The sequence below is a fragment of the Engystomops pustulosus genome, chromosome 6 (genome assembly GCF_040894005.1).
Source record: "Engystomops pustulosus chromosome 6, aEngPut4.maternal, whole genome shotgun sequence".
NCBI classification, from domain to species: domain Eukaryota; kingdom Metazoa; phylum Chordata; class Amphibia; order Anura; family Leptodactylidae; genus Engystomops; species Engystomops pustulosus.
This window is the reverse complement of record NC_092416.1, coordinates 137,730,985-137,803,073: the sequence shown is the minus strand read 5'-3', so window position 1 is coordinate 137,803,073 and position 72,089 is coordinate 137,730,985. Positions and strand designations below refer to the sequence as shown.

The following is a 72,089-nucleotide window of genomic DNA, read 5'->3' as shown; positions in this document are numbered from 1 at the left end:
ATAAAAGTCGGCCTCTCCCAGCATTCCCCGCCGGATCTTTGTGCCTAGTGCCTCTGAGAAAGCTATTTCATGCGATTTGCTGTGTTTCAGTATTCCCGTTGTAACCCCGGTTTAGTTATTAACTCTGATTCCATGCTGCCTCTCCCGACCTACCGCTACATCCCCGACTCCGATCCTGTGCTGCCTGTCTCAACCTCTTGCCTGTTCCCGACCACGAGTTTGCCTTATGTTTCTGTACTTTGCCTTGGCTGTCACCCTGGATAGAGTCCTACCTGTGGAATGGTACCACGCCGCAACAAGTCCAACCCGCTTTACGGTGGGCTCTGGTCACCTGGGACTCTGGTCCCAGGTGACAGCTTACATCATCATTCGCGGTGGTACAGAGGATCCACTACTACTGATCCTGACAGATTGTACAACATTTTCTTGCAACTTTGCTGAATTTGCCTTAATTCCAATTAATTCCACCATTTGTATATCTTCTGCAGAATATATTGCTATATAAATAAATATCATTATTTTTATTAAGTTACACTTCATGTTTTAGAAAGTGCTGCGGAAGTAGCATATAAATATAAATTATTATTTACCTATTTTATTTGTGGATCTGTGGTATTATGAATTTCTACCACTGGGGGGCACTAAATCCACACTCAGGAGACGCCTCAGTAAAAGGGATTCAAATAGACGCTGAGACTTTTTGGAGGACTATCCTGTATATTTGCAGTTGTCTTTCTCCAAAGAGTTCTATGAATACATTGGGTCATACTATCAGTTTGCTCCAAAAACCTCAATGTCACATTAATCAATTTTTAGTTCGTTTTCCGATAACTTTATGAGGGTTATGTATCACAGTTGTTCACTTCTTTTTTTCTCTCTTTCATTGCAACTTTTAGGGTGTTTTGCACATTTGTTGCACCCATTCCGTAGGTTGTTTAATATTTGAGAAGTTGTTTTTTTGCCAGAGTTTTGTCCTATTTCAGCAGGGCAGATGTCCTTGTTTGATTTGCGCTTTTTTGGATGGGGCACAAATCAGCTGGATTGCAAAACTTTGGTGTAACCGGGATTTTTTCATGGAAGGAGGAGGAAAAAGTGCAGAAAAATGTGCAAATTGTGCCACATGCAAGGCAGGAACACAAAAGTGGATTGGCAGATCTAACAGCAAAAAACCCTTTCTGATAAATTAGACCAAAAATCAGAAGAAACTAAGAAACTAAGAAAAAGGAGGTCATTTATCTTTTCTTCCTCTTTTCGGTGCTCTATTTGTGCCTCTACTGAGTATTTCTTTGCGCATCTTTTGTCCTTATAGTCTCAGCTCTTTTGTCAAATGTAGATTTTTTTAGAGGCTAAAAAAAAGTTGCAAAAAATTGTGCAAATGACCCAATGCACCCAAAAAGTCACTGAAATGCAACAAAAAAACTGCAACCTACTAAATTAGCTGCCCCAAAGAAAACTAACTATGATAAATGACCCCCTATGACTTGTACCACAAAGCCTGTTACTTGAAAGGTGTGTGGCTTTATGGCGGTGGCCAACTTCTGCCCAAAATTATGCCAGGGCTCCAAAGAATTTGGCACAATCTGAGAGCAAAGTCCCAGTGCTTTTCTGAGCATCTCCCACAGAACCCACTCCGAACATTAAAAAAAATTTGGCCTCCCATAGTGCAGATTTTAAAGATGGCATTAAATAAACAGGTCTCTATGGCTCCAGGGGGATTCTACCTTTTTACTTTTCTAAAAGGGCCCTCGGGATTTTCCGCAGATCTACTCAGATTGTGATGAAATTCCTTCTTGCATCTTACAAACTGTAAGGAACACATTACACATCACGTACAACAAGATCCGGCTACGCAGGGTTTGTTTGTAGGCTGAAACCATGAGAACCCATTGGACTGCCTGAGAGCTGTATACGCAACACATAAAAACCCATCATGTTGTCAGTAGAATCCATGGAAACCTCTACAGCCCTATGGCCATTTTTACGGGTCTGGCACAATAAGTTATACACCCAGGTACATACCAGTCATAAATAACAAATGATAACAAAAGAAGCTACATAGAAATGTATGTACACAATACCTGTCCTCATAGCTCTGCTAGAAATGGCACATTTACTTCCTGCAGGCACTGTCAGCATGTTACTTCTCCATCTACTATAGAAAAATATGTGACCCACTTCATAAAATAGCCGTGTGTAGCTGGAAAATTCCTTTACTCCAGTGCCGATAGATCAGATATTCTGAATTATTAAAATGTCTTCAATGGTTCTCCTTGCTGTCTTTTGTTATTAGCATAGGAATTATCGGGCGTTGGGGATTTATTGTTGGCTTTGCGCCATGGTTTGTTTTTTTGCTGCACCTTATTTATTATATTACAGCTCCACAATTTAGCTTCTTTTCACAACTTTTTATTTTGTCACTCAGTTTGGGAGCAGCTCCAACACTTTTTTTGCACTTCTAGTTTCCTGACAATTTTTTTTGGCGCAGAATTAGAGTACCAACTTCTAAACTCCTTTATGAATGTGGTTTGTCATTTCTGACACTCATTTATTCTTGTTATGATGCACCAAATACATTAAAGGGGTTGTCCACTTTCAGCAATTAATTGACATCGTTTGTGTAAGGAAAAGTTATACAATTTTCCAATTTACTTTGTGTATCAATTCCTCATGGTTTTCGAGATCTCTGCTTGCTGTCATGCATGCCCATCACAAGACCATGGACAGATTTCTATCCACTGGAAGTAAACATAGAAGCTTTCTATGGCAGGACTGCAAGCAGGGATCTAGAAAACTGGGAGGAATTGATACAGAAAGTTTACTGGAAAATTGTATAACTTTTCCTTACACAAATAATATTAATTATTTACTGAAATTGGACAACTGTGCGCCGCAATGAATAATCACAGTGTGAGGCACAGCTAAAATTGGGCGCCAAAAATAATAAATGCCCCTACATCCAATTGTTACCACATATTATGGTCTTTATCAAGGTAATGTCATGCAAATGACTCTGTGATTGTCTAAATTTAGTTAATGATAACCATGGGGGGAGGGGTCCAGCTGCTTGACTGTCATATTGACCCTAATAAGCTGTCATGTTAGAAATGTCTCTTCATTGCTGTTCTGTGCTGTTAACAAACATCTATTATCATATTTGTCTGGATTATCAAATGTCAGATTAAAGGACCCTTTACTGTGTGTTTTGTGTGAAGTAACATGTAAATATATGTATTCTTGGTGTGAATATTAATTTGTGTAACAATTTAGTCTAGTTGTAAATGTCATATTGATATCAGAAGATGCCATTTGCATGGGACTGCATATAAAACAGAACACACCATAAAGCCAGAAACAACAGTAACAACTTGAGCACTGCTGCATCTGCTGCGCCTCCTCTTTGAGTATTTACTGTATATTTAGACAGAAGTTTGCTGTTCTGCCCTCCGTACTGTGCAACTAGTGGACACTTTATATAAACATTTGCTCTGGTATATATATTCTGTATATATGCTTTATGTGTATTTGTATGTTATTTTTTCTTTATGTACTGACAAGAAGCTGAGCCATAAATATAGAGCTGGTTTAGAAATCTGTTTTGCCTGGAAGGCTTTCCTCCTGGAGCCAATAGGAATGCGAGACCCTCCCTTCTCTACCCTATAATTATGGAGTAGAACTGGTCTGTGGAGCTTTGGTTTGGTTTTATTGTACTGAGAGAAGTGCATAAGGGCTCAGCAGGGATGTGTGTGTGAAGGTCTGTTGGGATCTCTCATCCTTACATAACATGAGTGGGACCTATGAGAAGAAGATGGCCGTATTAACTGACCTGAGCACCTCTTTGAGTTGCCACTCCAAGGACTCACCTACCCTACCTGAGTCCACTGCCACGGACATGGGCTACTACAGTGGTCCTATGGCTGCTAGCCAACATGATTACTACCAGAGCCAGGCGTATTCTCAGTCACTCAATCCGTACAACTACCACCATCATCCCCAGTTTAACCTGAGTGGGCTTGTGGGATCAGAAGGTTTTATGCCTAAGGATGACTATCAGTATGGAGGTGGATACCGCTCCTATGGACATTACCGAGAAGCCCCAGCTCCAGAGTCAGGTAAGTAAAGATGAGCGCTGACATCTCTATGCACCCACATGACAGCTTAAAAGTAATTACCTAGCTGCAGATGTAGCAGTGCTAAGTTTGTCACAGCCGTAATACTACATTAGTCTGCATGTCTATGAGTTATGGTAATGCAATCAGTTTACCAGCAGTCCTATGTATGCTACAGATAATACATAGTAATCCAGCAGTCCTATGTAATGATGCAGCTAACCCATAGTAATGCAGAAGATATACCAGCAGTCCTATGTAATACTATTGGTAAACCACAGTCATGTAGAATGTATACCAGAAGTCCTATGTAATGCTACATGTAACATGTAGTAATGTAGAAGTTATAGCAACAGTCCTATGTAATGCTATAGGTAAAACACAGTCATGTAGAATGTATACCAGCAGTCCTATGTAATGCTATAAGTAAAACACAGGCATGTAGAACGTATACCAGAAGTCCTATGTAATGCTACAGGTAACACGTAGTAATGTAGAAGTTATACCAGCAGTCCTATGCAATGCTACAGGTAACACGTAGTAATGTAGACGTTATACCAGCAGTCCTATGTAATGTTACAGCTAACACGGAGTATTGTAGAAGTTATACCAGCAGTCCTATGTAATGCTTGAGGTAACACATAGTAATGTAGAAGTTATACCAGCTGTAATACTACAGGTAACAGTGAGATGTTCCAAACTCTCCTCTGCTTGAATATAGAAGTAGAAATGAAACAGAAAGTACTTATATATTAGTGTACAACAATAAGAATGAAATGCAGAAAGCTCCAATGAAGTGAAGTGTGAGAGGAGCCAATAAGAGAATTTCAATAAGAAAACAGCTTATGACAGGAAACCAAAAAGATGAAAGAGGCTTTTGGTCCAAAAGGGCGTCATACAAAAGATCGGCAAACAAGAAGCCACCAGCAGGATCAGACTAAAAAGACCAAACATCAAGGAGCACCTGAGAAATCTTAGGAAAGGCAGAGAAGAATCTATAAGAAATAAGCAGACAGAAAGACATAATTGTCACATGGTACAAGCAAATAACAGGGAAATCTAGAGGGCAATGCAATCTATAGTACACAGGCTGAGATGGGAAAGACAAACATCTTAAAGTACGTTTTATTACTCTGACGACATTCAGCCTATCAGTTTAATTTAGGTTTGGACACATCCAGTTTGGATGTTGGGAAGCGGGATTAGTGGCAGTTTTATGCACTTCCTATGTTCACACAGCAGAATTTGATGCCAGGATTTTGTCCTGTTACTCTTTCTGATGCAGAAAATGCCTTACAGATAATACATGAAGTTGTTTTATCCCAAATACTGGCAACGATAGACTCATGATGACTTTTGGCAATAGTTTTGGCTTTCGGCGGTCAGTTACATCAGTATTTTTCCGATGGTTGTGAAACTACAACTCTCAACATGCCCTGACAGTAGCCCACTGAGGGTTGTAATTGTGTAACCATCAGAAAAGCTCAGATTTGAAATCACTGATCTACGTTACACAAATTCAGCATCGCTCAACTAGAATTTTCTCTCATTGAATTAAGTGGAGAACATGTCACTAATGTAAGCCTCATAAGCAATTCTATATATCGTGCCACACTATAACACTTGTATACATAGGCAATAACCGCATGACCACATAAAATGACCATATAACACATTTCTTATAAATGTTAATAACATTGTATATCAGCAGTAATTTCCCCCTACTGCCCTTGTTATACAGTAACACATATACGGGGTATTTATTACTGAAGCTTCTGAGACATCATTACATCAACGCCATTTTCATCATTTTAAAGGCTCCATCCCTGTGCGTGACTGACACAAGCTTATGACAAGAGGGGCTTACAGGGGTCTGGCTGCCTTTCTGTCTGATGCTTTAATCAGGGTGAATTTCTAGCTTTACTGCAGATATTTTTCTGTGATGTAGCACATCCCTCCCTTCCTGTCTCTACGCTAATCCCAAACTCCTGTTTACCTGTCTGCTTATATCCAGGCTGTCTGTCTATCTACTGTACATCTAAGGTGTGCAAAAAGTTGAAGACAACCAAGCTGTCTGACTTGATCTTCTTATATCCTTACTGTCTATCTCTGTTTAATGCTAGGTGGGTTGACTGTCGCTTCGTGTATCCAGACTGTCTATGACTAAGCTGTCTGTCTCTACCACTGTTTAAACCTGGGTATCTCTTGTTTCATGATGTCTGGTTCCTTACGGGCTTAAGAAATCCATATATATCTGGAATAACTGGATAGCCTAATCCATATGGCTTCTAGAAGGCATGAACAATGTTTTCCAGTGACTTTTATGTGTACTTTGTCTTGTACCCAAAAGTCAACAAGCGCCTATAGGACCATTGCCTAAATTTAATTATAAATCATAGAATTAGGACAAGTTCTGTCAATCTGTAATCTCTTATGAGAGTTTCCATGTCTTGAAGTACCATCAGAAGATTACAAAATAAAGTAGAAGTTGTCTATAGCTATATTGGGGATATGATGAATGTTACAAGATTGTGGGGGCGAGAAATGCTCGTAACAGAAATTGTAAAGTTTGCCGTCAGAGTAGAAAGATGTTACCCATCTTATTGAATAGAATGGTCCTACTATACACTACTACCTTCAGGACTGCCCTACTTCATTATTTTAAGTGTCTGATCAGTGGACCCTGCTAAAGATGACAAACAAGACTTTGTAGAGTGGTCAAGCTCTGTGGAGACTCTTAGACTAGCGTCAGGACTTATTCACTATTGAGGCTTGCTAGGCACATGCCTAGGGCAAAACTGTTGAAGCTCAGGATTGAGATAAAAAGATGGTAGACAGATGTGCCCCTAAGATATATGAGACAATGACCCACAGTACTTGAGCAATATTCAAGACAGGCAGGGACAATTAGGAGACAAAGGGGCTAAACAGACATAAATAGAGAGGAGGTGCACATACTTTAAATAAACTAAAACACTTAAGATTTCTGGTTGTATTTTCAAAGACAGAAAAAAACATCAAATCAAATGGCTAAACTAAAAATACTAGAAAACACAATAATATATCTGGATGGAACAGGGTAATTTACTATGGACATCAGACATAGTAGCTTAGGTAGTTATGGTGGACATTGACCATTCCTTAAGAAACATTGTACACAGAATAACAGGAGGAATAGATAACAATGAAGCACCAAAGAAAAGAGGAGACAAAATAGATTATGTCAAGTAGAGGACAAGATTTCTTAAACTGATTTAACCTGGAAATAGCTAGAGTTAGTATAGATAAGCAGTGAGGAATAGAAACCAAAAAACAGGCAATTATATAGCTAATTATACATCAAGAGAGAACAATTGTAGGGTAAATATTAGCTAGACTATACCTAAGGCCATATCCTGTATAGAGGGAGTGATGAAGGGCTATGATGGGGAAAGTGCATCCTGTGTTATTCATTCCTCTTATTTCTTCTTTAATAGTTTCCATAAAGGAAGAACCAGAAACGGAGGTTCGAATGGTCAATGGAAAACCAAAGAAAGTACGAAAACCAAGGACCATCTACTCTAGTTATCAGCTGGCAGCACTGCAAAGACGTTTCCAGAAGGCCCAGTACTTGGCGCTACCTGAGAGGGCAGAACTGGCAGCTCAGCTGGGATTAACACAGACACAGGTAATAACAAACAACAATGTATAATAACAGGCTGTGCAACACTGCAGCAAATAGAGCTGAGCCTTGGCAAAGAATGTCAACAGACAGTGAGAATAGGAGATATGTAGATACATCCCAAGATATGGACCGTTTAATCCTAAACAATACACCCTGGCACAAGAATAAGCAATGCTGGATATTGTATGATCATAGCTAACAATGGAGAAACACATACTAGGCAGATCTGAATGGAGATTAATGTTCCAAGCATAATATAGACATGCACAGATAACACGGATTGGGAAACTTTAACCAAGGAAATCCATACATGACAGGTACAGAGGGACAGAGCATGGCGCAAGGCTTCTTTGTGGGTTTTTGAATCCTTGTGTCATGCTCCTCCCTCTCACACCCCGGTAAAGTGGAATAAGGTAAAGTACTAAATATTCTGCGAAATATTTAAGTCGTTTTATTGCAAATATTTTTTATTTTTCGATAAGATAAAAAGTGTAGCAGGATATTGACCAATTATTATTTATGGTTCAAGTATATGATCTGAGAAGGACATCGCAACGTTTTTACAAATGTCAGCGTAATTCATCTGATTACTTAGATTATTCTAGAAATAAAGGTGGAGAGAAATTATTTTATTATATTGAGGTCAAAGGGCGCTCAAATATAAAATATGCTATAACAATATGTGGTGAACTAAAGTGTAGGAGATATACCTTAGAACTCACCTTCACATCAGCTTATTGGTGCCTTGTATTTGTAAGAATGTATATACTATAACTACTCCTTAAAGGGGTTACCCACTACTAAAAAAGGGAGTGCTGTGCATGTATTACTGTCTTACACCCCCTCCATCATAACCACTCCCATATAGGTGGATGGAGGGGTTTGCGGTTGACCTTGACACACTTCTCCAATCACTCATATGGGGGTGTTAATCGTGGAAGGGGGCGTGCATACAGTAATGATAGCACAGCGCCCCTTCATCCTCCAGAAGCCAGGAGTCCTGCTACGTGACCATTGACTCCCACCGGCAACGGAGAAACTGTTCCAGGGAAAGTATAATATGGGTGGCCCTATTATAATCTTATACATATCCAAGTAACGTTTTTTATTAGTGGCTAACCCCTTAAGTGATATGTTAAGGAGTTACATTTATACAATCTTACAATGAACTCCTGTAGCAGGAACATTCCCCTCTCAATCGCCACCCCCTCTATCCAGAAACATGTTATCAAGCGAAACCCAAGGACATAAAATGCCACATAAAATGAGGTGTTTGACATACGTGCCTTAGATAATCCTTTCCACACACATGACTATTTCCCTGATTCCCCTCATCATGGGTATTTTTTTAATGTTGGCTCAATGTGAATGTTCTTTTATTTGAGTAGCAGGAGCAAAGTGATTTTTTAAAAAACAAATCTGTTTCTCCTTGTCTCTGTTTTCTTTGACGAAATATTTTTTTTTTTTTCTCTGTAGACATTTTGGGGGGTTGTGTGGAATTTGGAAGTTTCTGTCCATTAGCAGACTGTGGCATGAAACAAGAAAATAGCCTAAACCTACTTCTATCCTTCCTTACCATCCAATGTACTGCCTCCCATCACAGCCAAAATCAGTGTGTACACAATAATATACATAATTTTCTAATTCCTCTTTAATTATGTCTACAGCTATCAGTAACAAATTGTCTGTAAAGCTTAAGGTTGTATCAGTAACAAGGAGACAGAGTGGTGTATATAATGGCTGCCTATGTTATGGAGTGTGATATTGGTTATTTGCTGATACTGAAATTGTATAGTTAAAGTGATAACCCAAATAATAGTCATATTGTTGTTGTGGAGGAACATAAATGTACCCTTAACAGTAGAACAAGCATTCATATCATATCTAATATATATCTATACCGCCCATCTGGTAGAGACAGCAGACCATTATACACAACGGATGGGCGGCCAACCCCACTGACATCAAAATACATCTAATGTTTATGGACAGCTCTTGACTGATCATGGAAAATCCTCTTGGCAGATCAATAAATAATAATGATCATGGCTCTGGCAGATTTAAATAAGATCAGTCCACATTTCCTATTATTATTGGTCTAATTACATAGAAATTGGCTGGAAATCTATACATGTGGTGGGTTATGCAGGACTTGTCCCACCAACATGTATGACGAATATTGTCCTTGTCCTCTCCGAAAAGTCAACTGAGGTACAGTAAAAGGTGGGAGATGTCAGGGTGGGGTGTTTATGGTCAGGGAGGTGGTATCCTGAGGCTTCCTCATACCAATTTACAAAACACAATGTTGCTGTGAAACTGGGTTTGGTCCTTTTGGAGAAGAGCTTGGGATGAGTCACAGGGCGGGGGAAAATCGGGACAGAGGTGTAGAGCAAGTGTGGGGGTAGGAAGGATCTAAAGAGAAAGCAAAACAGTTCCCAGAAAAACATGAACACAAAGTTATTGCTTACCATCAAGAAATCTGTCATATTAAAACAAAGGAAATTAAGAACAGTTCCTGCAATTCCAATAACTAGAACTCCATCATCTCTAGGCCGTCATATTTATTCCAATATTGGCATTCCACTCTTACTAATATTCCTATTTCTTACACTTGCCAGAGACAGGCTCATTAGAAGTCATTACAAAATTACTATTATTACCCAAAGAAATGTAATGTGGGCATCTCAAATCCTTTTACATTTTTAGCATATCTAAGAACATTTCTTACAAAATGTTAACGTTTTCCCAATACAAAGTCATTAAATGTTTACATTTCTTCTTTCCAGGTCAAGATTTGGTTCCAAAACCGCCGGTCCAAATTTAAGAAACTTTACAAGAACGGTGAAGGTCCCGGTTTGGAGCACAGTCCTAACAACAGTGATTCAATGGCTTGCAATTCTCCATCATCTCCACCTATGTGGGAACATAGTAGAAGCAGAACCCCACAGCAACAAAATCTTCCTCACTGTTCATCCCCAAGCTATCTTGAGAACTATAACCAATGGTATAACCAGCAAAATCAACCAGGACCTCATCTACAGCCCCCCGATGCCCTGCATCAACCTCCGCCTAATACAGTGTATTAAGTGAAAGAGACATTGAAGCCAGTTCAGATGGAGAAAACATAATACCACTCTTTTCATCTTTGATTGATAGAGTGCATTATCTCTTGTATTTGGGCTACAGACTCTAATAAAGTGGCATTGGTAAAAAGAACTATTTTGTAATATATTTTTGAAGGACCAATATCCACCCAAAGTTTCTCAAGCAAAGGCCTATGGATTGCAGTGGAAAAACCTATTATGGACACTAGGTCATCAACATCACTTAATTTTATCTGACCTGAATCCTCAGCTAGCCCGGACAAATCAAGGTCTATCACAGGAAATCCATAATTTCTTTCTTGAAGACAATCGGACCACCCCGATCCATGAACAAGTCAAACCTTTGTGGACAAAGTGTAAAGTGTATTACAGAACTTTTCTAGACTCCTGAGACACCTAAGACACTATCCATCCAGATGGGACCTAGCTTTCAATGAAAAATCTATGTTTTTGATAAAGTTTGTTGACAGTCTTGATTCCATCAAACAAAGTGACTTTGTCATATTTAATGAGAATTAATGAGGCAATTTTAACTTATTTTTGTAATATTTTTGGAAAATGTATGGAATAAGAGGGGATTAAATTTCAGGTTTAAAGGGAGGGTGGCATGAGGATGTTAACGTGTGAATGCAAATTAAAATATTGCGTTTTGCTGAAGATTTTCAAGCATGGTAAAGGTGTATATTTTGTAAGACACTCTATAGGTTCTGTTCTTAAGGGCTTTTACACACTCCTGGAACCATTGTGAAATGTGTAGCAGACAACCCACATCCCATGTGAATTTTATATAACTGATGTCTTCCTTAGTGATAGAGGGGCTTTTGGGGACTCCTAGATCCTTAGCCAAGTTGCTTATGCTGCCTTTGTATTCCATATGTATGATCCATTGGTCATCGGATAATTAAGATATGTATATTTCAATGAATGGCAGTAATTGCCTTATAGAAATCAGAAGACCTCATTTATGTTAATCATAATTTATTACCTACAGTGACCTATCAGGTGCCACATTGTATTTTTGAGCGCAGTTTTGAATATTAAAGCTGAATTGTAATTGGTTGTGACTGGCAACTAGGCCAGTTTTAGTTGAGTTAGTTTCAACATAAGTTCTCCTGTGTGGAGATAAAAGTGCTTTAAATAATAGAAAAAATAAATATATTTTTCTCCTCCATTTTTGTTTACATAGCAGCCAAGTCATAATATACTTTTAGTGTGGATGATAAAGTCTTAGAATTTTTTATTTTTTTTGTTTAGATCACACAAATCAAAATATGAATGAACCTTAGAGTAACCTAATCATGGAAAAAATTAGGATGGTTATCAATCTTTAGGGAGGATCTTACAATGCAACTTTTATCTTCTACTGCTTGCAGCCATGAATGTGTTAATTCACATTATTGAACACAGTTGGATTTTTCTCTGTATCATCCGCCCTATTTAAGAAATCAGTGCAGGGGGTGGTACCTAATTGATAACTTCAACTCAGGACCACCCATCTGACACCAGCTAAACTAATTAGCATGTTAAATGCTAAAGCTTACTAAACTTATTGCATAAAACATCTGAAAATTGATGCAAACATTTGGAGTTTGTGCCTGCAAAAACTTTGTAGTCGGCAGACAAAATTCTGCTGTCATGTGTATAAGGCTCCATGCAGGCCTCCATATGAGTAGATATGTGCCATGAGCCACAAGTTGGCTGGAGAAGGAGGGGTTGAGTGCTGCTGACAGGAATAGGACCTGCCCTATCTTCTGCAGTGAGACCATCTGGCTACCGGTGCACAATGATCTAGTTTCCATTTTTGCGGCTAGCTCAAGGCCGCCATTTGTGGATGTGTGCATGGAGCCTAAGGGTGGTTGAACCACAGGTGACCAAAACTACAAACTTTTTTATATACCATTGTATATATGTGGCCATTCATATGTTGCATTTCCATGCTTGTGCCTTAGGATTTTGGATACATGTAAGACCATGTTTACGAAGGCGATAGTAATGCCATATACTGCCAGAGTAAATGGGCCAAGAAATATATTCCTGGAAACCAACTTACAGTAGGGGAAGGTCTCAATCACCATGGATCAATGGGATTCATTGCAATTATTTCCCCTTTTACCCCACCTCCACTCCAAGTGGGTGTTGAGGGGTGCGAAGGGGACGTGCCCAGCACAATCGCTATGGCCTGTGACTTTTCAAGCCTGAAAGCTCTCAGGGAAAAGCACAATTGAACACCAGTGCAGCTGAATCCTTCTGATCTGATGTAGATCGTCGACATATGATAAATGTTCCCCACTGTCTTTATACTGACATGAAGATGAGTGCATGGTGCAAAAACACATCGCCAAGAGCTTGGAAATATTGAAACTACTGTATAAAGTAGCATACATTCATACATATGAAGTATTAAGGTGTGAAGAACGTGCTGTTGAGCTCCGAGATGGCCATGACTGACCAAGAGCCTGAGAAAACTAGGATCAGTTTGGAATGATTTCAGTAGGTAAGCCAGTACAAGCTACCTTCTTGAATGCTAAAAGAAAGAGTATCTCAGAGATGAGTGTGTACGTCTGACATAGGCACAACCAGATCTTATGGGAGACTAGTGGTGTTGTTCATGCTTCTCTGGGCCCTGCTACAGACCAATTAATCAAAAGTTTAATGTACTGTGGCAATGTAGAATTAAAGAAGCCACCAGGATCAAGGATTATAAACCAAGCAAACTTACATAATATTGTGTGCCCCTTCTGGCAGGATACATTCTTTTTTTAGCCTCTTATTCACTTGCTTTTCCAAAAAAGAAGACTTAAAAATTATCCAAATGAGCCTGAGGGGCTAAATTAACTAGCTATGGAGCTCCAAACCCCTCAGGCTCATTTCAATAATATCTCAAGCCTTCTTATAGAAAAAACAAGGTTATAAGAAGCTAAAAGAAGGGTGGATATCTCTAGAGGGGGCTCACACCAGCATGTAAGTGTGCTTGGTTTACAATCCTTGATCTTGTTGGTAGATGTCCCTTAACATGATGGCAGCATCTGACAACTCATAGTTTACTTGTAGTCTGTAACCAAGGAGACACTGTGATTTTCATTGATAATGGTATGGTAATATAAAAAAAGAACTGTTGGAAAATTGACAACAACCTGTACACAGATTGCCCTATTTAGAAACCATAATTTACATACAGAAGATTTTTGCTCTAGTAATCACCGACATAATATAATATTCCTTTTCTGTTGTACTGATCCAACTGGTGGTCAGCCTCACATCAAGTAATATTGCTGGGGTGCTACCTGTGTGTATATATATATATATATATATTTATATATATATATATATATATCTGTATATATATATATAGTTTTAGACAGATTCTTGTGTCGTGCTGCCAGTCAGAGAATGACACACAGGCTAATAAAAATAGGCGTGTGCTTGTGCCCTACACTTTCCCCACACCCATATAACAAGATATAGTTAGACAAGCCCTCCTCCTACTCACCCGGCTCCAAGCCCTTACTCACAGCACAAGACCTATATACATGTATAAAATAAGGACAGCAAGACAACTCATCCAGGAGGAAAGGCATACACAACATCAACACGGAAAATTATCTGATTCAAATTCTGATTGGAGGCCAGAGAAGGCTACGGAGTAAAGGACAGACTTAGAGAAGGACTAAAAGACAGGCAGAAAGATATATAGGTGGATAAATGGAGAAATGATAATAAAAAAGGAAGAGTGACAAAAAGTTTATTGCACTAAAAGGCTCATTTCTACAGTCCTCAAACAATGTGGAGTATATGGGAAGATTTCTGTAAAATGTATTCCATATATCTCACAAATATTGGCTGAGATTTATTAAAGCCCCTGCGCCAGTTTCCTGTTAGACTTTGCATGTTCTTTTTAGTGCAAACTGCTTGCATATGTATTTAAGAAGTGTTCCCGATGCGGCACAAATTTCATGTCTGAAAGGGGTGTTCCGGTGCACAGTCCGACCATGTGACACATTTATCATACAGTGTCCGACAGAATTGTGTTGCCTGCCCCATGGTAAAGGTACACCAAAAAAAGTTGTCGGGTAGTGCAGTTTGCACTGTTTTTGATAAATGTGGGGCACTGAGTGATTGATCTAAAAAACATTTAGTTTTTACAGAAATCCAATGCGTTTCTTCAATTCTCGAGGTTCACCAGAAGACCATAAGTGACCAAGAGATACAAATAAAAAAGGATCATAATGATAGATGATTTTGCCTTTACAACAAACAAACTGGATTTATGTGATGCCCAGGAGCTGATGAGACAGGTGGAGTTGGAGATATAAATCCCAATATGCCGGGATGAAACCATGTTAATTAAGTTCTTTTTAACAACAAAATATGAAGTCATTCAGCTTGTTGCAAGCAGAGATTCACCAAATCAGGAAAACAGAGATTATTAATGAGTCAATAGCTGTTGTCCCAAGGAATTTCTAAGGATTGGGTTTTTGGCAGGGTGTGGTTAATCCCAGAAGAATAGCCTTAGGGTTCTCCTGGAGCAATGGACAAGCAGCAGGTGGGGACAGCATTTGGAGACAGCAGCGTCTGAGCATGTGTTTAGCATCTCCAGATCAATGGGGGACACCTGAGAACTGGTTAGGAGATGGTAAGGGGCATGAGGTCATAATCTGGACAAGAATGTTACAGACATTAACAATAGGACTAAGCAATAAGGCAAAAGGGCACTGGGACTGGCATCACCAGGGAACGTGATGTGGATGAAACTGTGGGGTACACTTTAGTTGGTGTTGCCAGAGATACCTGAGTGAGTGCTGCTCTGGGCCATAGAGGTTGGTTTCCTTGGGGGACACTGTAGCTATTATTGCTTCGGTATGAGAAAAGAATGGTCAAATGTGTTGGGTATACTGGGGGCTCATTTGCATGCGTTTTGTTTTTTTTTCTTTAGTTTGGCAATATGCAGCACAAAAACAGCACATGAGAGGTTATGTTCTACCATTGCTTAGTCACAAAGGGTGGAGTATAGGAAATTATGAACTCAATATTATTTTTGCTTTTCTTTTGGGGATGGAGATTGATGTTTTCCCTTTGCAAGTTGTAATATTCTACATCTTCTTATCATGTTATTATGAGATTTTTTAAAAAAGTAGGTCTCCAAACCACATACATTGACGGACTTGGAATGGAATACAGCACAGAGGAATTGTGACCATGTGTACAATATGAACCATATGGTGACCTACATTATGGGGGACAATTATCAGTGTAAATCAATAGCACAACTCTGCTCCAACTTTAAGATATAGTGTGAACACCGGTCTACTTTGAACAAGGCTATCATTCCTTGTGAAACTGCAGCATATTCAATAGATCCATGAGACCGTGGATGTATATCAATCTTTATAAATTTAACATATAAAAAGACATAGAGGCAACAGTACATCACCAAACTTCGGCGAGCGGTGCCATAATTCATTCAAAAAGTCCACACTTGCTTGGCTGTGGCTCCTTACTGAGACAACGAACGTCCGGTGTGTCGTGACAATTATCAACGTTTCTGCGCCAGTTTCTTGGCATAGAAGCACTGAAACAATTGCAATTTCTTGTGCACTGGACATGGAGGGGGCATAAAGGGGAAACGGTCATCAGAGGAGTGGTCCGGAATGGACGTTCTTGCCCCCGTGCCTGTGCACTCGCTAAAGCCTGCCATTGACAATGGTCGCAGTGTTTTACACAAAACACCGGGCCTGGTGTAGTTTTAACTGTTGGCACAACCGCCCGACGGATACATCAGGAGGTCTAAGTCTCTTGATGTATTAGCGGTTGCAGTTTGGTGGGACCATTATCATATGCCATGCACAAGGAGCATCGGCTATGATAAATATCCGCCTATGTGTGATATTAAAAAGATTGTCCTTCATTAGAAATGTATGAATGCTTTTTTTCCAAAAATAATGCCTCAATTCTATAGGTATAGAGAATACAATCCATAGACTAGGGCATTGCTGTTAATGTTAAAAAAAAAACCAAGGTTTTCTTGTCTATGAAAATCACTTTAATCAAACTTCTGTGTAGAAAATGGACTTTTCACCAATCTTTCAACCTAGGAAACTTCAAAGCTGGGCATATGCTTGTCCATTACTCTTATTTCTGAAATCAGGGGGAAATCAAATAACACCCATACACATTAGGTAATAAGCCAATCCTAACCTTCATAGCACCTTAATCATCACCAATAGTCCACTCTGGGTGAGATACTTGGGATGTTCTTTTAGTGACAACTTTAGTAACTGCTGTGTTTATACCTGTACAGCATATCCACATTATTATTAAGGATGAAATAGAAATCTGGGTTAATAATATAGATCCTTAGAATTTGTGGAAGGTCTAGATGACTTATCAAGATGTTTTCCCAAATGGCTCCTATTAACGTATTAATCTTGCCAATTGGGTATTCCTTTTAAGAACCAAAGCTAACTCTACCCAGGAACAACCCTCAAAACATCAAGATACCACAATATTTTGTTTCCTGCTCCCCCTCTTTCATTGGATTGGAAAAGGAGAACTATTCACAAGTAACTCCTTAATCACAGCATAGGAGAAATGTAAGTGATAGTGTAGACTTTGTTCTACAACATGCTGCCCATATACATAGAAATGGTCAAGGCGAGGGGCTTGTTGATGCCCTTTATTAACCATTAGGGACACTACTTGTCAGTACAACAAATCTAAGACTTGCAAGCACAGTGTATACTGTGTCATTTTTATTATTTTTATAATTTATAGAGTATATAATCTATGAAAGGTTATTTTTATATTACATAAAAAGAAGCACAAAAAAGTGCTAAAGACTGAACTGACTTGGACTTACGATAAGGGATCTCAATATACAGTTGAAGCCATAAGTTTACATATACTATTTCAAAAGACACATATGCATGTTTTACTCACTATCTGACATAAAATCAGAATAAACCATTCCGTTTTAGGTCAATTATGATTACCAAAGTTATTTATATTTAGCACATGGCAGAATAATGAGAGAGAGGCGTTTTTATTACTTTCTGCAAAGTCAAAAGTTTACAAAAACTAAGATTTCTATGTCTTTAAACGATTTCAGACAGCCCATAAGATGATATCATATATTTGGAAGCTTATGATAAGTTTATTGGCAAAATGTGAGTTAATTAGACATCAGTGGATGTATTTGAAGGCACACCTGAAACACATTGCTTCTTTGGGTGCATCATGGGAAAGTTGAAAATTCATCCGTACGAACCATAATACTCATATAAAAACAAGATGGAAATGTTCGGCCATCATACTGCTTAGGAAGGAGATGGGTTCTGTGTCCCATCAGTTCTGTCAGGAAGAAATTCCTACCAGCTATTGTGGAAGGAAATCCAAACGTTTGACCCAAGTCACACAGTTCACGGCAGTGGTACCAAATACGAATATAAGGTATGCTTGGTATAACTTTTGATGTCGCAGAGAGTAATAAAATGCAAAAAATATTTTATCTCTCTCATTTTTTTGGCATTTGGTAAATATGAATAATTTTGGAAATCCCATATGACCGAAAACGGGAAAGGTTTATTCTGATTTCAAGTTAGATAGTGAGTAAAACATTTATTATTTTTATATATACATGTATATAATAATAATAATATTAATATTTATAATTATTATTCAGCATTTATATACATATATATATATATATATATATATATATATATATATTATTATTTAGCATATATATATATATATATATATATATATATATATATATATATATATATATATATATATATTATAGTGTAAACTTCTGGTTTCAGCTGTATATTATATCAATTACTCCTCCATCCAAAGGAAGACCATGACAAAGTAAGGATAAATAAAGTAACTCTATATAGGTCACTATGAAAATCTCTGGCCCATACATGTTTTTGCCATAAGGAAAACTTCCCTCATGAGTCAGGATGCGTCCCAGAGAGTAGGATTGCTTCACTGATGTCTCGCGTTGAGTCAGGCATAATTGATTTATATCAAACTTCATGCAAATGCAAATTCCAAAAAATCCCTGCTATAAGTAAAACAAAAATGAACGTCGTAAAAACAGGTAGTGCAAACACCAATCAGCAGCAGTATATTTCACATTTGCAGTTTCATTTATAGACTCTGAACAAGCTTGGTGTTTTTGGATTCATGTTGTCTCATGTTTAGCTCTTGGCCTCTTCCAGTGAAATCCCACTCTACAGTGGGCTTGCAGAATAGGGATGATCAACTTCAGCCCGATATACACAATAAACACTTAAAGGAAATCTACCATCATGATAAACCAGGGACACTTACTCATAGATCCAGGCACCGTGATTATGATAGTATTCTTATATTTGATATACATAGCCTCCTTCCTTCTAAAATATATTTGTTTCAATTATGCTAATGAGCCTGAAGGGCTCTGGGGGGCATTACCAGAGCCGGTCTGTGCCGTAGCTTCACAGGCCGTTACACTGTGCAGGAGCACATCCCCTTCCCACTGTGTGTTGAACCATCCTTGGCTGCAATGAGATCAGGAAGACGGAGGGGAAATTGTTGAGGGACAGTGTAACAGCTTGTGAAGCTGCAACATGGAGGGACTCTGGTAATGCTGCCCAAAGACCTTCTGGATCATTAGCATCATTTAAAAAGTTTTTTTTTAGTAAGAAGGAGGCCATGGATAACATATATAAGAAGATTGCCACGGTACCTGGATCTATTAGTAAATGTCTCTGGTTTATCTTGCTGGTTTTGGGTAGTTTCCTTTAAACTAAACAGTTTGCTTGAATTTAGGATTCAAATCAAAGAGAGAGATTACTTTAAAATGCTATTATTATACCAATGCATTGGTATCATTGAGGAAATACATGTGACTGCTATGGGACCCTTGCAGAGAAAGGACTCAGGGTCGGCTCCAGGTTTCAGTAGGCCCCTGGGTGACAGAGCCTCAGAAGGCCCTTTTGCCGTGACCTCACGTGGTGGCATTGAAAATTCAGAATCTAAAATAGTTCCCTAAAATATTCCCTAGTTTATCATCCCAAACTACTTCTTCATGGTTATTTTATATAAAGCCCCTCTCACACCCTATGGATTCATTAGCTTCAGCCCCTATCACCCTCATGGATTGATTCTTTACGGACAGCCTTATGTGGGGCCCCAGCAGCTCTGGGCCCCGGCACTTGCCCAGGTATGCTCAGTGCTGGTGCCGGCTTTGAAAGGACTCATACTGGTTCATAAAAATCTGTTCTGGATTCTAAGAAACTTCTTTGGAATTGAAGGCTTAGTGGGACTGGGGACTGAAATGGGCTGTGCAGAGGTTCAAATACATGGATTCTTTTCTTCCAAAACAGCCATGGGTAATAGTTGGTATTGCAACTAAGTTCCATTTATTTCTGTACAGCTTAGCAATACCCTTTAATGGGAATAGTAGCTATTAGAAACCCTATTCTAGATGTTCATTACCGACTAACGTTTCATCTGAATGGCAAATACACTGTCCAACCCCCATTACCTCTAGAACAGAGGGCTGTAAAATGGGCATGAGGCTTCCACTTGGGTATCTTATATGAGCATCGTGTTTACAGTTCACTTGTATTAGGACAGGTGAATTTTAATGCAGTCCTACTCATACCTATTGCGCTATGTGATCTGCCCAGTAAAAACAGTTGTCATGCCACATGCATAAGGCAATTATGAAGAATTAGTCACATCTCTTGTTTCGTTTGGCTAAAGGTACACATATACATACAGTGCATACATGAGTGACTAGCAAGCAGCAAAATCACATCAGATAAATCTAAAATGTCTATTACAGATAAAAGATGACCCTTTACCACAGACATTAGGCTATTTATGGATAATGGCAAAAATCATAATGGCAGCCTACCTCAGGCTGTATGCAGGTCTAGGGCAGTGATGGTGAATGTATGGCACGGGTGCGAGAGGTAGCCTGCAGAGTCCTCTCTGTGGGCACCAAGGCTGTCTAGCACAGAATTTGCCAGACAGGACTTGAGGCAGGCCTGGAAGTGCTATTTCTAAAATGACATATCCTGGGCTGCCTGAGACTGGGGGGACATGGCTGGATTACCACTGAAGCTTTTGCTCTGGTCCATGATTCTTGTTGTTCAAGGCTCTCTAAAGGGAAGCTACAATGATACATCAAATACGATTGAAAGCTGTGATAGAACATGGAGAAGTAACTTACTGCTTAAATTGCCAAGTGTTGGCATTTTTGCAATAAATGAGTGGATTTTGGTTGTCGTTTAGGCACTTGGGGCCACATGTATCATAGTTTGGTCTCTCTGAGGTGAATTTTAGAAACTTTTGGCGGCTAGTTTTTGCACCTTATGTATGATCTTGTCTTTTTACTTGTGATAAATGTTGAGTTTTTCCTATCCTGGCAGGTGCAAATTTTGGCTTCTTTTTGAGACTTTTGTTGCAAATGTCTCAAATCCACATGGACACAAGTCACGTGAGGAGGTTATATACAGGAGGGGACACAAGCCACGTGAGGAGGTTATATACAGGAATGGATACAAGCCACGTGAAGGGGTTATATACTGGAGTGGACACTACTGTTAATTTGGGATTTAACATGTTTCATTTTTAATGCATTTTGAAACTAATTACAACAGCTGAGGTGAGGTGATTTACCTTATTTCATTACTTTACACATTTGAATTTACAAAACGCATAGTAAAACGCAATGTTAACACATGCATTAACGCGGCGTTTATATTGCATTTTGTAAACACAAATGTTAACCGTAATGAAATAAGGCAAATCACCTCTCTTAAGCTGTTGTAATTAGTTTCAGATTTGCACCTAAAAAGTAGCAAAAACGTCGCAAAAAAGGTGAAAAGACGCACGGAACATCTGGAAAGTTAAGATACTTGAGGCACACTGCAAAAGGTGCAGACTGAGGTGCACTTGAAGAGCGCCAACAAAAGTCGCAAAAAAAAGACAATTTGCCTAGCTGAAACTATGATACATGTGCCCCTTAGTCTCTTAAAAGTTTACCATCACTGGTTTAGGGCAACCTCTTCCTTTGAAAGACAGGAAATTTAAAGTAATACTGCCCAATACTGCAAAATAGTAATAGTATTGCAACACCCCTGCCAACACAAGGGTTAACAGGTGTTGCGAAACTCTAAATCCTCCTCCATACCAAAGGGTTAAACTGTGAGAGTGATCAGCTCACTAAGGGCCTCTAATGTGGAATTAAGGTAATGCAGCTGTAAGTCATTACCTGTCAAGAATTGTTGATAGAATGCTCTGTCTCATTGTAATGGGAAAACCAAAACCAGCCAGCTTTAACCAAATTAAGTTTGCTGCTGTTGTGGCCGTTGCCAAGTTGTCAATATAGGACTGTAAGTTATGCTTCATCAAGGTGCCTCTGAGTGAACCTGAATCAGGCCCCATCCTCCATCACCAGTGATCCCTATCTAAACACTGTGGTTTGCTCCTTATACCAAGCCCCACGATCATCGCCACGTGCTAGGCTGCGCTAGCCATCCACTTAGGTAGTCAGGACCCCGGCTTCCTCCAGCCACCGAAAAGAGCTAGGCCTTGGTGGGGAATGTTGCAGTATCACATTGTATCAATAATAATAATAATAATTCCTTTATTTATATGGTGCACACAGATTACGCAGCAATCTAATTAACCTACCAGTATGTTTTTGGAGTGTGGGAGGAAACAGGAGGATCCAGAGGAAACCCACGGAAACATGGAGAGAACATACAAACTCAACAGATGTTGACTTGAACCCAGGCTGCCCTTCAAGTGTCCATACATTTATAGTGAATACTGTCTAGCCATTAGTCCCAGACTCTGAACATACATATAAATAATGGCACTATTGGAGACACTGCTTGATGAAGGTCTCATCATGGTAAAGCTCTGGCTTAGACTGGCCCATCAAGAGTTTGACCAGACTCTGATGCCATAATTGTCTCTCTTGTCAAGTAGAGAAAAACAGAGAAAATTAGTGATGATTTATTATGTTATCCTTTGTGTAAAATGAGAACAATAAAGATTCGGAGGCATTATTATAGAATAAGGATAGTCCACAGAATCATCACTTCATGTAGGCCCAAGAAACCCCATGCTGTCTGCTGTCTTTTACGAGTTCCCCACCAGTAATAAAAAAAAAGAGTGGGGTTGCCCTCTCCTCATCTACATAAACATCTCTGCCTTTTTCTGAACCACTGAGCAACTTTTCTAGTTTTGGATGGAGTTCTCCTTGTTCTGGACATCTATGTTGGGTAAATGAGCATCCTTAACCCCCTACAACACAGAGACGTTGTTTAAGCTATCTGAGCTGGCAGTGCACATGCTGGCATTTATGTGGAAAATCCAGTATACCTCAAAGGGATCAACAGACTCCTAAACAAATGATGTCCTTGTTCAGTAATGCAGGTTGTTTCCTAGTGATGATCATGCCGCAAGCTTGCAGGACAGGACTAACATGTTATACAATCAGGTGGTTGCTGGCCATGTGATGTCACAGGCTTAGGCGGTACATAACCTACTTATCTACAGGTTGGACCTGACGCCACTGGGATTCTAACCCTCTATTATCCATGTCTGATGGGGATAATACTGAGGGTCATTCTCGGAACAGGCTGTTCTACGCAGAACCCTGCAATTTATGACACAACATCTGTTCACAACTGCATTGCTTTCTCCGCTCTTCTAATTACCCTTGTTCAAGACAAATTGGTTTCTTTACATCTCTCTTCAGAGTGGTTTAATCTTCATCTAAATAAACTATTCTCAATACACTTAGAATTCCACCTTGTAGAAATCCTGATAATGGACAGATTAGGAATAACAGTTAATGGCAGTTACCTACTACCTAAATGTAGACTTTTATGTAGGTCTCTTTATATTTGGTATTGAAATAAGGAAAAAAGAGAGAATACTGGCTAAATAGTGGATAAATATTATGATATGCATCTGTAATATTGTCACTTAGGCTCTCTGCAAATGCAGCGATATTGCTCTGAAATTTTTGCAGCGGTAATCCTTTGGCTATTCCACAAGTAATACAAAGCAGCTGTTATGCAGGGTGAGGGAACAAGATAGATGGACTGGAAGAACAGACAAGGATAGTGTCCAAGGTCCTTACTAGAGATGAGCGAACACTAAAATGCTCGGGTACTCGTTATTCGAGACGAACTTTTCCCGATGCTCGAGTGCTCGTCTCGAATAACGAACCCCATTGAAGTCAATGGGAGACTCGAGCATTTTTCAAGGGGACCAAGGCTCTGCACAGGGAAGCTTGGCCAAACACCTGGGAACCTCAGAAAAGGATGGAAACACCACGGAAATGGACAGGAAACAGCAGGGGCAGCATGCATGGATGCCTCTGAGGCTGCATAATCGCACCATTATGCCAAAATTATGGGCAACAGCATGGCCATGACAGAGTGACAGAATGAAGCTAGATAGCATCTAAAACATCCAATAATTGACCCTGACACTATAGGGGACGGCATGCAGAGGCAGCGGCAGCAGGCTAGAGAGTGTCATGGCGACATACCCTAAATGGACTCAGGCTTCAAACCAATGGGTGGCAGAGAGGAACCAAAGGAGGTGAGCAAGAAGCGCTCAAATAATATCGGTACATGATAAAAGTTTGCCAGTATATTTTGTGGATTACACAGCAGGGTGGCGACAAAGTTAACATGGAAGCCATGAAAACAACCCAAAATTCTGCCTGACACAGCTCGTTTGATAAGGGGACGATGTATGGAGGCAGTGAACTAGTAGTAGATTAAAGGTGCTGCAGTTAAAACTATGTTAGTTGGATCTTGGCATGGAGCTGGCGCTCCGCTGCCAGGCGAGCTTTCGCCAATCCAAGCCCCTGTCTCTAGGCTACTCCCCAAACAGCACTTCTAAGAACCTTTTGTATAAGATCAAGTGTAGTAGCGTTCTTATAAGTTTAGGATATGCCGGGTGAGGGGAATGTAAACAGATGCGCAAGAAGCGCTGAAATAATATCCCTAAATGGTAAAAGTTTGCAAGTATATTTTGGGGATTACACAGCAGGGTGGCGACAAAGTTAACAACTTTGATGTGGAATGCCCTGTAATAGCTCTTGGGCGGTGTGCCTTTTATCGCCTAGGCTCAGCAGTTTCAGCACCGCCTGCTGTCGCTTAGCGACGGCACTGCTGCTGTGCCTAGAGCTACCGACTGATGGCGCCATGCCCACGGATGGTAATTCGGAGGAGGAGGAGGTGGAGGAGGGGTGGGAGGAGGTATAGTAGGCCTTTGAGACCTGGACCGAGGTAGGCCCCGCAATTCTCTGCGTCGGCAGTATATGACCAGCCCCAGGGTCAGACTCGGTCCCAGCCTGCACCAAGTTAAGTGTAGTAGCGTTCTTATAAGTTTGGGATATGGCGGGTGAGGGGAATGTAAACAGATGCGCAAGAAGCGCATGATGCGCATGGAGCTGGCGTTCCGCTGCCAGGCGAGCTTTCGCCAATCCAAGCCCCTGTCTCTAGGCTACTCCCCAAACAGCACTTCTAAGAACCTTTTGTATAAGATCAAGTGTAGTAGCGTTCTTATAAGTTTAGGATATGCCGGGTGAGGGGAATGTAAACAGATGCGCAAGAAGCGCTGAAATAATATCCCTAAATGGTAAAAGTTTGCAAGTATATTTTGGGGATTACACAGCAGGGTGGCGACAAAGTTAACAACTTTGATGTGGAATGCCCTGTAATAGCTCTTGGGCGGTGTGCCTTTTATCGCCTAGGCTCAGCAGTTTCAGCACCGCCTGCTGTCGCTTAGCGACGGCACTGCTGCTGTGCCTAGAGCTACCGACTGATGGCGCCATGCCCACGGATGGTAATTCGGAGGAGCAGGAGGTGGAGGAGGGGTGGGAGGAGGTATAGTAGGCCTTTGAGACCTGGACCGAGGTAGGCCCCGCAATTCTCTGCGTCGGCAGTATATGACCAGCCCCAGGGTCAGACTCGGTCCCAGCCTGCACCAAGTTAAGTGTAGTAGCGTTCTTATAAGTTTGGGATATGGCGGGTGAGGGGAATGTAAACAGATGCGCAAGAAGCGCATGATGCGCATGGAGCTGGCGTTCCGCTGCCAGGCGAGCTTTCGCCAATCCAAGCCCCTGTCTCTAGGCTACTCCCCAAACAGCACTTCTAAGAACCTTTTGTATAAGATCAAGTGTAGTAGCGTTCTTATAAGTTTAGGATATGCCGGGTGAGGGGAATGTAAACAGATGCGCAAGAAGCGCTGAAATAATATCCCTAAATGGTAAAAGTTTGCCAGTATATTTTGGGGATTACACAGCAGGGTGGCGACAAAGTTAACAACTTTGATGTGGAATCCATGAAAACAACCCAAATTTCTGCCTGACACACCTCGTTTGATAAAGGGACGATGTATGGAGGCAGCTATATGGACGACTTTTGGAGGTAGCAATGGAGACAACGTGTGGAGGCTGCTATGGAGACAATTTAATTTGGATAGTGCCTGTATGTGGCAGTCCCAAACATTTTTCAAACCAGAGGAGCAGGTAGGTGGCCCTCCAGTAAAATGGGATAGATTGAGTGCCTGTATGTGGCAGTCCCAAAAATGTTTCAAACCAGAGGAGCAGGTAGGTGGCCCTCCAGTAAAATGGAATAGATTGAGTGCCTGTATGTGGCAGTCCCAAAAATTGTTCAAACCAGAGGAGCAGGTAGGTGGCCCTGCAGTAAAATGGAATAGATTGAGTGCCTGTATGTGGCAGTCCCAAAAATTGTTCAAACCAGAGGAGCAGGTAGGTGGCCCTGCAGTAAAATGGAATAGATTGAGTGCCTGTATGTGGCAGTCCCAAAAATTGTTCAAACCAGAGGAGCAGGTAGGTGGCCCTGCAGTAAAATGGAATAGATTGAGTGCCTGTATGTGGCAGTCCCAAAAATGTTTCAAACCAGAGGAGCAGGTAGGTGGCCCTCCAGTAAAATGGAATAGATTGAGTGCCTGTATGTGGCAGTCCCAAAAATTGTTCAAACCAGAGGAGCAGGTAGGTGGCCCTGCAGTAAAATGGAATAGATTGAGTGCCTGTATGTGGCAGTCCCAAAAATGTTTCAAACCAGAGGAGCAGGTAGGTGGCCCTCCAGTAAAATGGAATAGATTGAGTGCCTGTATGTGGCAGTCCCAAAAATTGTTCAAACCAGAGGAGCAGGTAGGTGGCCCTGCAGTAAAATGGAATAGATTGAGTGCCTGTATGTGGCAGTCCCAAAAATTGTTCAAACCAGAGGAGCAGGTAGGTGGCCCTGCAGTAAAATGGAATAGATTGAGTGCCTGTATGTGGCAGTCCCAAAAATGTTTCAAACCAGAGGAGCAGGTAGGTGGCCCTCCAGTAAAATGGAATAGATTGAGTGCCTGTATGTGGCAGTCCCAAAAATTGTTCAAACCAGAGGAGCAGGTAGGTGGCCCTGCAGTAAAATGGAATAGATTGAGTGCCTGTATGTGGCAGTCCCAAAAATGTTTCAAACCAGAGGAGCAGGTAGGTGGCCCTCCAGTAAAATGGAATAGATTGAGTGCCTGTATGTGGCAGTCCCAAAAATTGTTCAAACCAGAGGAGCAGGTAGGTGGCCCTGCAGTAAAATGGAATAGATTGAGTGCCTGTATGTGGCAGTCCCAAAAATTGTTCAAACCAGAGGAGCAGGTAGGTGGCCCTGCAGTAAAATGGAATAGATTGAGTGCCTGTATGTGGCAGTCCCAAAAATTTTTTAAAACAGAGGACCGGGTAGGTGGCCCTCCAGAAAAATGGAATAGATTGAGTGCCTGTATGTGGCACTCACAAAAATTGTTTCAAACAGAGGACCGGGTAGGTGGCCCTCCAGAAAAATGGAATAGATTGAGTGCCTGTATGTGGCACTCACAAAAATTGTTTCAAACAGAGGACCGGGTAGGTGGCCCTCCAGAAAAATTAAATGCATAAAGTACTATAGGTAGAGCCAGTGGGCCCTGTCAAAAAATAGCCAGTTTCCTCTGCTTTACTGTACAAAGAGCAGGAGAAGGAGGAAAATGAGGAGGAGGAGGAGGAGTGGATAAATTATTCAGGTTGAGCTTCCTTCACCTGCTGGAGATTGGAAATTAGGAGAAATCCATGCTTTATTCATCTTGATAAGCGTCAGCCTGTCAGCGCTGTCAGTCGACAGGCGTGTACGCTTATCGGTGATGATGCCACCAGCTGCACTGAAAACCCGCTCGGACAAGACGCTAGCGGCAGGGCAGGCAAGAACCTCCAAGGCGTAGAGCGCCAGTTCGTGCCACATGTCCAGCTTTGAAACCCAGTAGTTGTAGGGAGCTGTGTGATCATTTAGGACGATGGTATGGTCAGCTACGTACTCCCTCACCATCTTTCTGTAAAGATCAGCCCTACTCTGCCGAGACTGGGGACAGGTGACAGTGTCTTGCTGGGGTGACATAAAGCTGGCAAAAGCCTTGTAAAGCGTACCCTTGCCAGTGCTGGACAAGCTGCCTGCTCGCCTACTCTCCCTCGCTACTTGTCCCGCAGAACTACGCACTCTGCCGCTAGCGCTGTCAGAAGGGAAATACTGTTTCAGCTTGTGCACCAGGGCCTGCTGGTATTCATGCATTCTCACACTCCTTTCCTCTCCAGGGATGAGAGTGGGAAGATTTTGCTTGTACCGTGGGTCCAGGAGAGTGAACACCCAGTAATCGGTGCTGGAATAAATTCTTTGAACGCGAGGGTCACGGGATAGGCAGCCTAGCATGAAATCTGCCATATGCGCCAGAGTACCAACGCGTAAGAATTCACTCCCCTCACTGGCCTGACTGTCCATTTCCTCCTCCTCCAACTCCTCCAACTCCTCTTCTTCTGCCCATACACGCTGAACAGTGAAGGACTCAACAATGGTCCCCTCTTGTGTCTCGCCAACATTCTCCTCCTCTTCCTCCTCATCCTCCTCCACCTCCACCTCCTCCGATATGCGCTGAGAAACAGACCTCAGGGTGCTTTGGCTATCAACAAGGGAATATTCTTCCCCCGTCTCTTGTGACGAGCGCAAAGCTTCCGACTTCATGCTGACCAGAGAGTTTTTCAACAGGCCAAGCAGCGGGATGGTGAGGCTGATGATGGCGGCATCGCCACTGACCATCTGTGTTGACTCCTCAAAGTTACTCAGCACCTGACAGATATCAGACATCCACGTCCACTCCTCATTGTAGACTTGAGGAAGCTGACTGACCTGACTACCAGTTCTGGTGGAAGTTGACATCTGGCAGTCTACAATCGCTCTGCGCTGCTGGTAAACTCTGGATAACATGGTCAGTGTTGAATTCCACCTCGTGGGCACGTCGCACAACAGTCGGTGAGCGGGCAGTTGGAGGCGGCGCTGCGCTGCCCTGAGAGTGGCAGCATCTGGGCTGGACTTCCTGAAATGCGCACAGATGCGGCGCACCTTCGTGAGCAAATCAGACAGATTGGGGTATGTCTTGAGGAAACGCTGCACTATCAGATTTAACACATGGGCCAGGCATGGCACATGTGTCAGTCTGCCGAGTTGCAGAGCCGCCACCAGGTTACGGCCGTTGTCACACACAACCATTCCCGGCTTGAGGTTCAGCGGTGCCAGCCACAGATCAGTCTGCGCCGTGATGCCCTGTAATAGCTCTTGGGCGGTGTGCCTTTTGTCGCCTAGGCTCAGCAGTTTGAGCACCGCCTGCTGTCGCTTAGCGACGGCACTGCTGCTGTGCCTAGAGCTACCGACTGATGGCGCCGTGCCCACGGATGGTAGTTCGGAGGAGGAGGTGGAGGAGGGGTGGGAGGAGGAGGAGGCATAGTAGGCCTGAAACACCTGGACCGAGGTAGGCCCCGCAATCCTCGGCGTCGGCAGTATATGAGCAGCCCCAGGGTCAGACTCGGTCCCAGCCTCCACCAAGTTAACCCAATGTGCCGTCAGCGATATATAGTGGCCCTGCCCGGCAGCACTCGTCCACGTGTCCGTGGTCAGGTGGACCTTGTCAGAAACGGCGTTGGTCAGGGCACGGATGATGTTGTCTGACACGTGCTGGTGCAGGGCTGGGACGGCACATCGGGAAAAGTAGTGGCGGCTGGGGACCGAATACCGAGGGGCGGCCGCCGCCATGAGGTTGCGAAAGGCCTCGGTCTCTACTAGCCTATAGGGCAGCATCTCCAGGCTCAGCAATCTGGAGATGTGCACTTTAAGGGCTTGGGCGTGCGGGTGGGTTGCACTATATTTGCGTTTCCGCTCCAGCGTCTGGGGTATGGAGAGCTGAACGCTGGTGGATGCTGTGGAGGATCGTGGAGGCGACGATGGGGTTTTTGTGGCAGGGTCCTGGGCAGGGGGCTGACTAGCAGCTGACACAGGGGAAGGAGCAGTGGTGTGCACGGCCGGAGGTGAACGGGCTTGTTGCCACTGAGTGGGGTGCTTAGCATTCATATGCCTGCGCATACTGGTGGTAGTTAAGCTAGTAGTGGTGGAACCCCTGCTGAGCCTGGTTTGGCAAATGTTGCACACCACAGTCCGTCGGTCATCCGGTGTTTCCTTAAAGAACCTCCACACTTCTGAAGATCTAGCCCTCGCCGCAAGAGCCCTCACCACGGGAGCTTCACTAGTTGACAGTGGCGCTGATGCACCAGCTCTGGCCCTGCCTCTCCGTCTGGCCCCACCACTGCCTCTTCCAACCTGTTCAGGTCGAGGACTCTCCTCCGTCTCAGAAGCACTGTGTTCACCCGGCCTCTCAACCCAGCTTGGGTCTGTCACCTCATCATCCTCCGATCCCTCAGTCTGCTCCCCCCTCGGACTTCCTGCCCTGACAACAACTTCCCCACTGTCTGACAACCGTGTCTCCTCATCGTCGGACACCTCTTTACACACTTCCACTACGTCAAGAAGGTCATCATCACCCACAGACTGTGACTGGTGGAAAACCTGGGCATCGGAAAATTGCTCAGCAGCAACCGGACAAGTGGTTTGTGACTGTGGGAAGGGTCCAGAAAACAGTTCCTCAGAGTATGCCGGTTCAAATGCCAAATTTTCCTGGGAGGGGGCAGACTGGGGGGGAGGAGGCTGAGGTGCAGGAGCTGGAGGAGTGGCGATTTCGGTGACATGGGTGGACTGCGTGGAAGACTGACTGGTGGTGGACAAATTGCTCGAAGCATTGTCAGCAATCCACGACATCACCTGTTCGCACTGTTCTGGCCTCAACAGTGCTCTACCACGAGTCCCAGTAACTTCAGACATGAACCTAGGGAGTGTAGCTCTGCGGCGTTCCCCTGCTCCCTCATCAGCAGGTGGTGTCTCACCCCGCCCAGGACCACGGCCTCTGACCCCTGCAGTAGTTGGACGCCCACGTCCCCGCCCTCGTCCTCTACCCCTAGCCCTCGGGTTAAACATTTTTAAAATGAGAGTTATAACTTTATTTTTTTTTTTACTTTTTTTTGTTTTTTTTTGTGTTTTTTTTTTTTTTTTTGTGTTTTTTGTTTTTTTTTGAGTTTTTAAAACCAAACAATGCTATCCTATTGCTATGGCTATTTTCTAGCCAAGTATCAAAGGAAGCACAGTACTATGCCAGATGAGATGACACTGAGTTATTGCCTAATAGAAATCCAACCCCTACTGAATTTTGCCACTTCGGCCTTTGCTATGGATATGTGCGCCACTAAGCGCAGAACACAGCGGTCGCAAGTCCCACTACAAATTGCTCAGAATTGGCAAGTACATGCACTGCAGAAACTACAGCCACCAGCAGATCAACCAGAAATCAAATATATAGAACGCTACTGTAGGCTTCAAGATCAAGAAGCTGTTTGTATTCTCCTATGGCTATTTTCTAGCCAAGTATCAAAGGAAGCACAGTACTATGCCGGATGAGATGACACTGAGTTATTGCCTAATAGAAATCCAACCCCTACTGAATTTTGCAACTTCGGCCTTTGCTATGGATATGTGCGCCACTAAGCGCAGAACACAGCGGTCGCAAGTCCCACTACAAATTGCTCAGAATTGGCAAGTACATGCACTGCAGAAACTACAGCCACCAGCAGATCAACCAGAAATCAAATATATAGAACGCTACTGTAGGCTTCAAGAAGCTGTTTGTATTCTCCTATGGCTATTTTCTAGCCAAGTATCAAAGGAAGCACAGTACTATGCCAGATGAGATGACACTGAGTTATTGCCTAATAGAAATCCAACCCCTACTGAATTTTGCCACTTCGGCCTTTGCTATGGATATGTGCGCCACTAAGCGCAGAACACAGCGGTCGCAAGTCTCACTACAAATTGCTCAGAATTGGCAAGTACATGCACTGCAGAAACTACAGCCACCAGCAGATCAACCAGAAATCAAATATATAGAACGCTACTGTAGGCTTCAAGAAGCTGTTTGTATTCTCCTATGGCTATTTTCTAGCCAAGTATCAAAGGAAGCACAGTACTATGCCAGATGAGATGACACTGAGTTATTGCCTAATAGAAATCCAACCCCTACTTAATTTTGCCACTTCAGCCTTTGCTATGGATATGTGCGCCACTAAGCGCAGAACACAGCGGTCGCAAGTCTCACTACAAATTGCTCAGAATTGGCAAGTACATGCACTGCAGAAACTACAGCCACCAGCAGATCAACCAGAAATCAAATATATAGAACGCTACTGTAGGCTTCAAGAAGCTGTTTGTATTCTCCTATGGCTATTTTCTAGCCAAGTATCAAAGGAAGCACAGTACTATGCCAGATGAGATGACACTGAGTTATTGCCTAATAGAAATCCAACCCCTACTGAATTTTGCCACTTCAGCCTTTGCTATGGATATGTGCGCCACTAAGCGCAGAACACAGCGGTCGCAAGTCCCACTACAAATTGCTCAGAATTGGCAAGTACATGCACTGCAGAAACTACAGCCACCAGCAGATCAACCAGAAATCAAATATATAGAACGCTACTGTAGGCTTCAAGAAGCTGTTTGTATTCTCCTATGGCTATTTTCTAGCCAAGTATCAAAGGAAGCACAGTACTATGCCAGATGAGATGACACTGAGTTATTGCCTAATAGAAATCCAACCCCTACTGAATTTTGCCACTTCGGCCTTTGCTATGGATATGTGCGCCACTAAGCGCAGAACACAGCGGTCGCAAGTCTCACTACAAATTGCTCAGAATTGGCAAGTACATGCACTGCAGAAACTACAGCCACCAGCAGATCAACCAGAAATCAAATATATAGAACGCTACTGTAGGCTTCAAGAAGCTGTTTGTATTCTCCTATGGCTATTTTCTAGCCAAGTATCAAAGGAAGCACAGTACTATGCCAGATGAGATGACACTGAGTTATTGCCTAATAGAAATCCAACCCCTACTTAATTTTGCCACTTCAGCCTTTGCTATGGATATGTGCGCCACTAAGCGCAGAACACAGCGGTCGCAAGTCTCACTACAAATTGCTCAGAATTGGCAAGTACATGCACTGCAGAAACTACAGCCACCAGCAGATCAACCAGAAATCAAATATATAGAACGCTACTGTAGGCTTCAAGAAGCTGTTTGTATTCTCCTATGGCTATTTTCTAGCCAAGTATCAAAGGAAGCACAGTACTATGCCAGATGAGATGACACTGAGTTATTGCCTAATAGAAATCCAACCCCTACTGAATTTTGCCACTTCAGCCTTTGCTATGGATATGTGCGCCACTAAGCGCAGAACACAGCGGTCGCAAGTCCCACTACAAATTGCTCAGAATTGGCAAGTACATGCACTGCAGAAACTACAGCCACCAGCAGATCAACCAGAAATCAAATATATAGAACGCTACTGTAGGCTTCAAGAAGCTGTTTGTATTCTCCTATGGCTATTTTCTAGCCAAGTATCAAAGGAAGCACAGTACTATGCCAGATGAGATGACACTGAGTTATTGCCTAATAGAAATCCAACCCCTACTGAATTTTGCCACTTCGGCCTTTGCTATGGATATGTGCGCCACTAAGCGCAGAACACAGCGGTCGCAAGTCTCACTACAAATTGCTCAGAATTGGCAAGTACATGCACTGCAGAAACTACAGCCACCAGCAGATCAACCAGAAATCAAATATATAGAACGCTACTGTAGGCTTCAAGAAGCTGTTTGTATTCTCCTATGGCTATTTTCTAGCCAAGTATCAAAGGAAGCACAGTACTATGCCAGATGAGATGACACTGAGTTATTGCCTAATAGAAATCCAACCCCTACTTAATTTTGCCACTTCAGCCTTTGCTATGGATATGTGCGCCACTAAGCGCAGAACACAGCGGTCGCAAGTCTCACTACAAATTGCTCAGAATTGGCAAGTACATGCACTGCAGAAACTACAGCCACCAGCAGATCAACCAGAAATCAAATATATAGAACGCTACTGTAGGCTTCAAGAAGCTGTTTGTATTCTCCTATGGCTATTTTCTAGCCAAGTATCAAAGGAAGCACAGTACTATGCCAGATGAGATGACACTGAGTTATTGCCTAATAGAAATCCAACCCCTACTGAATTTTGCCACTTCAGCCTTTGCTATGGATATGTGCGCCACTAAGCGCAGAACACAGCGGTCGCAAGTCCCACTACAAATTGCTCAGAATTGGCAAGTACATGCACTGCAGAAACTACAGCCACCAGCAGATCAACCAGAAATCAAATATATAGAACGCTACTGTAGGCTTCAAGAAGCTGTTTGTATTCTCCTATGGCTATTTTCTAGCCAAGTATCAAAGGAAGCACAGTACTATGCCAGATGAGATGACACTGAGTTATTGCCTAATAGAAATCCAACCCCTACTGAATTTTGCCACTTCGGCCTTTGCTATGGATATGTGCGCCACTAAGCGCAGAATACAGCGGTCGCAAGTCTCACTACAAATTGCTCAGAATTGGCAAGTACATGCACTGCAGAAACTACAGCCACCAGCAGATCAACCAGAAATCAAATATATAGAACGCTACTGTAGGCTTCAAGAAGCTGTTTGTATTCTCCTATGGCTATTTTCTAGCCAAGTATCAAAGGAAGCACAGTACTATGCCAGATGAGATGACACTGAGTTATTGCCTAATAGAAATCCAACCCCTACTTAATTTTGCCACTTCAGCCTTTGCTATGGATATGTGCGCCACTAAGCGCAGAACACAGCGGTCGCAAGTCTCACTACAAATTGCTCAGAATTGGCAAGTACATGCACTGCAGAAACTACAGCCACCAGCAGATCAACCAGAAATCAAATATATAGAACGCTACTGTAGGCTTCAAGAAGCTGTTTGTATTCTCCTATGGCTATTTTCTAGCCAAGTATCAAAGGAAGCACAGTACTATGCCAGATGAGATGACACTGAGTTATTGCTTAATAGAAATCCAACCCCTACTGAATTTTGCCACTTCGGCCTTTGCTATGGATATGTGCGCCACTAAGCGCAGAACACAGCGGTCGCAAGTCTCACTACAAATTGCTCAGAATTGGCAAGTACATGCACTGCAGAAACTACAGCCACCAGCAGATCAACCAGAAATCAAATATATAGAACGCTACTGTAGGCTTCAAGAAGCTGTTTGTATTCTCCTATGGCTATTTTCTAGCCAAGTATCAAAGGAAGCACAGTACTATGCCAGATGAGATGACACTGAGTTATTGCCTAATAGAAATCCAACCCCTACTGAATTTTCCCACTTCGGTCTTTGCTATGGATATGTGTGCCACTAAGAGCTAAACACAACGGTAGCAAGTCCCCCTGCTAATTCCTCACAAAATGGTAAAAGATGCAAATTAAAATAAAAAAAGTAGAACGTTATTGTAGCCCTAAGAAGGGCTGTTGGGTTCTTTGAGAATCACTCCTGCCTAACAGTAAGCTAATAGAACACCCTAACGCTTTCCCTGAGCAGCAGCAGCTCTCTCCCTAGCGGCATCCAGAGACAGAATGATCCGAGCAGCGCGGCCAGCGGCTAGTCTATCCCAGGGTCACCTGATCTGGCCAGCCAACCACTGCTATCGACGTGTAAGGGTACCACGTCATGCTGGGTGGAGTGCAGAGTCTCCTGGCTTGTGATTGGCTCTGTTTCTGGCCGCCAAAAAGCAAAACGGCGGGAGCTGCCATTTTCTCGAGCGGGCGAAGTATTCGTCCGAGTAACGAGCAGTTTCGAGTACCCTAATGCTCGACCGAGCATCAAGCTCGGACGAGCATGTTCGCTCATCTCTAGTCCTTACCTAATAGCCCAATATACCCTAAGAAGTAGGGGACAACTGGTCAATGTTCTCTTCCTGTGCTAAAGCGCAAACATGGAGACAAAGACAACACAATACAAACACCAAAAAGTAGTTGACAAAACATGGGTCAAATCCAAAAGGAAAATTGCAGCACAGAATTGATAGGCAAACGGATAGTGAGAAAACAGGCAATGGGTCAAGGAGTCCAAAATACAAGAGTCAAGAAAAACGCCAGCTAGCTTTAAATAAGACTTATAGAAAAAATACACAGTAAACATTCCCGACCAGATGATGATTGGATCAGTTCTTTGATATCTCAACAAGGCAGAAAAGTGAGAGGAGGAAGGTTCTGTCCATCTCAGCTGACAGTTTACAGAGCAAAACAAACAAAATACAGATGGGTGTGGTAGAACGCATTAAGGCTACTAGGAAAGAAATAAACTAGTATTCTTTACGGCCATACTTTACGGACTGAGGATGGCGCTGAAGCCTGAATGGGCAAAGATGTTACACCAGCCAAAATCATGCTTGTGCTACTGCAGGTGGTGGAACTAAAGCTTTACATAACATGCACATTGCACAGTATATAGTGCTCAAAAATATTCATTATTGATGTCTAATGTGGTGTAGTTTTAGTATTTAATGCCCTTGTGTTTATAATAGGTTAAAACGGAACCTATAGACCTGTACAGTGTACACATTGGGGCTCGTTTACAAAGAGTCCGCGGAGCGCATTTTCGTTGGGTTTCCCAGCGATTTCCTTTTTGCGCCGAATTGCCCCAGGATTTTGGAGACGCGATCGGATTTTGTCTTATTGGTGCCGGACTTCATCCTTGTAAGACTGTCCAAATCGTTGATCACGACAGGACCAGGTAAGTAAATTTGCCCCATTGAGTTTCTTTCAGCCTAGAAGATGTGTAAACAGCTGGTGCATTTTCCATTACCTTTGTATTCTCAAGGTAAAATAGGATCAGTTTCAATGATTTCGAGTGAAGAGACAGCTCCTTCTAATGCGCTTTTACTTAAAGGAATCTACCATCAGGTTTACAAATGGCAGATGTCCAAAATTGCATGTTGGTCCTTTATTCTAGAGGATAGCAACGTCTTTGTTAACTTCAGGAAAATATATCTTTATATCTGATTATGTATGCCCGCCCCTTGCTCTGTACTTTTCTGACCAGTCCAGGTAGAAAAGTACAGAGCGGGGGGCATGCACACATAATCAGATCAGGTACCCAAGAGGTGTTCCACTGAGGTAGCCGTATCCCCTGCGGCTCTTATGCATATTTTTATATACACTTTTTGTACACTAATCCAGAGGTTCCTAAAGTTAACAAAGACGTTGCCATCCCCTAGAATAGAGGGCGAGCGGTTAAGTTTGGGCATCTACTATCATATAACCTGATGGTAGATCTTCTTTAAGGAGGAAGTCATTGAATATGTGTAGAAGGAAGACTGATGAATAAATCGTGGATATATGCCAATAGAGACCATGATATATCGAGAGCAATAATCTGTAGGAGGGTGATTTCTACATTGGTGTACATTTTTGAGTAATATGAGATGTTGCACAAAACGCAGAAAGCGCCAAGTCACATCAGTCCTATATAAAATAAATCCCTCATACAAAACAGCCTCCAGATATAGCTGTTCTCATCCTCCTAATCTATGATCTGGTTCTACACTGTGAAGTAAACTGAACGGAGGAGTTTTGGGATAAGTTTTTGGAATCTTTCCTGCTCCAGTATATAAATAGAAAATGCTATAGGTGTGTGGAGGAAACACCCTTCTCCAAGACACGCTACTTATTAACTCTATCACTACACAGATATTTCTCTTCAAGGATCATTTTTCAAGTCGAAAGTTTGGCTTTTATTTCTATTTTGTGTTAATGTAAATTATGCTTTAGGGCAGTGATGGCGAACCTTTTAGCGGCCGAGTGCCCAAACTGCAACCCAAAACCCCCCTTATTTATTGCGAGGTGCCAACCAAAAATGAAAGCAGTAACTTATTGCTCTCTGTTCTTCAACAACGTTCAATCACATTGGCCTCCTGAGCACAAGTTGGAAAAATTGCATCATTTTAGCTTGTTTCTAGTGTCCCTCTGTACACAGATTTGTGGGGCCAGCAGAGGGTCTTTCAAAGATAATTCGGCCCTGTCTACTCATTCTCCCTCTTCCGACATACCCAAGTAGCGAAGTAAGTATCACTTAAATATATGAATGACAGCAGCATTTTTTAAGTTGCTTGGAACTGCAGGAAGATTCTTTGAGTCCTGTCTAGTGTGCTTGGGTGGTGGCCCGGGTGCCCACAGAAAGGGCTCTGAGTGCCACCTCTGGCACCCGTGCCATAGGTTCGCCATCACTGCTTTAGGGTTTTGTACAGGCAGTTATGTACGAGATAGATTATTTAGGTCTGTCCGTTATCGAAAATAACTATTTTTATCGAACATAAGATTTAAAAAATTTTGGGCTGACATAGGAACCAAGGATAAACAATAAAGCTAAATTCCAGACACCTTACAGTTGATCATTGCAGTCTGGGACTAAAAGTCAGTAAATTAGAAGCATCCAGAGAGCTTTGCCAGAGGTCACAGGGGGCAGAGAGGTCCATCTGTATCTAGGGGTTATCTGTAAGTCAGGTATTATGTGTAATATTTGGATCTGAATAAAATTAGCACATATTATATTATGTTGTATTTAATATCTGCTTACAGTGTGACCACCAATAGAAGCCTGTATAGCAGGATGGATTCATGTCTATGCTTTCAATAGTCCAATCATTTATTCTTTATAATCACCATTTAATACTTAATTTCTACAGTGTTGAGATTCTAGGTGATCACTGTGGGTCCAACAATGGAACATTTATGATCAACTTATGATCTGGGGACCAAATAGTCATAAAATACTGATCCAAATTAGACAATTGGGCACATTTACTTAACCGGTACGAGGAGTTCACCGAAAGTGCATTGTCCTACGATAATGCACTGTGCCGCTATTCACTAAGATCGTGCGCTCGATACCCTGCATGTGTCGCTTCCCTGCTGAGGTGCGACAGAGTGTATATTCTGCACTGCTAAGTCTTACCTGGGAGAATTCTCCATGAAGTTCTGGATCTGAAGGAGGATTGGGGCACATTTACTTACCTGTCCGACGAATCTCCCCGAAAGTTTTTGTCCAACGATCATGCGCTGTACCGAACTTCACTAAGATTGTGCGCCTGATATCCTGCATGTGTCGCTTCCACGCTCAGGTCCGCTCAGTTCACCTTCTTCTTCCTGGTGCATGTAAGTGCATTGTCTTGCGACTAAATTTGAAAGTTAAATCCCACGCTCTGTCCGAATCAGTCGGATCGTCGCAGGAAAGCCAACACAGCTGTGCCAAAATCCGGTCGCGTGCAACACAATCCCAGCGCAGACCCATGTTAAATACCTGTCACAGCCGTAAAACCCGAAAACGATGGAAAGTCCAATGGTGGTGCAGCGCGCGGACCCTTAGTAAATAAGCCCCTATGTATAAAAATGATCACCAATTGCATCATGCTTGCTGTGGTGCTGTATCAAGCAGGCTGCATGTGTGGTGCGCCTGTGAAGCGGGTGGCACTAAACTGACGTTGACACGTGGAGCATTCATACTAGCAGCAAATGGAGACATGTACATCAATGAATACGGTACTGGTTAAGACTTATGGGGCCATAGAGAGGTGACAGGTTCCCTATAACTCTATCTGCATTCTAAGGGACCTAGAGCATTTGCGGCTAAGGACAGCAGGAAAGACCTGACAAAACCTGAGACTGTTTCGCTAACTCCAGGAATGTTGGGAGCAATGCCCACCAGTTCTCCCAAAGCAACCAATTTCCATTTAGAATACTTATGTCTTCTTGTCTGGCAAATAAGACTATTGTGCCTTCTACATCTGCACCCCCAATGCTCTCCATTTTATAGTCACTCCCTCTCTACTGGTTTTGAGGGTGTAACCAAGCACCCTTCTCTTCTTCCTGCAGCTAGTGACAGATTTTTGTCATCAACAGACAACTAAAGATCACCTGCCACAAGCCACCTCTGTCAGCCTGGCCCTCAGGGGAACACATGAACTGTTGAAAAGTGGTCACCTTGGTTACTCTGACTTACATTCCCAACTGCTATATAAACTATTGTTCTGTAAAATTCCCAACATTACATTGAAGCTAAAGGGTCCCAAGGAGATCTAGCATTTTAACTGCTCTATTGCTATTATTTAAAGTGAACCTCTCACCCGAAATGCTAATAAATCACTACCAGTATGTTGTCAAGCAGCTAAAAATCTTCCTGGCCGTGTTTCTTTTATGAATCGGCATCGTTAAGAAAATCAACTTTGAAGTGAGATGTAAAATGGTTGGTATAAAGTCAAGGAGATGGAGAGTTCAGCAATGAAGTCATGCTCAGAATGCCCCCTTCTCTGTAATTGAAGTCTAACTGGCTCTCCAAAAGTCTAAGTAAATGACGTCCATCGCAGCAGGCGGCGAGTAGAGGAGAGCTTGACTTCAGTACTAATTTCTCCACCTCTATTACTTTATAAAACCAACTTACATCTCACTTCAAAAGGCCATGAAGGGAGCATGATCTTTAAGGTGTTATTCTACAAGACAACAAACTTCCAGTGTTTCATTAGGTCAATTTCTGCTGACAGTTTCCCTTTAAAGTTTTATTTTGTTTGTATTTTTTTATATTGATTAATTTAACAAGACCTCATATCAACTCAAGTAAATAATATTACATTGTTTTTCATGATTCTTTGAGTTGGTTTAATTGGTTCTATATTCAATTAATTTATCTTGTCTGTTTGTTTTGGCTCGTTTTTGCCTGTTGTATTTCTGTCTGCGTCTTTGGTAATTTATCAATCTCACTTTTTCCTTGTGCTAAATGGGAGATCATTCAGAGATCATTTTTTGAGACATTTATTGCATATGTTGCACAAATGTCTCAAGTCACTTCTTTCCATTTTATAAGTTTTCTTTGAGTATAGTTTAGCCTGGAGTTTTTTGCGCCAAAAAATAAAATGGGAATAAAAAATGTATAAAAGGTCCAAACAATCTCATATGTATTTGACTTTGCAGAAATCTACTCGGTTTTGGAGGCTATAAGATTTTCTTTACACCTTACTGGCCCACAGAATACCATCATGGCATTGTTTCAGGAAGGCTAGACATACAAATCGGCAGCAGTGGACGTGTGCTGTGAGCCATAACCCGGGTGGAGAGCTCCTCACCCCTCTCCTCACCGTTGGGGAGTTAATTGGTCGCACCCCAAAGTGGAAAAAATGTACACCTAAAGGGGTATGTTAGTGCTTAGTCGGAGTTTGCGCCACATTTATCATAGACGTGCGCTACAATTCTGTCTGAGCCACAATTCTGCAGCAGGAATGAAGTGCACCAAAAAAAATGCAGGGGGCACCTGATTAATCACGGTGGCTCATTTCAAAGTTGATTTAATGGATGCCACCACACAGGACCTTGAAAGAAACAAAAACTAGAAAATGTTACACTGCTTGACAATATTCTGGTAGTGTTTTTTTAGACCAATTGCTGATGACAGGTTCCCTTTAAAGGTATATAAATCTGATTATTGTAATACCCCAAAGGGGATGTGAAATCCGTGAATACCAAGCTGGTAATAAAATGGAGAAACTGTGTTTTTTCTGGTCAATTCCAATGTATTTGGAATTTTTGCCCAGTAGTCATTTTTTGTCCTACTCATTCCCATAATAGAGGACACAGGTTGGCAGTGTCCATAATCAATGGTCTAGATCTTTTTTGTATATTATAGTGAAAAATGTGCACTTTGCATTTTTTCAATGTAGACTGACCACCACAACTTTGGGATTTTAATGTGCAATTTTTTTAATTGTTTGTTTTTCTTATTTCTTTGTGCCTTCAACTACCACCTGAACTACTAACCAAAATATCACAGAAAATATCTGTCAACTCCAACTGTAAACTCCAGAGTGGCAGAATATTCTACCTGCTTACTGAGCGCCTATTACATCTTATAAACTGTTCATGAAGGTAATGCACACACCTCTCTTTGTCTGCCTGACTGGGAAAGAACCCAAAACAACTCCCCCATAAAAATCCCCTCAACAAAGTCATTGGCTTCTGTTCAATACTTTGAAACTAGTACATGCATTTTATCCAAATCTACAGAGAGTAAAGTATTACATTTACAAGTCATATTTGAAACCCAAGATATAGAGAGATGTTATATGGAGTAATAGGAGGAGATATAGGGAGATGTTATATGGTGTAATAGGAGGAGATATAGGGAGATGTTATATGGAGTAATAGGAGGAGATATAGGGAGATGTTATATGGAGTAATAGGAGGAGATATAGGGAGATGTTATATGGAGTAATAGGAGGAGATATAGGGAGAGGTTATATGGAGTAATAGGAGGAGATATAGGGGGAGGATATATGGAGTAATAGGAGGAGATATAGGGAGAGGTTATATGGTGTAATAGGAGGAGATATAGGGAGATGTTATATGGAGTAATAGGAGGAGATATAGGGAGATGTTATATGGAGTAATAGGAGGAGATATAGGGATATGTTATATGGAGTAATAGAGGAAGATATATAGAGAGATGTTATATGGAGTAATAGGAGGAGATATAGGGAGATGTTATATGGTGTAATAGGAGGAGATATAGGGAGAGGTTATATGGAGTAATAGGAGGAGATATAGGGAGATGTTATATGGAGTAATAGGAGGAGATATAGGGAGATGTTATATGGAGTAATAGGAGGAGATATAGGGAGATGTTATATGGAGTAATAGGAGGAGATATAGGGAGATGTTATATGGAGTAATAGGAGGAGATATAGGGAGGTTATATGGAGTAATAGGAGGAGATATAGGGAGATGTTATATGGAGTAATAGGAGGAGATATAGGGAGAGGTTATATGGAGTAATAGGAGGAGATATAGGGGGAGGATATATGGAGTAATAGGAGGAGATATAGGGAGATGTTATATGGAGTAATAGGAGGAGATATAGGGAGAGGTTATATGGTGTAATAGGAGGAGATATAGGGAGATGTTATATGGAGTAATAGGAGGAGATATAGGGAGATGTTATATGGAGTAATAGGAGGAGATATAGGGATATGTTATATGGAGTAATAGAGGAAGATATATAGAGAGATGTTATATGGAGTAATAGGAGGAGATATAGGGAGATGTTATATGGTGTAATAGGAGGAGATATAGGGAGAGGTTATATGGAGTAATAGGAGGAGATATAGGGAGATGTTATATGGAGTAATAGGAGGAGATATAGGGAGATGTTATATGGAGTAATAGGAGGAGATATAGGGAGATGTTATATGGAGTAATAGGAGGAGATATAGGGAGATGTTATATGGAGTAATAGGAGGAGATATAGGGAGAGGTTAGATGGAGTAATAGGAGGAGATATAGGGAGAGGTTATATGGAGTAATAGGAGGAGATATAGGGAGAGGTTATATGGTGTAATAGGAGGAGATATAGGAAGAGGTTATATGGAGTAATAGGAGGAGATATAGGGAGAGGTTATATGGAATAATAGGAGGATATATCGGGAGATGTTATATGGAGTAATAGGAGGAGATATAGGGAGATGTTATATGGAGTAATAGGAGGAGATATAGGGAGAGGTTATATGGAGTAATAGGAGGAAATATAGGGAGAGGTTATATGGAGTAATAGGAGGAGATATAGGGAGATGTTATATGGAGTAATAGGAGGAGATATAGGGAGAGGTTATATGGAGTAATAGGAGGAGATATAGGGAGATGTTATATGGAGTAATAGGAGGAGATATAGGGAGATGTTATATGGAGTAATAGGAGGAGATATATGGAGATGGTATATGGAGTAATAGGAGGAGATATAGGGAGATGTTATATGGAGTAATAGGAGGAGATATAGGGAGAGGTTATATGGAGTATTTGGAGGAGATATAGGGAGATGTTATATGGAGTAATAGGAGGAGATATAGGGAGAGGTTATATGGAGTAATAGGAGGAGATGTAGGGAGATGTTACATGGAGTAATAGGAGGAGATATAGGGAGAGGTTATATGGAGTAATAGGAGGAGATATAGGGAGATGTTATATGGAGTAATAGGAGGAGATATAGGGAGATGTTACATGGAGTAATAGGAGGAGATATAGGGAGGTTATATGGTGTAATAGGAGGAGATATAGGGAGAGGTTATATGGAGTAATAGGAGGAGATATAGGGAGAGGTTATATGGAGTAATAGGAGAGATATAGGGAGAGGTTATATTGAGTAATAGGAGGAGATATAGGGAGATGTTATATGGAGTAATAGGAGGAGATATAGGAAGATGTTATATGGAGTAATAGGAGGAGATATAGGGAGATGTTATATAGAGTAATAGGAGGAGATATAGGGAGATGTTATATGGAGTAATAGGAGGAGATATAGGGAGATGTTATATGGAGTAATATGAGGAGATATAGGGAGAGGTTATATGGAGTAATAGGAGGAGATGTAGGGAGAGGTTATATGGAGTAATAGGAGGAGATGTAGGGAGTGGTTATATGGAGTAATAGGAGGAGATATAGGGAGATGTTATATGGAGTAATAGGAGGAGATATAGGGAGATGTTATATGGAGTAATAGGAGGAGATATAGGGAGAGGTTATATGGAGTAATAGGAGGAGATATAGGGAGAGGTTATATGGAGTAATAGGAGGAGATATAGGGAGATGTTATATGCAGTAATAGGAGGAGATATAGGGAGAGGTTATATGAAGTAATAGGAGGAGATATAGGGAGAGGTTATATGGAGTAATAGGAGGAGATATAGAGAGATGTTATACGGAGTAATAGGAGGAGATATAGGGAGAGGTTATATGGAGTAATAGGAGGAGATATAGGGAGATGTTATATGGAGTAATAGGAGGAGATATAGGGAGATGTCATATGGAGTAATAGGAGGAGATATATGGAGATGTTATATGGAGTAATAGGAGGAGATATAGGGAGATGTCATATGGAGTAATAGGAGGAGATATAGGAAGATGTTATATGGAGTAATAGGAGGAGATATAGGAAGATGTTATATGGAGTAATAGGAGGAGATATAGGGAGATGTCATATGGAGTAATAGGAGGAGATATAGGGAGATGTTATATGGAGTAATAGGAGGAGATATAGGGAGATGTTATATGGAGTAATAGGAGGAGATATAGGGAGATGTTATATGGAGTAATAGGAGGAGATATAGGGAGATGTTATATGGAGTAATAGGAGGAGATATAGGGAGAGGTTAGATGGAGTAATAGGAGGAGATATAGGGAGAGGTTATATGGAGTAATAGGAGGAGATATAGGGAGAGGTTATATGGTGTAATAGGAGGAGATATAGGAAGAGGTTATATGGAGTAATAGGAGGAGATATAGGGAGAGGTTATATGGAATAATAGGAGGATATATCGGGAGATGTTATATGGAGTAATAGGAGGAGATATAGGGAGATGTTATATGGAGTAATAGGAGGAGATATAGGGAGAGGTTATATGGAGTAATAGGAGGAAATATAGGGAGAGGTTATATGGAGTAATAGGAGGAGATATAGGGAGATGTTATATGGAGTAATAGGAGGAGATATAGGGAGAGGTTATATGGAGTAATAGGAGGAGAAAAAGGGGATGTTATATGGAGTAATAGGAGGAGATATAGGGAGATGTTATATGGAGTAATAGGAGGAGATATATGGAGATGGTATATGGAGTAATAGGAGGAGATATAGGGAGATGTTATATGGAGTAATAGGAGGAGATATAGGGAGAGGTTATATGGAGTATTTGGAGGAGATATAGGGAGATGTTATATGGAGTAATAGGAGGAGATATAGGGAGAGGTTATATGGAGTAATAGGAGGAGATGTAGGGAGATGTTACATGGAGTAATAGGAGGAGATATAGGGAGAGGTTATATGGAGTAATAGGAGGAGATATAGGGAGATGTTATATGGAGTAATAGGAGGAGATATAGGGAGATGTTACATGGAGTAATAGGAGGAGATATAGGGAGGTTATATGGTGTAATAGGAGGAGATATAGGGAGAGGTTATATGGAGTAATAGGAGGAGATATAGGGAGAGGTTATATGGAGTAATAGGAGAGATATAGGGAGAGGTTATATGGAGTAATAGGAGGAGATATAGGGAGATGTTATATGGAGTAATAGGAGGAGATATAGGAAGATGTTATATGGAGTAATAGGAGGAGATATAGGGAGATGTTATATAGAGTAATAGGAGGAGATATAGGGAGATGTTATATGGAGTAATAGGAGGAGATATAGGGAGATGTTATATGGAGTAATATGAGGAGATATAGGGAGAGGTTATATGGAGTAATAGGAGGAGATGTAGGGAGAGGTTATATGGAGTAATAGGAGGAGATGTAGGGAGTGGTTATATGGAGTAATAGGAGGAGATATAGGGAGATGTTATATGGAGTAATAGGAGGAGATATAGGGAGATGTTATATGGAGTAATAGGAGGAGATATAGGGAGAGGTTATATGGAGTAATAGGAGGCGATATAGGGAGAGGTTATATGGAGTAATAGGAGGAGATATAGGGAGATGTTATATGCAGTAATAGGAGGAGATATAGGGAGAGGTTATATGAAGTAATAGGAGGAGATATAGGGAGAGGTTATATGGAGTAATAGGAGGAGATATAGAGAGATGTTATACGGAGTAATAGGAGGAGATATAGGGAGAGGTTATATGGAGTAATAGGAGGAGATATAGGGAGATGTTATATGGAGTAATAGGAGGAGATATAGGGAGATGTCATATGGAGTAATAGGAGGAGATATATGGAGATGTTATATGGAGTAATAGGAGGAGATATAGGGAGATGTCATATGGAGTAATAGGAGGAGATATAGGAAGATGTTATATGGAGTAATAGGAGGAGATATAGGAAGATGTTATATGGAGTAATAGGAGGAGATATAGGGAGATGTCATATGGAGTAATAGGAGGAGATATAGGGAGATGTTATATGGAGTAATAGGAGGAGATATAGGGAGATGTTATATGGAGTAATAGGAGGAGATATAGGGAGATGTTATATGGAGTAATAGGAGGAGATATAGGGAGATGTTATATGGAGTAATAGGAGGAGATATAGGGAGAGGTTAGATGGAGTAATAGGAGGAGATATAGGGAGAGGTTATATGGAGTAATAGGAGGAGATATAGGGAGAGGTTATATGGTGTAATAGGAGGAGATATAGGAAGAGGTTATATGGAGTAATAGGAGGAGATATAGGGAGAGGTTATATGGAATAATAGGAGGATATATCGGGAGATGTTACATGGAGTAATAGGAGGAGATATAGGGAGATGTTATATGGAGTAATAGGAGGAGATATAGGGAGAGGTTATATGGAGTAATAGGAGGAAATATAGGGAGAGGTTATATGGAGTAATAGGAGGAGATATAGGGAGATGTTATATGGAGTAATAGGAGGAGATATAGGGAGAGGTTATATGGAGTAATAGGAGGAGATATAGGGAGATGTTATATGGAGTAATAGGAGGAGATATAGGGAGATGTTATATGGAGTAATAGGAGGAGATATATGGAGATGGTATATGGAGTAATAGGAGGAGATATAGGGAGATGTTATATGGAGTAATAGGAGGAGATATAGGGAGAGGTTATATGGAGTATTTGGAGGAGATATAGGGAGATGTTATATGGAGTAATAGGAGGAGATATAGGGAGAGGTTATATGGAGTAATAGGAGGAGATGTAGGGAGATGTTACATGGAGTAATAGGAGGAGATATAGGGAGAGGTTATATGGAGTAATAGGAGGAGATATAGGGAGATGTTATATGGAGTAATAGGAGGAGATATAGGGAGATGTTACATGGAGTAATAGGAGGAGATATAGGGAGCTTATATGGTGTAATAGGAGGAGATATAGGGAGAGGTTATATGGAGTAATAGGAGGAGATATAGGGAGAGGTTATATGGAGTAATAGGAGAGATATAGGGAGAGGTTATATGGAGTAATAGGAGGAGATATAGGGAGATGTTATATGGAGTAATAGGAGGAGATATAGGAAGATGTTATATGGAGTAATAGGAGGAGATATAGGGAGATGTTATATAGAGTAATAGGAGGAGATATAGGGAGATGTTATATGGAGTAATAGGAGGAGATATAGGGAGATGTTATATGGAGTAATATGAGGAGATATAGGGAGAGGTTATATGGAGTAATAGGAGGAGATGTAGGGAGAGGTTATATGGAGTAATAGGAGGAGATGTAGGGAGTGGTTATATGGAGTAATAGGAGGAGATATAGGGAGATGTTATATGGAGTAATAGGAGGAGATATAGGGAGATGTTATATGGAGTAATAGGAGGAGATATAGGGAGAGGTTATATGGAGTAATAGGAGGCGATATAGGGAGAGGTTATATGGAGTAATAGGAGGAGATATAGGGAGATGTTATATGCAGTAATAGGAGGAGATATAGGGAGAGGTTATATGAAGTAATAGGAGGAGATATAGGGAGAGGTTATATGGAGTAATAGGAGGAGATATAGAGAGATGTTATACGGAGTAATAGGAGGAGATATAGGGAGAGGTTATATGGAGTAATAGGAGGAGATATAGGGAGATGTTATATGGAGTAATAGGAGGAGATATAGGGAGATGTCATATGGAGTAATAGGAGGAGATATATGGAGATGTTATATGGAGTAATAGGAGGAGATATAGGGAGATGTCATATGGAGTAATAGGAGGAGATATAGGAAGATGTTATATGGAGTAATAGGAGGAGATATAGGAAGATGTTATATGGAGTAATAGGAGGAGATATAGGGAGATGTCATATGGAGTAATAGGAGGAGATATAGGGAGATGTTATATGGAGTAATAGGAGGAGATATAGGGAGATGTTATATGGAGTAATATGAGGAGATATAGGGAGAGGTTATATGGAGTAATAGGAGGAGATGTAGGGAGAGGTTATATGGAGTAATAGGAGGAGATGTAGGGAGTGGTTATATGGAGTAATAGGAGGAGATATAGGGAGATGTTATATGGAGTAATAGGAGGAGATATAGGGAGATGTTATATGGAGTAATAGGAGGAGATATAGGGAGAGGTTATATGGAGTAATAGGAGGAGATATAGGGAGAGGTTATATGGAGTAATAGGAGGAGATATAGGGAGATGTTATATGCAGTAATAGGAGGAGATATAGGGAGAGGTTATATGAAGTAATAGGAGGAGATATAGGGAGAGGTTATATGGAGTAATAGGAGGAGATATAGAGAGATGTTATACGGAGTAATAGGAGGAGATATAGGGAGAGGTTATATGGAGTAATAGGAGGAGATATAGGGAGATGTTATATGGAGTAATAGGAGGAGATATAGGGAGATGTCATATGGAGTAATAGGAGGAGATATATGGAGATGTTATATGGAGTAATAGGAGGAGATATAGGGAGATGTCATATGGAGTAATAGGAGGAGATATAGGAAGATGTTATATGGAGTAATAGGAGGAGATATAGGAAGATGTTATATGGAGTAATAGGAGGAGATATAGGGAGATGTCATATGGAGTAATAGGAGGAGATATAGGGAGATGTTATATGGAGTAATAGGAGGAGATATAGGGAGATGTTATATGGAGTAATATGAGGAGATATAGGGAGAGGTTATATGGAGTAATAGGAGGAGATGTAGGGAGAGGTTATATGGAGTAATAGGAGGAGATGTAGGGAGTGGTTATATGGAGTAATAGGAGGAGATATAGGGAGATGTTATATGGAGTAATAGGAGGAGATATAGGGAGATGTTATATGGAGTAATAGGAGGAGATATAGGGAGAGGTTATATGGAGTAATAGGAGGAGATATAGGGAGAGGTTATATGGAGTAATAGGAGGAGATATAGGGAGATGTTATATGCAGTAATAGGAGGAGATATAGGGAGAGGTTATATGAAGTAATAGGAGGAGATATAGGGAGAGGTTATATGGAGTAATAGGAGGAGATATAGAGAGATGTTATACGGAGTAATAGGAGGAGATATAGGGAGAGGTTATATGGAGTAATAGGAGGAGATATAGGGAGATGTTATATGGAGTAATAGGAGGAGATATAGGGAGATGTCATATGGAGTAATAGGAGGAGATATATGGAGATGTTATATGGAGTAATAGGAGGAGATATAGGGAGATGTCATACGGAGTAATAGGAGGAGATATAGGGAGATGTTATATGGAGTAATAGGAGGAGATATAGGAAGATGTTATATGGAGTAATAGGAGGAGATATAGGAAGATGTTATATGGAGTAATAGGAGGAGATATAGGGAGATGTCATATGGAGTAATAGGAGGAGATATAGGGAGATGTTATATGGAGTAATAGGAGGAGATATAGGAAGATGTTATATGGAGTAATAGGAGGAGATATAGGGAGATGTCATATGGAGTAATAGGAGGAGATATAGGGAGATGCTATATTCAGTAGAAAACCTTTTTTCTTTTGATAGGTTTTATCAGTTAGCGAGGTCACATCATACATGTTAGCTGCTGGTGGGTGAATGGTCCTCCATGGACATATGTCCCCTCAAGAGAAGAAAAGAAACTTAAAAACCTCCACACCTGGTTGTGAGCACTTTGTTTTATGAGAGATAAGAAGTGTTCCCTGTCAGACATTCCACCTCCAGATGTGATACAAGACTCCACTCATCTTTCTGCTGTTCCTGCTGATGTGAAGCTTTTGAAGTGTTGACATCTAAGAGGAAAACTCACATTGCTATTCTCAGATCTTGTGTCTTGTGTAGACTCTTAACTCTGTCTCTTTAATTGACATTTATAACCCCAACAGTTACCAATCTGTCCGTCCCTGTGACAAAGGACATTTTTATAGTCACGGTAACTTGAGAACAAATATGTTCTCTATACAAGGTTGTGGAATTGTATATAATGACTAAACTTAATAAATATGTTTTTATTTTAGTTGTTTATGAATAGTAAACATTTTCCAAGGCCTCTAAACCTAACCTACCAAGAGACATAGACAGTTGTCTAAAGAGAGCTGCACAAGCAGGGCAGCCGCTGAAACTGACTTGTATGTTGGTCCAATGCCATGGATTACACTCATTGTACAGGATGAAAGCCCTTGTATTATACACAAATATGATGCAAAGACTCTCTGTGTGCCCACCAAGCTGCTGTCCTGAGTCAGTTATAGTTACGGTACAGTACTGGTGCTGCTGCCGCCAGACAGGGAGTCTTTGCATCATATTTGTGTATAATACAAGGACTTTTGTCCTGTGCATTTTGTGGAGTACGTGGGATTGGACCAACATATGGGAGCGTAGGGGTTGCACACGTTTGTGTACAACCAGCCTTACACATACCCAGGGACGTTGTTAGGGTCGTGCTCTGCACTCTGTTGTTTTACTTCACACCAGTAAATTAAGGCAAAATTCTGCCGGGTCAGCAGTATTTTCCCAGGTCACACCCCTTTTGTCTAAAAACCCTTTATAAATGTGGTGCAGGCACTTTTTTAGTGCACTTTTTTTAGTGGGAAGCACCCGTCTATACCGCCTATATGAAGATCTGCCCTTGTCCTCACCACTCCTTTTTCCATAGGAAGCCTCTATATGACATGTATTTTGCAGTGAGCTGCCTTCTTGGTCACGGTTTAACCCTTAGACAACGTAGTCTAGTAGTCTAACTAATATGGATATTTCTATTAATTAAGGGGTCCTGCTGTGGACATTTCATCTATGGGGGGGGGGGGCGCTCTCCTGTGGAATTTCATTAAAGGTGGACTCTGCTGTGGCCATTTCTGTAAAGGGGCACTCTGCAGTGGACATTTCTTTAAAGGGAGCTCTGCAGTGGACATTTTATTAAATGTTGTAGCCATTTCATTAAGAGCGGACTATGCTGTGGACATTTCATTGAAGGAGGCCATGCTGTGGACATTTTATTAAAGGGGGGGCTCTGCTGCAGACATTTCATTAAAAGGGGGGTCCTCTATGAACAATACTGTAAAGGTGGCATCTGTTGTGGACATTTATTTAAAGGGGGGCTCTGCTGTTGACATTTCATTAAAGAGGTGCCAGTACAGGCTGCGGTGGTGTAATCAGAAGGGGAAGATTAGGCTTCGGGGCTTGAGGTTGGTTTGGATGCTGGGGGGGGGAGCCTAGTCGTGTGAACAGCCAAGGGCCCATGGGACACTTAATCTGCCCCTGGTGAGGAGCAATCAATCCCCCTTGCTCCTGCAGCCGGTTGTGTGCTGCACCTGGTCCCGCTGAGCACACGGCCGTCTGCATGGAGCCAAATTGTTGAAGATGTTTGCACAGAACTGAATTGAGAGTCTCCTAATACTCTGATGTATATTAAGGGTGAGAATACATTTGAAAATTGTTATTTTCTATTTTCTAGTATGAAGGCTAGAACAGAACAATATTGGTATGACATACGATGCATGAACTTACCACAAACCATCATTCACATACAGCAAAAACAACTGTTGTAGGTAAAACTAACATTGAAGGTATTAAAGGGGTATTCTGGGAATATGAAAGATGGTCGCCACTGGAAACTACAAGTCCCGTGATCCTTTAGTTCTGAATAACAGACTGTCCTACTCTGTTACCGTAGTAATGATGTGTAACTGCCTGCATGGCACATCGCCAAAACACTGACCACACTGGATGCACTGCAACCAACCGACTACAGCCAAACATAGTGGTGATCACATGACCTGCCCAGGCATGTGATGTGGACATGTGACCAGCGTCCATTTATTGTGGAAATTAATGGACTGATGAAAGGGCCAGTAGCATTTTAATTCTTCATTATGGGAGCAAAATTTTAAATGACAACTAATTACATATTAGCTTATATTTTAAGGACCCATTTGTATATAAATTATGCTGATTCCTGGAATACCCCTTTAACTCCCCATATGCTACAATCCAACTTTACAACAGCATATGATGGGTTTCTGGACACTGTAGTAGCCCCCATTTGGTGCCCTGCACTATTTATTGGGAATGAGCACTTGGACATTGGTATCTGTCTCTTAGATCCTGCCTCTGGCAATGGAAGAGCAAATTATTTTTCTCCCATATAAGTTTTTATTCGAGAAAAAGAATAAATCATGAAAGAACAATGTAAATTGACTAACCCTGTAACTATACTGTACCATTTTACTTATGATGTTCAGTGAATGCCAGAAAAATGTAATGCTTCAGAAAAAGTCCAAAAATTCCCAAAAAATGAGCCCTTATATGTCAACATTAACTGAAAAATAAAAGTTATAACATATATACTGCACCAATGAATGATGGAATGTATTGGGGTACACTCCAATTTTATCTTTTTTGAGGGAGAAAGCACCGGAATTGATCCCCAGAACTCCCCGATTCGAGGGGTTGGAAACTAAATTAATGAAACTCTTTACACCCCTTGTTAAATGCTATGTGGATTGCTATTTCCAAAATGTTGTAGCTTCCACTTTATTATGACTTTAATATCTTGCAGCGTATCTTTTCATGGACATTTCAAACTCACTGCTATGTTCAGCCAATGTCATCTTGAGAGATGTGTAAATGCAACAGAGCCCAAGCACTATTTCTCCAAAATCTAACTTTTCAAAGGCCTAATTGCACTTGGGCCATCCACCAATACAGAAATGTTCAATTACAAATTTGATACTGCTATAATCAGGAGAAATTATGTAACAAATTATGAAGTGATTTTTCTTCTTTAAATCGTTGTGAGAATTAACTGTTTTGAACTAAAGGCGGAATTAATTATTTTCTATTTTTAAACCCTCATAATAGATAATAGATTTTATATAACTCCCCTTTACAAATTCCTTATAGGGATTTTACAGGAATCACTGACAACCCCCTTGATGGCACCAAATAAATAATGTGGACCGGGAAGTAGTTGGTTCCATGGCTCCTATTAACTTGAATGGGATGATTCCTGGCCATATGAAGCTAATTGCATTTAGCGCAATAGCACACAAATGTCTGCAAAAACTAACATGTTTGCTGGTCTGATCTCATGAACTGCACACATTCATTAAGACTTATGTCAGTCTTAAAAATGTAAGAACTGTTACAGTTTTGACAATTCTGAGCATCTGGCAGATAGAGAGTGCTTGCATAATATTTCTGTATGATGCAAGGACTCCCATCCACTGTGTTTGCTCCGTGGTATGGGGCCAGCTCATGGGTCCTTTTCCATGCGCAAAATGCTTTCTCTAAATTAAAATGATATAGTATTTATTTATATTTTTCAGCACTATATATACATAGAGACATGATACATGGAGACCATAATACAGTTATTTAATAACACAATTTATTAACACGTAAGTCCTTCCATGCAAAGCAATGGAAAAATACAACAGATTTGTCCGGCATACCATAAACCTAAAAAAAAAAATTTAGCAGGAATTATTTTTCGCAATAGCAAATGTTGCTGGTATAGTCCTTAAATTATCATCATCTCCTTATAAATAAAATATTCTGACATTGAAACCAGAATAAAATAGCTCATTAAGAATTATAATTCAAACAAAGAAGAAAGTCAGAATAACATCTATGACCGTCAAATATCCCTAAAAAGATCTGTAAACATTTTATTGCATGATAAAATTGGGATATTAACGTATTGGAGATATATAGATTTTGGCTTTTATGGTAGGAGCTAAAGTTGAGCTTTTCAAAAAGGAAACGGATAAACATTATAAGTAATTCCTAGATGATGAGACCACTATAGTGATGACTATAATCTAAATGCTGCTCATAATATCGTAGTAAGCCTTTCCACTGGTGGCAAACAAACGATAGGTTAGATGTAAAGGGAAGTCTGAGACAAACGAGACAAAAAGTATTTCTCTCGAATAGGTGGAGGTCATGGCCAACATAAGAATATAACAAAACTATCTAGAAAAATATGCACATGGAACAGACTGGGGACCAAAATAATCATATATAGTTGTTGGGACAATGTGAGGTGACTTGAACAAGTATTGAACAAGTATTTGTGGGAATGAATAACTTTGAAGAGTTTGCTAGCGGAGGCTTGACACCATCATAAACATTGCATGATCAAAAGTTTAAAACAGTGCAATACAGGAACAATGCAGAGCCTTATTTTTCGGACCCAGAGCCAACCGTACATATGAGTTTAAGATGTTCCTAAGAAATTGCATTTATAACAGCTCCAGTTACTTGACCCTACCCCTAGAGAAGCTGTAGAAACTCATTCTAACATTTCATGGTTCATTCATTCCAAATAAACAATTTTCCTTGGGTTAAACTATTGTAAACGACCAGTAGTGGTACCAAATGTAGAACTTTCTGATCTTAGAACAACCCAGATAATGTTCATGGTACCTATTGTCTACATGCAGTAGAGGAGTTATATTATCTCAGACCGACAACAAATCTAAACTGGCCCAGGTAGATCATCTACATATATATATATCTCAATATATTAAACAAAGTTCATATTCCTGAGATCTTAAATGTAAAACTCATCTTCACCATTGACCAGGTAGCTGCCTTTACTGAAAGCATTCAAATGAAAGTAATGTCCACCACTAAACACCTCAAGCAGTAATAAAGTTTTGTAGGTTGTTAGTGGCATTGCTAAGGGGAGGATTCAAAGGACAGAGAAGAATAGTGACAGAAGCAGGGGTGCAGCATCCAAGAGGCGAGTTGAGCCTCTTGCCTCAGGCAGCACTACCTGAAGCAAAATGGGGGGCAGCATGAAGGGCACATTCACCTACTGCTAAGCAGGTCCTGACTCATGAAAATAGTGTCTCTTCATACCCATTGTCAGCATGGGTGTGAAACACTGCATGAAGAACCCAATTTCTAAAGATATTACCCTGATATCTTACTTCTGGATGGGGTGGAGGGGGCGCCATTCTATAACTCGCCTCAGGCAGCAGAGAGTCTAGATCCAGCCTTGGACAGGAGCCATCTTAGTTTTACATTTTTGTAAAGTCCTGTACATTCTTTTTAGTGTTTTGGCTGTTAGTCGTGTCATGGCAGCTTTGGCAGGTTGGGGGAACCTTGGAGCTGATGTAATTGGTGGGGGGACATGGCATGTAGTTTTCCCACAAAAAAACTATATCATGGTTTGCTCTGGTGGTTTGGGGTCTCCTGCAGAGTGGTGTCCCAGGGAGTCATTGGAAAATGCTTGAACTTACCATGCCCTTGAATCTGTGGTTGTGGTAAAATTATGGTGGTGGGGCATATTAGCAGCCAAATTTAGGTAGCTCCAAGCACCTCCTCTTCTATCTTAGAATATAAATTGGGGGATAGATTTACAGAAATGTGTTATCTATACAGTTACTAGAAAACCCTTGTATTTATGTATATACAATGGCCAGAAGATGTTAATGGGATACAGTAGGACACTTAAAAATGCAAAATTTAGACCTAATATGCAATGAAAATGGTGTTCATTGACATTCTCAAGCTTCAAGCATATTTGATATTGTCTATCACAATGAAGGTGGCAATTTGCCGCTAAATTTCATAACACTTAACCAAGGAATTGAGACTCATGTATAGGATTATTTCTCAGTGGTGAACATTGGTACATGAAAAGGCACTTGTGTTGTAGCAACTTTAATTCATAATGGAATCCTTTTCTTCATCAAGGCAGTGACCAGGTATATAGATAAGCCCAGTAATATTCTTGATATTGTACATAGCACGTGGGGACTCCATAACAAAGATAACATTTCAGCCACTTTCTGCTTGACACACCACACTCCTAACCAACTGGGGCAAGAGGCCCTGGTGTCTCCTTCCCATTTTAGTGATTCTGTCATTTTTCGCTAATATTGCATCATTGATGTCCACATCCATTTGAAGATCCTCATCATCCATAAAAATTGGTACAATACCAATATATTAAATATGCAGAATTTTCACATAGTAAATAATTCTACTTGTTTTCCATTGGATATATATTACTGTTTTGTATCTCCTTCCCCAGACAACGGATGGGTTCACACCATTGTTTATGTTGCATTATTAACATGTAAGGCAGCTCGTAGACCCTTTCTTCATATGACCCATGTTAGCTGGTATCATCTGACCTGACATTAAGACCATATAACAGACCTCTGGTAAGTTCCATTACATCATTGGCGATCTTGAAAATGTATCTGGAGCCTGATACCAAGGATTATAATTATTCAAGTAATTAGAAGTAATGGGAGTCGTCTTTGAAGTAGAAGAAAAGTCCCAACTGGGGGGGACATTAGGAGAAGAAGGAGAGAGTGAAGATGAGGTGAGAGCTTGATCTCCATCCTGAACATTAGGACCTTGTTTTATGATCTTCTTGTACTTGGATCTCTTATTCTGAAACCATATTTTTACCTATAATGAAAGGAAACCATATTAAAATGTTAACAAAATCATTAAGAATATTGTAGAATAGTGTAAAGAGAGTTCTCCATAGTTCTTCAAAAGGCTTTCTATGGGTGCAACTCTCTGTTTCCAGGAGAAGACAACCCTATTTAGATCTGGCGTTGGAGCCAATCACTTGTCACGCAGGTCTATTTATGAATTCTTAATCAATCTATATCACTTTATAGGTTAGATAGCCCTAGCATCAATATTCCTGGTCTCTATTGCAGTCCTGCCCCCAGGTTCAATTTGTAGGCCGGAGGCAGAACCTAATAGGTTGCCTGTAAAACTGAAACATAACTCTGTAAACAGTTTTGTTTAAAAAAAAATCATAAAAGAACCAGACACATACGCAATTTTACATTGGTATACATTGCTATATACCGCCAAGTAACAACCCTATCTATGAAATAACCATATTGTTTCACCCAAACTTATCAATAACAAAGCCATCAAAAAAGTAAAATATATGCATAGTGTGAAAGTGGATGACGTCAAGGTGCCTGCGACTGACCGCGCGGAGCCGATGCCGGAGCATTAATGGATAGAAGAGGACCTGCAGGGGGGCGTTGGTAGGTGAGCACACATTTTGTTTTTTCCGATAGGCTTTATACTGGGGGCAGTGGCTGCAGGCTATAAACTTGGGAGGCAGTGGCTGCAGGCTATATACACAGTGGGAAGGGCTTCAGGCTATTTACTGGGTGGTCAGGGCTGCAGGCTATATACTGTGTGGGCAGGGCTACAGGCTATATACCCAGGGGGGCAGGGGCTGCAGGCTATATACTGGGTGGGTAGGGCTTCAGGCTATATACTGGGTGGTCAGGGCTGCAGGCTATATACTTGGGGGGTGGAGGGTAGGGGCTGCAGGCTATATACTGGGGGGAGCCAGGATGGCAGCCTATATACTGGGGGGAAACAAGGGCTGCAGGGTATAAACTCGGGGGAGACAAGTGCTGCAGGCTATAAACTGGGAGGCAGGGGCTGGTGGCTATATATTGGGGGGCCAGGGGCTACAGGCGATATACTGAGGTAAAGGGCTTGCAGGCTATATACTCGGGGGCAGGGGCTGGCAGGCTATATACTGAGGGCAAAAGGGCTACATGCTACATGTAATACCTAACGGTGCCATTGAAAAAATAAAAATGGATTGAAAATGTAAATTGCTATGGCTCTAGGAAGAAGACAATAAAAAGTGAAAAAGAAACGACTATGGGCAATTACCCAGAACCCTTTGCTTCGTACCTGTGTCTGTGTTAGGCCAAGCTGTGCAGCCAGTTCTGCCCTCTCTGGTAGAGCCAAATACTGAGTTTGTTGGAACCTCTGATTTAATGCCTGAAGTTGTAAAGTGGAATATATTGTGCGAGGTTTTCTAATTTTCTTCCCTTTTCCATTAACACGGATTTCTCCATTTTCAATGACTGTCGATTTCTCTAGCTCTGAAAAAACAAATGATAAAAAATATTAAAACTATTATTTTACTATTATTTATCTTTATTAGGAGATTTATTCTCAAAATCACAATATAATAAAACTTAGAAAGGAGGGTCATGAAGACAGCAGGATGTCAAGGTAATATGTTAGAACACGTCCATAAACTCTTCTACATGGACATTTATGACTATGATTTACGACCATGTACCCCCCCTCCCCCCCAAATCCATCTCGCATTGATTAACATCATTAATAGTAATTTTTGGTCATCTCTATGACCACATTTGAAAAAATCACTTGAGAAAAATTGGATTTCTGTATAGACATTTGGACCTGTTGTATGCATAGAAAAGGTATGACCCCATAGAGCTACTGCCAACTGAAGGAGCTCCCCCGGATAGCTGAGTGAGGTTCTGGAGCTGAACCCCCAGTGTTCTGCAGATAACCTGCATCAGTATAAATATGGGCAGTTGTAATGATGTAAGCCCCATAGTACAGAATCCTTGGCTGATAGATTAGATGAAACCCATCATCCATCATTGTCATAAAATTGAAAGACGCACTGGTGACTTTTACTTTTTCCTTTCTTGCATTCTGTCTTGCACTAGTCTGAACACTGCCCTATTTCAATCCTAGCTTAATAGGATTCCACCACACATGTTTGTCTCCTGCTGATTTGGTTCTGGGCTGCAGACAGTTAAGTTAGTTATGATGGACAGATACATTCTCCATTGACATTCCTCCCTGATTTTCTGTTTGGTCTGGATGTCAGGTGGAGGATTCAATTACGTTCTGGATCAAGACTTTGAGCTTCCTAGGGCTTTTTGTATTTCCTGATCACTGCTTGACTATTGCCCTTCCTTTAGCCTCTTACTCTGTACTTAGTAGTCGTCTTTGTTTTGTCCCATATTTGTACAACCTTCCTATTTTTTGTTTTAACCTGTTTTTGTCTCTGTGTTTCAGGGTGCGTTGATGCCTACCATCTAGCATTGGCAAGCAGGTAGGGAGAGTTGGATGGGTCTAATGTTAGGGCTCACTGTCTGTGTCCGCCCTTACCTTTTTCCTTGGTTGTACGTTCCCTATCAGCAACATTACAACAGTAAGACATTTTTAATGGAGCCACCTTGTAAAGTCACTTCATTTCATTTATTTAGTATAGCAAAATAATGGCGGCAAAAGGGGCGCCATTAATCTACACCATTAACAGACTACTGTTACAACAGTTTGCAGAGGGCACTGTTGCTTAATGATTCATTGGAAAGAGTTGACCATCAATAGTGGTGAATAATGGTACTGTAGGTTTTCTAAAATACAATATTTGAATAAAGATTTACATACAGCAGTGACCTCATTTTAAAGGATTGTGTAGTATGGAACAGGACATTGAAGCTTCCCCCTCCCTGATGTGAAGCTTCCCCTCTCTTGTGTCTATATAATCATAAGGTCTATGCAAACAGTAAGTGCTACATGCTGATTTTCCACCATTTTCTTACAGGTTTTGTTTGTATGACTTTCACAGTAAGCTCCAAATGACACATCCCTTTTATTTCTTTTAGGTTAGTATGATTGTGGATATACAAATTGGTAAAGTTTTGTTATCTCTTACCTTTAAAAAAATTCAAAACAGTGCAAAGAAATCAAAGAAATCTCTATATACTGACACCCAAAACTTTTTCATACTTTATATAATTGTTTTGTATTTCTGGCTTTTATTTCAAAGAAACTGTTTTTATTGGTTTTATAACAGTAAAAGAAAAATTGACAAAGAATATATGCCCTGTGGGCACCCTTTACTTATTTCTTAGGGACAAATGAACAGAAGGTGCAAGGTATATCACAGCATTTACCGACAACAAAACTTGCTCTTGTAGTTCTGATCATTTGCATGTAAATTCTGTGGTGAAAATGGTATAGGTCAGTGGTGGCGAACCTATGGCACGGGTGCCAGAGGTGGCACTCAGAGCCCTTTCTGTGGGCACCCGGGCCATCACCAGAGAGGACTCCAGGTATCTTTCTGCAGTCCCAGAGAGCCCAGGACTTGCTGTGCACAGAGCTATTTTAAAGTGACAGGACTACCTGGGACTACTGGAGGAGTGGGAATGTGTGGACAGATTTGGATTATCATTGTGGCTCCTGCTCCGGCCCTGACAATTCTTCCTGTTTATGGGACCCTGGAGGAAAGCTACAATGATAATCCAAATTTCTTCTAGCTTCTGCTTAATTGGTGTCCTCAGGGTGCTGATATGAATGAAAGCTGTGAGTATAAATGACAAATTAAATTTCTGTGTTGGCACTTTGTAATAAATAAGTTGTGCACTCGGTCTCTAAAAGGTTCGCCATCACTGGTATAGGTCATTGAAATACTAGTGAGTAGACTTGCAAGTGATGGCAAGGCACATACAAACATTAAAAAGAGAACGGAAATACAAAAAAAAATTATATAAAAAAACCCCAAAAAGGTTGGTTACTTAACATCAATCCTAGAGCTATAATCCATCTTGGAAATATACGCTTTGTATCCAAGTATCCCATTGTTTTATAAAGGTGTCGTAGTTATTTTTTTGTAGAGAACTAGCCTTGTCATAGGAGCATGTGGTATTTATTTGTGTTATGACCTCCTTAATAGTTGGCCTTTGAATATCCTTCCAATACCTCGTTATTGCCAGTTTGGTGGACATTAGAACATGTGCTGCTATGGTACGTGGCCTTAAAGGGGTTTCTTTCAGGTTCATTAATAGGAGTGCTGTACCCAGGGAGAATGGGATATTAGTAATGCCCAAACTGTTAATCAAATTGTATACTTCTGACCATAGAGGTTTAACTTTAGGGCACGACCATAAAATTTGCGTCAGAGAACCCTTTTGGCCGCATAATCTCCAACAACCTGGGGATGAAGAGCTGAATATTTTGTGGAGATGGGCAGGGGTAAAATACCAACGCATATGCGTCTTAATTATCTCTTCAGGATGGGAAACACTATGAAATGTAGAATGTGCTAAAGATAAAGCGTTCAACCATTGCTTATAGCTAAAGGTATGTCCTAGATCCTTCTCCCAAGCATTCATGTATGGTAGCTTAGACATTAACCCTTTATTATTTAGATGCAAATAAAAAAATGAGATCCCTTTTTGTCTTGTAGAAAGCTTAGATAGAACATGTTTATTTATTAGTATGTTGTCGGGATTAAGGTTCGGCATGCATTTACGGATTTTAAGATAACAGAATATTTCCCCTGGAGAGGTTGTATTTGCTATTTAGACTAGTGAAAGGAGACATTTCTTTTGATTGATCAGTAAATCTGCTAGGGTTGTAATGTTTTGTGCCTCATAAGGTTTAAGTGAAATAGGCCACCACAATAGGAGAGAACTGGAGTTGGAATGTGGAAATTCTGCATTGCTCATGTAAAGGTAGAACTGTAGTCATGGCTAGGTAAAGAGCTGCCTCATGGCATAAGAGATACATCCAGTGTATATATGGAAACATAGAACATAAATACCTATCTAGAAAATTGATGCACTAATAGTAGCAATAGTAAGACAACAAAATGTAAAGAAGATCATCTGAATTCTTTGTTAAAGGGAACCTGTCAACATTTTTTACCCCAGTAATCTAGTAGCAACCTCTAGTAGAGTATGAAATATCCTTTCTAGCATTGGATTCTTTATCGGACATCTCACCTGTTTACCTATCTAATACCTAAAAGTTGAGACAACCCATTCTACATACTCAACTTTCCTAAATGTCTCCAAACTGTAGAACTGTAAGGGGGTATGCCACTTGTCCCCATTGTCAGCTATGTAAATGTGGCTAAGTTATATTAAAGGAAATCTACCACTAGGATGAAGAATTGTAAACCAAGCACACTCACATACTGGTATGTGCCCCTTCTGACAGATTCTGCCTTTCTTTTAGCTTCTTAGGACCATGTTTTTACTATAAAAAGGTTTCACTAATTATGCAAATGAGCCTCAGAGGCTCCTGACTCTATAGATGTCAATGGAGCTTGGAGCCCCGAAGGCTCATCTCCATCATTTTCAAAACCTCTTTTTCTTAAAAACAAAGGCATACGAAGCTACAAGAAGAGCAGCTTCTGCCCTTGGGGGCACACACATGTCAGTGTGCTTGGTTTATACGCCTTCATCCTAGTGGTAGATGTCCCTTAATGTTACACTATACATTGCCTGTTTAATACATTGAGTTCATTAAGAACTTGTTGAAAATTTTACTATATTTACAGGAACCCCTGTGGATTTTGTGGCTTTGGACTTTGCAAAGGTTGTAGACACTTTTTCAATCTTTAAGACTCCAAACAAAGTTATACCTTTAAAGGGGTGTTCTAGGAATAAGTATGATTAAGATGCAAATGAGCCATTAAAATATAAGCTAATATGCAGTTCTCCCCTCAGTAGAAAAATGTTGTGGACATACACTATGATGGAGAATTAAAAGGCTACTGGCCCTTTAATCAGTCCATTGATTTTGTCCCTGTGGAGGAGACACAGGACAGAAGATGGCCACTGGTCACATGTCCACATCATATATCTTGCACCTGCCTGGGCAGATCATGTGAGTTGTGGTGAGACGTCATCTCAGTGAGGTAAATTGCAGTGATGGCGGTTACACATCATTTCTATGGTAAAAGAGCAGAACAGTCTGTTACATCATCACTGGAAGCAGAGCATAAGAGGGAGGAGGAGTTACTGAGAACTAAGGATCAAGGGACTTTTAGATGACGGCCATCTTGGAGATAACTCCACCTACTTTAGAAAGACAATCAAATTTTGTGAATCATAAAATCAAACTATTTAAGCTCTAGTTTGTGATTAATGACATTGAGATTTGTTGTATTTATTTATAGAATTATGGGTTTTTGTATCAGACATTCATGTTCATGCAATAACCCTTCAAGGCTCCCACTTTTTACAACTGCTTTGGAATAAAGAGCCCCCACTAATGTTCATGGGGCCCTTCCAATCCCTAGGGTTCCAAGTAATTATTTGTAATGATTTATAGGTAAATCCACTTCTGATTACTGTATAAAACATGACCTATTGATACAGAGGAGGGAATGAATAGCACAATTTCTATTTTGGGGATGACACACAGCTATGCAGTCCAGGGAGGTCAGCTGACACAATGTTCATAGTAACAATGTTTACTGAGCATTTGAACATCTATTATTCAAGTGAGGTAGAATTGAGGCTCAATGGAGATAAATGTTCACCTTACGGTAATCCTGATGCCATGATCCTGAAATATTTGACTAATTCCCTACGACAAAAAGATTTAATATATAATAGACTTTTTAAATGTAAATGTCACCACATACTCGCTTTACCAAGAGATAAATTCATCTGCATATAGAATCTAATCAAGAATGTTCTTTGAAGTTGTAGAGTAGCCATGTTGGTAGAAGACATATGCACGGAACACATATTCTACATTTATGATGTTGGTCACAACAGTGAATGCTTCTGGCATACTGGCAGACTTAGGAGCCAACTCAATAGGGGGGCACTTTTCTGGTTATCTTTTGTAACCTAAAGCCATGTCACCTAATGGACCAACCACATACATTCTACTAGAAGTAAGATGACAATGTTCATCAATGTGTCTTAGATAAAATCAGTTCAATATAGGGATAGTTGTCTTAGAATTATTGTGAAAAAGTAATACTAGATGATAGGGTTTGGTACAGATTTTAGGTAATTAGTGGTTAAAAAATAAGGAATGTTAAATAATTGCACCTCAACCGCAGCAGAAACATTGGAATGTTATTGACACTTCAGCTACTGCAGAACATCTTAATAAACAATCCAGATTCCATACTCATCTTTTTAGAATATGATGCAGGCATGATATGTCAGTCAATGAAGAATGGGGACAGATGAACAAGCAGGAAACATGTATCCTGTACAGATGGTCCCCGATTTAGGAACACCCAACTTACAGACGACCTCTAGTTACAAACGGCCCCCTGGATGTTGGTAATTTACTGTACATTAGACTTAGGCTACAATGATCAGCTGTAAGAGTTATCAAAGGTGTCTGTAATTAATATTTATTGTTAATCCTTATGACAACCCAAAAGTTTTTATATCTAATTGTCAAAGAGACCAAAAATATATTTGGCTGGTGTTACATTTCTAAAATATACAGTTCCGACTTACATACAAATTCAACTTAAGAACAAACCTACAGAACCTATCTTGTACTTAACCCAGGGACTGTCTGTACTTTAATAATGTGAATTATTTAGAGTATTAGATGTATAAATAATAATACAGAATTCCTCAGTGAATAATAAATTAGTATGTTTATATATAATGTACACAATTGCCAGGTGTAAGATTTTCCTGCTCTAAACCCTCTTCCCTAGCACCACATTTCCCTAATGTCTTCTTGATTGTACGAATATCTGTTATCCAAGAAGTTTATTTTGTAATGCAAATTATTCCCAGAAATCCAGCTAGATGATACGGCAACGTGCAACGCAGTGTATACATAGCAGAGCAAGAAGTGTCAACTATAGATGCAGAAATGTACAGATGTTCTGCAAGTCATTTGGGAGATAGATTAGATAGATAGATAGATAGATAGATAGATAGATAGATAGATAGATAGATAGATAGATAGATAGATAGATAGATAGATAGATAGATAGATAGGAAGGACATATTATTAGATTAGGTCACGCATGGTTACATATGGTCTTACTTGAGCTTCCAAGATAATTATTGTTCCAATGTAGTCAATGATAGCAAACATACTTCAGAGTCTGCCCCACAGTACAGCCATTGTTATGTACCTCGCTCACCAATCACTGTCTGTGGACAGGCTGTTTTATTGCATCAGTAGAATATTATTACATGTCTTATTTTTAATTAATGACACAGTCTGTAGATGTTTGATGATAACATGGTTTAAGAACTCAGAGGAATACAATTCCCAGCTACTTATTATGACTCCACACATATTAATGGTGCAGACCTTTAGAGATTCTAGTACATAATACTTAGACGGTAAGAAGAAGTTTCTCATGAATACTAGTAGGTATATTTAGAATTACACATATTCATATATACGAAGGGCTGGATTACAATCAGTGTAAACCACTATACAGAATATGGGGCACAATTACTAAGGGACATGCACCAGTTTTTCTGTTGGACTATCCATGTTCTTTTCATTGCAAACTGCTAGTACAGGTATTTAAGAAGTGTCCGAGAAACATTTCTGGTGCACGCAACACTTTGTGGCGCGCCCTGCATTATACACAGGAAAACACACTTTTAGTGCAGTTTGCACTACACTTAGTAAATTTACCCCTATGTGATCATAAAGGGAACATCCCTGCAACTCTGATCAACACACATCATAACACAACCCTCATACTACCATCATACTGTACATACATTGTGTACATACTACTATATTACAGTGCCATACAGTTCCCAGTATTATATATATACTGTAGTGATATGATGTGATACCTCAGCTGGCACCATACCCTCAGTTATAAAAATGGAGTAAATCAAAGTTTTAATGGGACTGGTAAAAACTTTTTTTATTTGCAAATGTTAAAATGAATGTGTCCTATGACCCTTCAATAATAAGCCTTGCCATTCACTAATACTAAATAGCTACAAGTCATACATTTAAATAGTATGTTGCTAAACATTGCCAATATAAAGTGAATGTAGTAATAATTTTATAGATATTTCCCCAACACATTAGCTTTAACCGTGCAAAATAATTTTGATGGTGTAAATGCACTTTAGTATATATAACAATGCATAATTGACTCCATCTAGCTGCCAATGATACTTCATCAGTGGAGGATATGTACTATTAGAAAAGGGTTGCCACCAACCTGAATCTTCATGAAATCTCCCGCCATGACTAACAGTGCCACTGTAGTGCTGATAGCTGAGATAAGGGCTCCCGTTATGATGCCCATGAGGATTGGATACAGGAGATGTTGGGTATGGATATGGGAATGACCTGCTTCCGTAGGCTGATACCCCTGGAGAGAAGAGACCCTCATGTCCAGTAGAGTGGAAGCCATGCAGTGATGGGTAATGTCCATGTGCCAGGATTGGAGAATGTTGTGGTTGAGGGGATGATGTTGGTCCATGGCTGTAGTCTAGAAAGGACGACTTAGGGTCCAGGAAGGTATCAGTAATAGAGGTCATTTCTATAACAGGAGCTCACTTGATCCAAGTTCATGTCAAACCATGTAGCGGTGGTGACCCATAATGATCCCCCTCCATCTCATACCTTCCTCAGTCACTAAGCTTTACTTCCCTGTCAATAGTCGAATACTCTACCTCTAGCAAGTTAGCTCTGCCAAACTCTTGGAGCCGCCTCCAACATTGTAATTGGTAGGTGCCTCTCTTGATGTCACCGATTCTTCCCCAGGGAAACCCTCATTAATATAATTAGCTCTGTGTGCTAGCAGCTGGTTGAATGAAGCCTGCTCACAACCTGGACTGTTGTTCTACAGGTTGCAACTTGCTCCAACTGTCTGATCAACAAGAGCAGACGAGGGGAGGAAGGAGGGAGCAGCTTTACAAAACAACTAACTGTACATACAAATGTGTGGTGCGAGCAGATCAGGTTATACAGACCTTCACATCATCCATAGGTAGTATAATATGATCTGCCAGAACTTCAAAAAGTAAATTCTTCCTGTCAGAGTAGACTTGGCTGCAGACAGTCTAGCTGCAACAATAACATAACTTTCAGCATGGCCTACTATACTTACCTGTATGTAATGTATAAAAGTAGGCTCGCTTGGCAAGACAGGTCATGGTAGCAATATAGTATGTGTGCTCCCTAGAAAATGTAGGGGTTTGGTGATACCCCTTTACTTACTATAGAGTATCATTTTGTAAAAAAAATCAACAAATCATATTCCGAAGCACTTTACAAATCATTAATAAAATAAAACAAATAACAAATAAAATAATTACATTACAGAGTAATAACAGTCATATGGAACAATAGGAGTGAGGGCCCTGCTCACAAGAGCTTACAGTCTATAAGGATGAAGGGGCTGACACAAGAGGTATAAGAGCTTGTATAATGTTCCAGCCATTCTTTATAATGGAACCAAATAAAATAATTTAATAAATAAAGATGCTGCTGCTTGAACCAGCTATCAGCTGCCATCTTATATAAAAAAAAGTCAAAGGTCAGTATGAGCTTGGTATTTGGTGTTTACTGGATAACAGACGAAAGGATGAAACAGATTGGGTTAGTAAAAATTGCATGCAGTTAGGGAGTGTGATAGGCTTGCCTAAAGAGATGGGTTTTAAGAGCATTTTTGAAACTTTGGAGGTTAGGTATTAAAGGGGTATTCCAGGAATCAGCATAATTCATATACAAGTGGGCCCTCAAAATATAAGCTAATGTGTAATTAGTTGTTATTTAAAATTTTGCTCCCCTTAGCAGAAAATGCTGATGACATACACTGTGATGAAGAATTAAAATGTTACTGGCCCTTTAATCAGTCCGTTAATTTCCTCCGCGCGGTCCGTTGCAGGACAGAAGATGGCTGCTGGTCACATGTCCACATCACATGTCCTGCACCTGCCTGGGCAGGGTCATGTGATCACCACTACGTTTGTCTGTAGTCGGTTGGTTGCAGTGCATCCAGTATGGCTGGTGTTTTGGTGATGTCAGTTACACATCATTACTATGGTAACAGAGAAAGAAAACCTGTTACATCATCACTGGGAGCAGAGCATAAGTGGTAGGAGGAGTTACTGAGAACTAAAGGATCATGGAACTTGTAGTTTCCAGTGGCGGACATCTTAGTGATAACTCCACCTACTTTAGAGAGGCCATAAAATCAAATTATTTAAGCTACGTTTTGTGACTAATGACATTGAGTATTGTTATATTCATTTATTTATATCATCATGGGTTTTTGTGTCAGACATTCATATTCCCGGAATACCCCTTTAATATGATAGTTCGGGAAACGACATTCCAGAGAATTGGTGCAGCTCGAAGGAGTCCTGGAGACGTAAGTGAGAGGTTTGAATTAAGGTAGAGATTAATCTAAAGATCACTGGCACATTGAAGCGCAGGGGATGGGTGATAGACTGAGATACGAGAGGAGAGGTAAGGTGGGGCAGCATTTTGCAGAGCTTTGTGGATGGGGATTATTATTTTAAACTGCAATTGCAAAGAGACAGGCTACTAGTGTAATGACTGGCACAGACTGATGACATCCATGTAGAGTTTGGTCTAATAGACAAGCCTGGCTGCTGCATTAAGAATAGATTGGAGAGGAGAGAGTTTAGTGAGTAGGAGATTAATAGGGAGTTGCAGTAGTCTAAAAAGAGTGAATTAACAACAATTAGCTTTTTTCCGGTTTCCATTGTGAGAAAAGGGTGGATTCTCGAGATATTTCTGAGATGCATGGGGAAAGAGCGAGAAACTTATTGAATATATACGGCATGAAGCAGAGGTAGGAGTTTTGCACAACCCTAAGACAGGTTGGGTTTGACCCCTTTGGTGCTGGCGGATACATCAGGAGGTCCTGGCTTCCGGTTGCATGTGCTGGCATACAAATCTATGAAAGGCTCTGCCTGGACTCTTATGTTCAACTTGAATCCAGTGGACCGGATACGGATATGTGCGCTGTCCTATTCCTAAAATGATCTTTGTACCCTATATTATGTTGCATTGATAAAAAACTGTAGTTGTTTTCCCAGCAACAACTTGGTAAGTCTTGGTTGGCTAAGCATTTTGTGACCTTTTAAACTGTCATTAGGTCACTTTGCTGTCCAGATGGATGAACCCTGAATGTGCCCATCATGGGCAAACACGGTAATAAATTCTGCCCTTTTGCAGCTGTTTGCTTCGGAAAGTCTGTATGACCCACCCCAATGTTAAACACCATTCCAGTCCTCCCGCGCATGGAAAATACAGTTGATGAAATTCTTATGAAATTAAGTTTATAAATAAATTCTAAAATATCTGTAGGACTTTAGCTGCATTTTATATATCTAAGCAAAAGTCCTAGTTGGTTATAAATAGAAAATTAGAATAATAAATTTCCTATAATTAAAACCTGATAAATATGACACGAAGGTCATTTAATAAAATGGCAAAATTTGGAAATTGTCTGGGGTACATAATGGCAGAGGCCTCAGCAGCTTGTCATGACATCATTGTTGTTACTAGTAACTTTATTAGGAATATTTTATAATTTTTTTGCAAAAATAATATGTCATTGCCACTGAAGTATATGAACAGTGCTCAGCAAAAAATATATCTATTTTTCTAAAAACAAATTGATGAAAAGTCAGTGTCCATTAATGGACAGCACTATTAATAAAAAATTTTATTTGTTTTTTGAAACATTCATCAGTTAAAATAAATGCTAAGTAAGTTTATAAATGTCCACTTTCTATGTGCTGTACAGTAGTGTATTACACACATCTCCGTCTACATCTGCCAACTACTCCAAGATAAACAGAACACCTCGCTCTCATAAAGCCATGTTATACATTACATGTTCACTGTTCACTTCAACTGAGCCAACTCTCTCTTTATTTGATAGTGAGATCAGAGAATATAGAGGAGATGACTGAAAAGGAAGAAACATGTAATCCAGGAGGTGCTGAATGTGCAACACGTGTTCTACCAGCTATGTTTACTTTATTTTTTTGGCTCTATATAAAGTATCACTTTATGAATGTTACTCCATCTAATGTCTCCCTAAATCTCCTCCTATTACACCATATAAAATCACCCTATAGCTCCTCCTATCACTCCATATAACATCTCCCTATATCCCCTCCTATTACTCCATATAACCTCTCCCTATATCTCCTCCTATTACTCCATATAACCTCTCCATATATCTCCTCCTATTACACCATATATCATCACCCTATAGCTCCTCCTATCACTCCATATAACATCTCCCTATATCCCCTCCTATTACTCCATATAACATCTCCATATATCTCCTCCTATTACTCCGTATAACATCTCCCTACATCTCCTCCTATTACTCCATATAACCTCTCCCTATATCTCCTTCTATTATACCATAGAAAATACCCTATATCTCCTCCTATTACTCCATATAACACTCACTATATCTCCTCCTATTACACCATATAACATCCCCTATATCTCCTCCTATTACTCCATATAACATCTCCCTATATCTCCTCCTATTACACCATATACCATCCCCTATATCTCCTCCTATTACTCCATATAACATCACCCTATATCTCCCCCTATTACTCAATATAACCTCCCCTATATCTCCTCCTATTACTCCATATAACATCTCCCCGTCTATTTCCTCCTATTACTCCATATAACATCTCCCTGTATCTCCTCCTATTATTCCATATAACCTCTCCCTATATCTCATCCTATTACTCCATATAACATCTCCCTATATCTCTTCCTATTACTCCATATAAAATCTCCCTATATCTCCCCCTATTACTCCATATAACATCTCCCTATATCTCCCCCTATTACTCCATAGAGCATCTCCCTATATCTCCTCATATTACTCGATATAACCTCTCCCTATATCTCCTCCTATTACACCATATAACATCATCCTATATCTCCCCCTATTACTCCATTTAACCTCTCTGTATATATCCTCCTATTACTCCATATAACCTCTCGCTATATCTCCTCCTATTATTCCATATAACATCTCCCTATATCTCCTCCTATTACTCCATATAACATCACCCTATATCTCCCCCTATTACTCCATATAACATCTCCCTATATCTCCTCCTATTACTCCATATAACCTCTCCCTATATCTCCTCCTATTACTCCATATAACATCTCCCTATATCTTCTCCTATTACTCCATATAACCTCTCCCTATATCTCCTCCTATTACTCCATATAACATCTCCCTATATCTCCTCCTATTACTCCATATAACCTCTCCCTTTATCTCCTCCTATTACTCCATATACCATCTCCCTATATCTCCTCCTATTACACCATATAAAATCCCCAAT

General features: G+C 40.7%; 2 protein-coding genes across 2 annotated transcripts; one reads left to right on the top strand and one right to left on the bottom strand.

The window, feature by feature from the left end:
* The first annotated feature begins 3,676 nt into the window (after positions 1-3,676).
* On the top strand, positions 3,677-11,540 carry DLX3 (distal-less homeobox 3). The gene is made up of 3 exons (XM_072111276.1): positions 3,677-4,109; positions 7,583-7,773; positions 10,557-11,540. Exons 1-3 carry the CDS (start codon positions 3,782-3,784, stop codon positions 10,854-10,856), a joined length of 819 nt encoding a protein of 272 aa, XP_071967377.1. The 5' UTR covers positions 3,677-3,781; the 3' UTR covers positions 10,857-11,540.
* A 42,991-nt stretch (positions 11,541-54,531) lies between these two features.
* DLX4 (distal-less homeobox 4) lies at positions 54,532-67,380 on the bottom strand. Its single transcript, XM_072111274.1, has 3 exons — positions 66,932-67,380; positions 58,870-59,063; positions 54,532-57,597 (listed from the first exon to the last, which is right to left on the bottom strand). The coding sequence occupies exons 1-3, from the start codon at positions 67,251-67,253 to the stop codon at positions 57,355-57,357; spliced, it is 759 nt and encodes a 252-aa protein (XP_071967375.1). The 5' UTR covers positions 67,254-67,380; the 3' UTR covers positions 54,532-57,354.
* Positions 67,381-72,089: the final 4,709 nt, after the last annotated feature.

What these genes read in the sequence shown, in the direction of transcription:
- DLX3 (XM_072111276.1), top strand. Translation starts at nt 3,782, where the DNA reads ATGAGTGGGACCTATGAGAAGAAGATGGCCGTATTAACTGACCTGAGC. An exon ending in AGCCCCAGCTCCAGAGTCAG is followed by an intron (nt 4,110 to 7,582) that starts GTAAGTAAAGAT and finishes CTTCTTTAATAG; the next exon opens with TTTCCATAAAGGAAGAACCA. An exon ending in TGGGATTAACACAGACACAG is followed by an intron (nt 7,774 to 10,556) that starts GTAATAACAAAC and finishes TCTTCTTTCCAG; the next exon opens with GTCAAGATTTGGTTCCAAAA.
- DLX4 (XM_072111274.1), bottom strand. Translation starts at nt 67,253, where the DNA reads ATGACCTCTATTACTGATACCTTCCTGGACCCTAAGTCGTCCTTTCTA. An exon ending in GAGATTTCATGAAGATTCAG is followed by an intron (nt 59,064 to 66,931) that starts GTTGGTGGCAAC and finishes TTGTTTTTTCAG; the next exon opens with AGCTAGAGAAATCGACAGTC. An exon ending in TTGGCCTAACACAGACACAG is followed by an intron (nt 57,598 to 58,869) that starts GTACGAAGCAAA and finishes CTTTCATTATAG; the next exon opens with GTAAAAATATGGTTTCAGAA.